This window comes from Falco rusticolus, chromosome 1 (genome assembly GCF_015220075.1).
Source record: "Falco rusticolus isolate bFalRus1 chromosome 1, bFalRus1.pri, whole genome shotgun sequence".
Lineage (NCBI taxonomy): Eukaryota > Metazoa > Chordata > Aves > Falconiformes > Falconidae > Falco > Falco rusticolus.
This window is the reverse complement of record NC_051187.1, coordinates 101,469,339-101,541,427: the sequence shown is the minus strand read 5'-3', so window position 1 is coordinate 101,541,427 and position 72,089 is coordinate 101,469,339. Positions and strand designations below refer to the sequence as shown.

At 40.0% G+C, this 72,089-nt stretch overlaps 1 protein-coding gene across 1 annotated transcript; it reads left to right on the top strand.

Moving 5' to 3' along the window:
- The first annotated feature begins 21,107 nt into the window (after positions 1–21,107).
- On the top strand, positions 21,108–64,577 carry BMP2K (BMP2 inducible kinase). Its single transcript, XM_037391898.1, is given in 15 exon segments — positions 21,108–21,489; positions 45,925–46,043; positions 47,136–47,241; positions 48,976–49,147; positions 49,415–49,552; positions 50,565–50,622; positions 51,270–51,304; positions 51,306–51,400; positions 53,944–54,047; positions 56,168–56,247; positions 57,898–58,058; positions 59,374–59,552; positions 60,563–60,658; positions 61,458–61,645; positions 63,654–64,577. Coding segments are annotated over 15 exon segments (1,890 nt in total). The 5' UTR covers positions 21,108–21,326; the 3' UTR covers positions 63,850–64,577.
- Positions 64,578–72,089: the final 7,512 nt, after the last annotated feature.

Here is a 72,089-nt window from a genome sequence, read left to right as displayed (position 1 = left end):
CTATCCTAATAACAATCCAGAGTACCAACTATTGACTTATGATGTTTTGCTGGCTCAGTGCTGGTGTGAGATCAGAGCCGGTGCTTAAACCTTTCCTATGTTCAGAAGGGCGCTGTTTTGAAACGATCTGATCATGACTGCCCGTACGGACAATGCGGAAGTGAGAAAATGCTGAGGAAGTAAAATGAGCTGTTTAATGAGGCAGATCTCCTCAAAACTTAAAGGGAAACTGAGATTTTGAAAGAGCTGTTATGAGCAGCCGATGACTCAGAATAACACCTGTGATACCCAAGTCATATAATACAGCCTGATACAGGGATGGATTCTATACTTACTCATCTCGTTATCAAGCACAACTCCTACTGAAGTCAGTAAATGGGACTTCAGAGATAAGTATCACTTGCATTTTACAATGAGGCAGTCGGTGTCTGTGCAAGAAAAGGATTTTTTCCAGCATCATGTCTATCCAGTGAATTAGCAGCGGAGGCCAGGTAAACTTGGTCCTGTATCGCTAATCTGAGTGCAGCATATGCTGCTTGCAGATTTATAGTCTGGAGTACGAGCACATGATACTGTGTGGTTTGCAGTATTAGCTTGTTTCAGCTTTTGTGGTCACCTTGTCACGTGAGAAATGCAGCTTTTCTCTGTGTGTTCATGTACACGTGTGTGTTTATATACACACGCAAGTAAACTGAGTACCAGAGGAAAGAAAAAAAAAAACCAAAAACAATTCAAGGCAAATTAAAGCATAACCAAATTTTTAGTTCATATATGCCACGTATTTTAGATCAAATATATCCAATATTAATAAACAGTCTTAAAGCAGCTCTTGACTTCCTGGAGGCTTTAATGTCATTTTTCTGGCTAGAGTTAGGTGGTAAGGGTGATAGAACTCTGGTGACAATGCCTTGTGTCATACTTAAAAAGAGAAGAACAGAAAAATCTTCCTTTTCTTTCGCATCTTGTAGGGAAGGAAGCCACATTTGTAGTTTGTTCCTAGGTGCTTTGAACTGTGCTAAAGCCTGGGCTGTATAACCATATCATTGTCAGCGTGGTTGCTTTGTCAAGTAGATGGGAACTGATATGACAAAAAGACCAAGCCCTAACAGGCAAATTATACTTTCCAGTGGATAATTGTTTTCCTCATCTCTGGCATGAAGAAATCCCCCCCCCCCCCCCCCCTTTAAATGCCTATTTCACAAAAATGCAGCTGCACCAACTACAAAATGGGCCCCATGCTAAGTGCTGTACAAAGAAATGGAGAGCCCTGCCTGAAAAAAACAAAAACCAGCACAAGATGGGCACAAGCAAAACCAGGGGTTTTAAAACACAAGCCAGGAGGGTAGTGGCAACACAATTTATGTTATGTGCTCATTAAGTTTTCTTTCGCTCCACAATCAGGTGGGAGAGGCTTGATCAAGAAGAGGCTTTGCTACAGGGAAAAAAAGTGATGCAAGCCGAAGCAAAGCAAGTATGATGAAAAAGGCAGAGAAGACAGATGTGGATTATGTTGTACATCACTATTAGGTTATTTTCATTGGGGGATAAAAGAAATGAGTGATTTAAAACAAAAATAAATTTGGAAGATGATTTTTTTCTTTCACAGCATTTCCAGTATAATTTTGGAGACAACATGGCTTGTCTACCAAACCAGAAGCTGTGTGGTTCCCTGGGAGAAAAACCTTGTCCTATCAAAGAAAAGAGGTGTTTTGCTTCATCTTGTCAATGTGGCAGGCATGCGCCTAAGCCTATTCCAGGTGTAGTTAAGCCACCGCAGCTTCTCACATGAAGGTTCTTAGGTTAGGGGTGGCTGTCAGCTATGTTCAGCAGCCCAGTTCACAGTGCAATTACCCAGATAGTTGAACTAGCCTAGGTAAAGGGTGGTATTTCACAATGTGAGAATTAAATCCGGGATGGAAAAGCTAGAGACAGCTATACCTTACCATGGTATTGCCTTTGGCAATTTTTTCACTGTTAAGCTTAAGTCTTAGTTTGGAAATGCCAACTTCACCCCATAGTTTTAAGCACAGACTGAGCTGGTCAATCAGAGCTTGGTACTCTTTATTTATAACCTGAGATTTTAATACACGTGGTGACAACTAAAAAAGGAGTAAGAAAAAAGATCACGTGCTTTAGACCTTACATTTCAGACTAAGCAGATGCATATGAGTTGATGTATATTTACTTGAGTGAGTAAATTTCTGCTGGTTTTGGCTTTTGGGGAGGGGAGGAGGGAACCATCTGTGGCTTCTTGCATTTTTCAGTCTTGAACAAATTTCTTATTTACAATACAAAAATAATAACTAAGCTGCTCATTTTTCATTCTGACATGTGAAGGCAATAATAATTGTGCTTTGCATTAGCAGGCTGAGATGGTAATATGCTTCTGTTGTCTGGGTTCATTTTTAGTTCAGGTTAAAGAAATGCCTTTGCACTCTGCTGGGTGGGTTGAAAAGCTATTATTACGGACTTATCTCTGTTCCCATAACAGGGTCGGTAAAGGCTGAGAGTAATTTTGGCCACGTCTAGACAGTGGTGTAAGACATAATGTTGGCATGTGCCATGACAAACTTCTTTTTGAAAACAAGGTCGGTGAGTGCTTCTGGCATTGCTACAGATAATTATTTATCTGAAAGTTGATAGCAATATCAACAGACAAAAATTTGTATATGAAGTGCGTTCAATATGAAGATGCAATTTAACCAGCTCTTTATTTGTTTTACTTGGTATCCCTTCCAGGGAAAAAAGTGGAACTTGTTTTCTCATACACTGCGATGTGACTAGAACGTAATTTCCGTGCCAGCAGGGCAAAGGAGTGATATCACAGACAACAGAAATTAAGAGTATGTTTTCTTTAAGAAATATTTGGCATGCAAAACAGAAAAACCTCTGTTTGAAAATCTGGCAGCTCACCTTAAGGCATCTTAAAACACACAAGCAAGCACATCAGTGGCTTCCTGTTGCTGGCAGTGCTCTTGAAGTGTACCCTAACAGTATGGAGAGAGAATGCAAAGCCCATCTGGAAAGCATGCAACAGCCTCTTCAGAAAGCACTTTGCCTTGGAACAAATCACATCCTACTGCTCTCAAAAAGAGAGGACTAGGAGAGCAAATTGTTTTCAGAGATTCTGTTCCTGTGGCAAAAGATGGGAGATCACCCCCTCCTCCTAAAAACACGACTCTTCTTTATATTTGCAGCTTTCATGGTGGTGAAGTAAATTGATGCATAAATTTATTTATTTTTTTCAGTGTAGGCAGCAAGATCACAGACTTGTTAGTCTCACGTCACTGCAGGCTGCCTGCAGAAGCAGGAAGAGCACCTGGGTCTCCACACCATGAGCCCCATGCACAGTTACTACACTATGTGCTTCTCTACCTTAAATTTCCTGTGTACTGCAAAGTGGGGTGAATATATATCCTGTCTCTGCAGCCTGTATTTTTTGCAGAATAGAAATCTACTGATCGTGAGCATGAAGAGAGTGTAGCCTGAAAAGAGCTTGCAAATAACATTTTTTTCTCCTGATGCGGTCCTGTCAGAGAACTTGTGATCAAGGGAGGAACTGAAAGCAGCACTCCCTGAAGGGACAGAAATGCTGTGACATCTGAAAGATCATTTCAGGAACAGTTACCGCATTGTAGCTGTGCAAGAGCAGCATTCCCTACATTTGACAGCTACTCTGCATTTATAGCCTTAGCAAAAGAATAACTTTTTTTTGTAACTTCATTGTGAGAATAAATTGTTTGGTTTACGTATGACTGCTGCTTCTTTGGTCCTTCTTGCCGAGATTGAATTCTGAGTTCCTTTCAGGAAGCAAAAAGTGAGCATGATGAAGTGCTGAGCCTCAGTCAGGCTTCCTGTCTGAAGTCTGCAGTGCTGCTGCAGTTCTGCAAGACAGTGTTCATGCTGATTTGAACCTTGTGGGGTAATTTCAATTGGCCTGGAGAGTCATTAACCAATGGCAAATTGGGAATGGCGCCATTCTTCACTGGACCTCTGTTAACAGATGAAGTCCTTGTAGGATCCCTTTTAGCACCGCCATGGAATCTCATACTGTGGCAAATCACTGTGCAAGTCCTGTGGCTTTGGCTTCTAAGGTGTACCTCAATTTGCTTTTGCTGCTGCCATCTGCAACATGAATGCTTTGGGAGAGATGAGCTATGAGGAGTTAAAGGCAAACTGCAGATTAAGACCAGAGAAGCAAAAGGGAGAGTCAAGATGAGGAGGCAGAAGCAGAAGGCAAAGTGCAAAATCTATGAGCGCACTCAGGCAGAAGAGTAACATGCAAACAACTGAAGGGAAGGATGACATGGAAAAGGGTTGGATAGAGTGTTACAACATTCAAGAGGGTAAACCTGAGAAAGAACAATGGAGGAGGAGGGAGTGATAATTGATGGGGTTTTCTTCTTGGAATGCTTCGGTGATGTGTTATCTTAAATATTCTCTTAGGGGGGCGGGAAGCGAACGAGAAGTGGTTTCCTTAGGAAGATGAGGTTCAATTAGCTGTCCCCTTTAAGCACTTCTGACCTCCCATCTCTTCTCCACTCCCCATTATAAGTGTCCTAATTATAATCAAACTGATTGCCCTACCCACTGAAAGATTTTACCCCTCCTCCTTAACGCTACAGGGCATTTTCTCATTCTAGGCAAAACCATCCTGTCTGTGCTTGTAATTGTATCTGTGTTGTTATGGACAAGGGTCTTTTCATTCCGAGACTCAGTGAGCTATTTTGGCCAAGCACACTGAATGAAGCATTTATTGCTTTCCCTCTAATGCAGTTCCCCTTTTTTTCCTTTTACAGGACACTCCATTTTTAAGAAGCTGAGATTAAATAGCCCAGGAAATGTTGGACCAAAATATTACAGAAGAGATTGCTTGTCATAGCATATAAAATATTCCATGATGCTATCCCATAAGGGACACCAATACTCTGGCTGAGTCTGCGGTAGATGAGGTTCAAGAGACATACACGTTTAAACACACCACTTAAAACAAATGTGTTTAGGTGAAAAGGCGGCATGGAAGGGATCCAGTTCTGGAAAGGAGTTTAGAGTGCAGAGAACCGTTTGGTTCATCTCTTTGGGAATAAACAACTTCTATGTGTGCATTTTTTTTAAAGCCTTTGAAATTGAGTTATTTTGAGCAGTCTTTAGAGAGATCTGTGTAGGCTCAGTAAGATTACTTCTTAATAATTTTGTAATAGCTTCACTGGGACTCAGTCTTGTGGTGCAACATACCTGCTTTCCTCATGGTAAACTTCTAAAAAAACCAGGCACTGGAAATCAGCAGGGCAACGTAACTCACCGGAAGTTACAAATCAAACTAGAGAGATTTGGTCTTCTGTCCCCTCCTGGGTTGCATTATATCCAGCTGGAGTACCTCATCTGTATAGGGAGCAAGCCTGTTACCAGCTCTGTCCCTTTTGTGTGCCCTGCTGAAAACTTGCTGCATTTCAGTGCTGTGGAGTCTTCCAGAGGCAACCATACCAGGGTGTTTTTGGGCACAGTGGCTGGACACAGGCTTGAGGGGAGTTACTTTGAAACCCACTATTGTTATACTGCCAACTTTTTTTAAGAAAACTGTGTTATGTGAAAATCAACATACTTCAAGAATTTATCTGCAGGCGTGTTTTGTAACATGGTTGCTCCCTCTCCACCCAGCCGGAGTCTAGGGAGCTGTGCTCAGGCTTGCATCAGCATGCAGAGCGTCTCAGAAGTACAAGTACAGTATTGCTTTCCCAGATGGAGTTCACTGACAAGTCAGGCAGAAAGATGTGACTTAAGAGTCAGAACTGGAAGCAAGATTTATATGTTAATATCAGATTTGGAAATAACCAGGTAGTTACACTGCTGGTGGGAGTATACATAGCTGTATTCTACAGCCTTTTGCTGGTCTATGGCACTGTGTGGATTTAATTAGCCTCACTAGAGATAGGTGAGAAATGCCTGTAAAATCCATGCCAGTGGTGATTTGAGGTCTGCCGTAACAGCATGCCATCATCAGGATGAAAGAGACCTGCCACAGGGAAGGGACTTAGATTTTATCTCTGGCTATCTTAATACTGTTCTCCCAGGAGGAGGTCAACCGGATTTGTTGCTTGTGTCAAAAAACAGTACCAACCCTGAAGCAGGAGCTAGGCGTCAGGCTTACACTACAGCGTGCTTTGGCTGGGAGGTGGCTCCTCTGTCCGACTTTGTCACTTCCAGCACCCTCAAATGCATAGAGACCGCTCTTCCCTACCTTCCCCTGAGCGCCGGTTTCCTCAAAGAACTGCAAAGCCAGACAGCAGCTGTATCGTCCCTCTGAGAGTGCAGCACAAGCAACCTTCCCTCCTTGTTTTATCCCACATTTTCAGCGCGAGTAACTTGGACTGAATTCTTAGATCAGAGATAAAGTTGTAAGTTAGTTATTAGTTCTGATACTCCCATGATCTTTTTCACTTTCAGCTGCAGGGCTGCTGTCTTCATACATACGTTTACAGAATGACTCAGAGAGCTATGTGCTTTAACAGTATGAGAAATTATGCTCCTTCAAAAGAGTTCGTCAAACAAGGGCGAACGTTGCAAGATGGAAGTTGGAGGAAAGGGAAAACTAAATGGAGGATGTGGGATAAGTTAACAGCTAACTGGACTCTGCTTTTACATGCACATATAGTGTATCTTATTCCCCTTTATTTGTTAAAGGATCTCCTCCAATCTGAATGACTTAGAGCTAATGTAATTTTTGTGGAAACCTGAGCATTTTGTATTTCCTGTATTTGGGGAATGAGGGGAGAAAAGGTATCTAATTTTTTCAACCTCAGTGTTTCTCTTACGGAGTCTGGTATTTTCTTTTCCATTTATGTTGTGGGGAAAATTGTTTTTGAAGATACTAAGAATCCTTGTCTGCAAATAGCAGCAAGTCTCCATATATACGCATATATATATATACACACACACATATATATACATATATATATATACTATCTGTACAAAATTAATTTCTGCAAATTGAAAGCTTGAACTTATATAAGCACAAACCTCACAATAGCATAACAGGCAAATAAAGCCTTATATTTGAAATGGGAAACAAATGAAGAATATCTTTGCCAACTTCAACCAGCTCTGCCCAATTGGTAGGCACTAACAGAGGTTTACTTTTCTTTTTGGAAGAGATGCTTGGTGGGGAATGAAGAAAACACTGTGCTGTGGGAAGGATAAACCAAGACAGCTGTTTAAATTGCTTACTGTGGTATTAAGCTGTTCTTTGTACTTTTGTTTTATTGTCTGTGCTTTTTTTTTCTGTAGTTGCCTAACATTGACTGGTGTATGAGGATACCAAACAAATAGCTGGAATTATATTTGTGAACATGGCTTAATTCTCCACTTCAGCAGGCAGTGGAAGAAGTTTGAGATGTGCTGCCTGGTTTAATCATTGTAAGCTTGGCTAGGCAAAGGGAGCTTTGCTTGTTACTAGGATAGCAATCATGGAAACAAAAACCAGTATAACAGAGGCTAGCTTGTGCATTGATACTAGCTGAGAGAGACACCAGAGACATCAGTCTTCATTGTTCAAAGAATAAATGGTTCACAGGAGGTCAAGTAGTAATTTCTGTCTTAAAATAATGCTGCACATTTGCCTGCCTTATGCAGACTCGAAACCTTCTTTTAACTTTCTATCAATTAAAAGCAGACAGACAAGCTATGCTTGAGCTAAACTGTATAATAAAGGTCATTGACTTCCAGGGTAAGGATGGCTTAAGCTCAACCTCTCCTGAAAAAAACAAACAAACAAACAAAAAGGATTGCTTCATTACAGATATTTACTCTGGGAATTATGACAGTCAACAGTAAAATTCCCACTGGGTCCCATGGCAATGATATAATTATATATGCCACCCGGGGAGGGAAAGCCTGAGAAATGATAATGCCAAGCTGAGCCTGCCACCTTAAGCCTGTGCTTTTGTGCATTAGTGTGTCTTTAACAATGTGACATACTGTTCCTCGTCTAGAATATATTGAGCAATTTATTCTACACTCTTAGATATGCTGTGTGTTCTGTACTTCAAAGAACATCAAGCCATTCTTTATCTACTTCATCAATGACAGGCAAGCTTGTATCCTGCTTTTAATGATGCTGCACATGCATTTTTCCAGAGAAAAAGCACGTTTGGGGAAGAACTGTAGAGCACAGCTCAGCAGAAGATTCATGCTCCCATCAGATTAGAGTATTGTGGTGGTTACTGGTACTCTTTGTAGCATGATTTTTACCTTCTCATAGGCTTTATCTGTGGGATGCTAACAGAAAGACCATTTGCTGCTAACTCTATGTCAGATGCAGAGTTCTCCCTCTTCTGTCCCAGGGACACAGAGAGAGTGGAATGACCATGCACCATCAGCCTCGTTGGGATGGATGGGCACAGTATGTCCTCTGGCCCCTGGCATGGGGAGGGCCCCCCGAGGCCCCTCCCGCCCCTGCATTTTTTTCTCAGTCATCACCATGGTTCCATCTGCTTAGGTGACTTTCAGAGTGCCCAGGCTTAACATTTGTGTATTGGAATATTTCATTAGCTGTGATCATCAGAGCTGACAAGACACACCAGAGGATAAGCTGCACCCCAGAAGGTGATACCAGAGGATACACTTGCTCTCCTTTCAGTGCCTAAATGATGCTGATGAATACAAACATCAGTTTGGTGCTGTGGTAAGAGCCTATGATGAAACTTGTGGGCAAACGCTTCATTCTGAGCTTTTGCAGAAAACACTGTAACCATTCTCAGTCTTCTGTCATTGGTTACCAGCATTTTGTTTCTGAATAGCAAAACCGCATTTAAGGTTTCATTGGTCTCCAAGTTATGCAACTTACCTCACTTCAGATGAACAATGATTTCATTGATGATAGAATGTAGCTTTGAACCTCAGACATATTTGCAGAGAAAATGTAGAAAACCTGTGCTGCTGTTAACTGTCCTCAATTGTTTTCTGTCATGCAGGAATTTAGTGTGTGTTGGTACTGCCTTCCGTCCTAAACACGTACACATGTTCACCATGGACATGGAAATGTTTAAGTTGATGACTCGTATTTTGTTCTCCCCTTTCTCAAAGAGCTGAGTTTGTATCATTGCACCAATGGCAAGTTAGCTTCTGACACCTAGCATTATACAAGAGTTACATAGCACTAAAAGAAAGAATTTATTTCTTCTTCCCTGGAAAAAGAGGCACCTTGCAAATCTCTGTGTTGATGTCTAAAATGTACAAAACACACCACTTTATTCATTTAGCCTTCATTAATGGATTCTGCAGGAATAAGGGCCTGGATCTCACTTTTGTAGGCTACTCCAAAGCCATATCATGAAGTGGTGACTGTTGCCACACAGTTGTTAAAAAAAAAAGTGCAACATAATGCACTTTTCCAGTAGACACAGGGTAGCCTATGTAGCTACCTTCAGTAGCAAGCCTATGCTAAGACCATCTCAGCTGTGTATTCTTCTGTGTCCTAAAGCATCTATGAAAAAGCATAGAGCTCCAAATGGAAGAAGTCACCTTCTCATCAGCAGCTAAGCTTGACAGAAGCCCAGCTAGAGATTTCTATACCTTATCTCAGGAATAATGCATTCCCAGCTTATTACATATTAGAAAAAGGGAACTTCTGCAATGCAATGTACCAAATGCTACATTTGAGTGTCTAGTGTTACTCCTGGTCCAAAGAAGTAACTGAAGAAGCGAAGCTGATCATAGTGCAATTCCCTATACTGTTGCCTGCACTTACAAGCCAGGTGACTGTATATGTTCCATGCAAAAAGACCATTACAGCCGAATAACTACATGTTAGCAGACTCAAGGAGAACCACGACTGAAGGCTGGAGAAAGTTGTTTGTATCTTAACTCTGGACAGTTGTCCATTTTAATAAAGGAGGTGCCAATGGCACAAAAGGGGAAGTTTGCTCAACTGCCATTTGTGCTTTAGCAACGTCTCCATTACCATCTTGAACTACTAAACTTTTCCCCGCTACTGATTGCTTAGAGACCAGAGCAGTTTCTCAAGCTGTTTGGTGGATCTAGATTGGAACAGGCAGCGTTAAGAGGCCCTGTAACCATAAGCTTCTTGCAACCTACATTGTAAGTAAGTCCAGATTTGGTCATGTACAAGGCTGCTGTTGCCTTCTTTTGTAAGATTATTTAAGTGTAGATGCAACTGTCAGTAAGCACCTTTTGGTGATGGAGAAAAGCAGGAGGTTCTGCTTTCCTAGGTCACAGCCAGTGTTTTTCGTTTCCAGATAATTCAGAGTTATTAACTGAAAAGGGTCTGGCTTCATAAGGTCAGCAGGGCTTGAAGATGCTTTCAGAAATGACACTGATCGATGAATCCAAACTAAATGAAGCACAACTGTGACATTTTTTCTCATTTCTCAAACTGTATCTAATGTAAGAAAGCTAAGGAAACAGTAACACCGTTTCCCTCAATAGAAATCAAATCCCCCTGACAGATTTTGCTTTTACATAAATGGACCATTTTTTGGGAAAAATGTTTACATTTCGTTAGCGTTTAAGAATTCCAGCACACACAGGTATGTGTTCGGCAGATAGATGAGCTATTTAGGCAAATTAGAATATTTATACAACAATATTAGAATATATTGTTGTATGAAGTTTAATTTGGTAACTGACACTGATTCATCTAGACCTTGACAGTGAACCACACCAGATGCTAAAAAGGAGAAAGTAAACAATATATATAGAAATAATGATGACACTTTTCCCATTACCTGGAATGAAGCACTAAAGTTAATAGTGCTCATTAATGATTGAATAATTTATCAAGCTGCTTGAGGGAATTGTGACTCTTCTCATTATCAAAATAATGTCTCCTTTACATATACCAAAACTCTTAATCTCCATAACCTTAGTGGCAAAGAGTTCTACAGGTTAATCCACTATTATATACATGCATCATACTATTTCTGTGTAGATTTATGTATATCTGCTGTTGCATATTTGTATCTTTTCCTAGAAGGGGTTGAAACTGTCTGCTTTTGGGTTTAATTGGCTACCTTATTTTTGGAGTAAAAATACAGAGCATGCTAAATAAATATTCTTATATTATTCATTGTTATAGATAGCAATACCAGGGTCATGGCCTTATCAACATGGCCCAGTCCCATCTTTACCAAGTTTCCTCACATCATCTTTTCCTGGGGTTTCTTATAGTAATGCTAGCAGATATTCACTATGGACATAGCCTGCCTTAGATTTGAATGTGGCACTTTGCTGATTTATTTTCTAGACATTTGAGTTTGTTATAGGGCAGCATAGCAACAAGCAAACATGAATGCCATGCTACTCTCTGGCTATATCTGCTGCTTGCAGGGACAGGGAGAAATGATGTCTTTGATCACAGATGAAGTACTTGAGCGAGAGTTTGAATGAAGACTTTGCCTTGATTGATTTAATTAAATCAGTTTAGAAACTGCTTGAGCAGTGTTCACACTGCAGTGATTTAATTAACCTCACAGCTAAACCTGTGCTGCTACACTGGAGTGAATGTGAGCCCCCAGAATGCAGTCACTATAGGCAGCAGCAAATATTTGAAATATTGGCTAACATGTAATGTGTTTTTATCATTGCTGGATGTTACTGTCAAACCTAGACTTGGCACGGTGCATAGATGGACTGTCCCTAAAATCAAAATGAAAGGCCAAGCAGAAGTCAAGAGTTTCCCCTTGCTCCCACAGGATAAACAGCCATGCCAAGCTTTGATCCCTTCCCTCCTGATTGCCTCTCTGTGTCAATGCTTCTCTGATGGTGCATGTGTGTAGGAGCACAAGTGACACCAAATCAGCTACATTTGCTCGTGCACCAGCTCCCCATTTGTGTGGAGCTGTAGCCCAATGGAAGATACTTTTGCCATTGGGATTACTAAACTCAGTGTGGAGAATACAGCATTTCCTTTATGTCCTAGCTGGAGCATAAAATTACAGCCGATAACAGTGACTAGAATCCTGGGCTAGCTGGCATCTTCTTGTCTGACCCTATGTTTTCATCAATGGTCAGAAGTTCACAGCCTTTTAAATGTGGACAAAATGAATGAGAGATGATGCAGTATCTTCATGAGGTAGGAGGTCTGGAATAGTGGTATCACTGAAAGAGTCACAATGCTAAGCAGTTTTTGATGATTCTGCCTGTAAAATTTAGGGGACCCTAAAACCAATGTAGAATTTAAATGTTAAAAACTTGTGCCTGGTCTGTTTGAAGGTCTACAGGTGAGTAGGAATTGCTCAGGAATGATGAATCACTCACTGCTAGAGAGCCAAACTCTGGTGGTTGCAGTCTAAAGTACTCATGCCTTTTTGTTTCTGCTCTTGTCAGCAGTAACCATGTTTATGTGGGCGGTGCCCGGGTTTTGTTCATGGCTTGTTGGATTGCTTTTACTCATCTCCTCTCAAGGATGCTGCAAGTCTTAATTCATCACCTTTTGTAAAGATTGAAAGCATAACTATTATTTAGTGATGCTCCAATTGAACAATAGTGATTAGGTGTAGGCATTTCCTACAGACTAATAGAAGGCTGGAAGGAAGTGATGGGCCAAGGTCCTGCAAAGAAATTGTTACTGCAGTTGTGAGCTGAGAAAAAAAAAAGTGAAAAAATGCAGAAAGTATTTTTTTTAACAGATTACACAAGTTTATTGGCATTGGAAAGCCAATGCATGCTCTGAAAAGAATGTATGTCCTGAAAGCCTGTCAGATTGTTTCAATCATCTTTCAGCTTCCTAGCCAGCTTAAAAAGTGAACTTGAAAAACATTTTATGCTTTTGCTGCGTTTAGCTCACAGTCCCTCCTTCCAAATGTATCCTGTCATGAATCTTTATTTATGGGCCTGTGTTGGTATTTCTGCCATACAATTAGTTTTTCCATATATTGTTAAAGATATTTTTCATGTGTTTAAAAAGCTAACCTATACTACTTTACTGACTTTTCCATAAAAATTTGAATAATTTCCTCAGTAAAGTCAACACTACAGCCGTTTGAAGGCCCATTCCAACCAAGCATAGTGGAACATGAGTAAATGAAATCAGCTGGCACGTTGCAGGCTGGAACCACCGATTCTTAAGTTCTGTGACATCTTAGTTACATGTCACATTAAATCGGATTGAGTTAGTGTTTCCTTGTCCTGAATACTTATGTAGAAATAGAGAGTTGAGAAGAACCTACTCCTCTATCCATATGCCAAGGAATATCGTGTGTATCTACAACTCAGTTCTTTTCTGAACTGATACTTGTCTATTTACCCTTTTAAAAAAAACAAATGAAACATGGAAAAGTTTAAAGCTTCTACAACCCTTTTGGTAGGGGCACTGTGTTTAATGAGTTTTCTTCTATTCATTCCTTACCCTAATTATAGCAAAGGTTTTCATGCTGTCTAGTTTAAATCTTCTCTCCTGTAAATTAAGACAGATCATTCTTGTCTTCTTAGTAGTAAATATTGAGAAACACTGATCAACCTCTTGTAATTAACAACCTTTCCATCTCAGAGAATTAACTCGCTCATTTCTCCTCTTCTCCACAGGAATATGACTTGTTTAACCTTTCTTCAAAGCACATCTTTTCTAAACTTCTTGTATTTGCTGCATTTCTCTGAACTCATTGATGTAAAATAACTCGTCTTAATGTAGGATACCCAAAATGGGATGTGGTACTTCAGATGAAGCCTCATCAGATGAATTACCTTCCTGTCCTACAGATGTCATTTCTTTAAGTATGTGCTGGACCAAATTTTGCCTTTGTTTCTCTATTGCAGATTTCTGTTCAGGTTGTGAGCCCCTGTAGCCCTCAGACCCTTTTTGACAGACCTGCTGCTTTGTCAGATACTTCTAATTTTGTACTTACTTTTTTTTTTTTTTTATCTCTTGCCCTTAGCTATTGCATTTGCATTTGTTGAATCTTATAGGGCTCTTTTCAGGCCATTTCTCCATTTCTGAAGATCCCTCTGATTCTGGATTCTTCCCTCCAAATTGCTTTCAGCTCCTCTCAGGTATTGAGTCAGTAAAACAGTTTGGAATCTCAAATAAAATCCAGTAGTGGAGTAAAAGTAGTGGAGACTACTGCAGTGCTCCAGTTCATAGTTGAATAGACAATGGAAGCCCTAACATGAGTTCTTCCACATATTTGTATAATACTTTTAAACGTTTCCATCTCAGATTTTTATATTGATTTCTCGCTAAGATGCCAATTTTTCCACTGCATCAGAAAATTTTGCTGCTAAGTCTGTCATGTACCTTTCAGAAGTCATCATGTGTCCTCTACTCCTTTATTCCTATGTATAGATGTGGTGCTTCAGGACATGGTTTAGTGATGGACTTGGCGGTCGTGGGTTAATGGTTGGACTCAGTGATCTTAAAGGTCTTTTCCAACCTAAAGTCATTCTATGAATCTATGATTCCTTGACTTACTGTCCCAAGGTCCCATCCTTAAGTATGGTGATACTAAAGGAAGTTTTCTGAAGTCCCTCGCCTGTGCTTCACCACGACTACTCCTTTCTTTACATGGTGAACTTAATTGTTTTGTGATCGCTTTCATTCAATACACCACTCTTCCAGATTTGCAACTACTTTCAACGTATTATTCAAAACCAGATCCAACATAGCTCTTCCCCTAATAATCTGCTCAGTTTTCCAGAACAGAAGGTTATTCCCATCTCGTGCCAAAGACTTATCTATTCTATTTAATAAGCACTTGGGTTGCAGAGCATGAAATGAGAGTCATTAGGATATCTCCATCTTTTTGCATAGTGGAAGAATGCACAGCCTATTTCAGGAAAGGCTATTGCAAAATTAAGAACAATTATTACAATATTTCTGTACCTACTTAGATTTGGCATAAACCTGAAGCAATTCTCTTTTCTCCATCTTTCCTGCTACTTCTGTTGTGGCCTGTAACTTCAGCTACACTTGTGGCAGCTAAAATTCTTCCCTTTCCTTAGCCTAGATGCAAATGTGATTGGCTAAACAACTTGCAGAAGTGTGAGTGATTTTCCTAACAAGACAAAACTAAAACTAGGGTTCATATCTCCATAGTATTTGAAATGTACTTTCAGCTAACAGCTTGTGAGTGGAAATAACCTGTTTGCAAAACCAAACAATTTATAAGCAACATAACTGTATTTATAAGTGGGCTTTTAAAGGTATGAGTCAGGCAGCAATGACATCTGTAGTCATTGCAGTTACACCATTTCAGTGTTTTAATGTGCATCAGTGCAAAGACTGTTCAGTTGTGACCCCAAAGACATTCTTTCTTCCTAGGCTCTCAGTTCTGAGGATTTTTTCCCCTCCCTTCAAGCTTATAAGGCTATATAAAGAAGTAAGTATTTTTAGCATAAGCACTGATGACCAGGGATATTTTTGCAGTTCTCTAAGACTCAAAAAACCACACAAGGGACAAAAAGTTCATTGCTCATTTTATAGAACAACTATAACAGTAAAACCTGTCTCTGCAAATAGGGTAAAAAGATCTGAAACAAAATTATTTCTTGAACCTCAATGGCTGTGGCTTTTCCATGGCTAATTACTGCTACAAGTAACTTTGGGGTGTAACAATTGCTCTGGGGGTTTTTCGTGATGCTTGGAATTTTTTTCCCTATAAAATAAAGTGTTTATATCTCAAAGGTACTTAAACAAAGGAAGTTATATTCTAATTTGTAGGCTGCTGAAATTAAGATATCGTTCAGACTTGCTATTTGTGCTTGACCTTCACCTTTTGTCCTTCTTTTTTATCTCAATAGCAGTTGAAGTGTGGTATTAGCCTTGGAATTTGGGCATTTTAGTTTCCCCTGTCAAAAGTCTAGCTTTCAGGAAGGGGAACGTTGTGCCACCAGCCAGATCTCTGTAGACTGTCAGCAGGCCCTTTATAAACCGTGTGCCACAGTATAAGAATTGCTGAGAAAGTCCACATGTTTTAGACACATGCATAAGATTTTCAAGGAAGAAAGTAACTTTCTAAGACTTATTAAGTTAGGATGGTGGCCTTCCTTCAGAAGGCTGCACAGAGCACTCTTCATTTCTGTAAAAGAAAGTTCTTAAGGTATCTTTAGAACTGCAAAAGTTAGTTGTCAATCGAAGGGTGAAACCAGGTTTTGTTTGTAAGAGAGAATGAAATCAGCCAGACTGGTGGTGAGCTGGTACTAGCCAGAAACCTGGACCACAGAAGGCAGGAAAGAGTTCAGCTTCGAGAGGTCAAATATGGATCTAAGAACACTCTTTCAAAGCGAGCAGGAATATGTTACCCTATCAAATGAAGCAAGAGTCCTGGTCATCAGGACAAATACAGGAGACTGTTCTTCTCCAGAAAGGAAACAGATTATTATTAATGTGAAGCAATTTACCAGGTCAAGATGCAAACAGTTCTGAGCCTGTTATAACCTCTTTCCTATTATTTCCTCTAGGATTTCTACCTAGGATTCTTACAGACACATCTGCCTTTATGTTTTCCCCACTTTCTGTTGCTGTTTTGGACCGGCCAAGGGTTGTCGTATCAACAAGCAGTTTGTATTTTGTTTGGTCCCAACACCGGCTGTAGTACAAATGACTGAATCTCGTGTTGCAATAAAAGACTCTTGACCTCAGTGTCAATGAGAGTTGAGCTGGGTGTCACTGAAGCTGATGTCAGCTATTTGTACCTTAAATATTTTCACCAGCTTGCTGCTCACTTTGTTTCCATTTTAATGTCAGAAATCAGTGACTTAGTTGTTTTCCACAGCTCCTTTTGCTTCTTTACTGATTAGGAGAGCTGATAGAAAGTGAAATGAATGAAAATTTGTCTCTGTTCACCAAGCCTCTGCCACTGCTCAGATCTCAAAACCGCAGGAGACGTCAGAGAATGCACTTGCTTTCTAGCTGGTTTGCGTGCTATTCCTCTGCACCGAGTGATTTCAGTCTTTTTCTTGGGTCGTCGTCCCCCCCCCGCAACATATTTCCCCTGCCAACATGTTTCACAACATACCAAAATCTTTCTGCTACTTTGTATATAGAATTAAGCAAACAAAAAAAGCCTTTCATTACTACTACTGCCTTCAAGATGCAGAGAAGGGGTATGACTTGATTCTAGGAAAAAGCAAAACCAAATCCAAACCAGTTGTCTCCTGGGGTTTTAGTTCATCATAAGCATTTTGTCCGGTTTTAGTAACTATGTCTAAAACAGACTCTGACAGGGTCAGCAGTATAAAATTAAGACAGTATTTACTTAGATAGGAAGATTGTATAGTTGCTGCTCTGTGTAAAATGATGTTTCTCACGGCTCCCAGGGGACCAGAAGGAAAGCAAACATGTAACAATAGGGCGATAAGAGGGGGAAAAGAATTAAAAGTGCTTATTGGGAAAACCTTCTATCTGGCAGGGCTTTGTTCACACTGACTGAATTATTACAAAATGGAAAATAACCCTCACGTACTCGAATGAGGAGAAAAAAGTTTTTGCTGCATAACTACTGAATGCCTGAGAGTCTGTATTACAAAGATACAGATCCATGTGTATTAAATGACGGTGAAGAACAATGAAGTGACACTTTAATTTTTTTTTTAATATGTAAAGAATATATTTCTAGAAAATTAATTTTTTTTCTTTTGTTTCTAACGCTCAGTTTGGATAACTAGAGTGAAAAGAGTTTGTCCAGAAACAGCAAGAGACATTTCCAAAACAACACTCATAGAAAGTTTTCCACTTCTATTTTGCCTTAATAACTACTTTCTGTAAGGGATATTTAACACCTTTACAGGAAGCTGTTTTATTCTCATGAGATTGTTTTAAAACCAATTTATGTATCGTACAGAGGAAATAGTTACGAGTAGGGAGAGATGTAAGGAGTGAAATGCTTCAGAACCAGTAATCAAGGTAAAGACAATTGAATTATTCAGCAGTTTAAAGAGGATAAAATCATGTTTCAAACTCCAAGCACACAGGAAATATCTGATGTTTCATTTTCAAGTAGTATCCTCACCTAGAGCTTTCCTCCATAAATCTTCAGAGTATTTTGCAATGGAGTAAATAATCACTACACTAATTTTATAGATGGGAATATTTTTCATATATGGAGGTGAAACTGTGTACTTGAAGCTGCCTTATTCTGATTTTACAGGTGGGAAACCTTTTCATATGCTGAGGTGAAGCAACATGCTTAAGGCTGTCTAGCAGCCAAGAGTCAGGGGGGGACCCAGATTTCAAGCACTCTGAAATGAAGTCACGGCTGCATGCTATGACACAAGCTATGACTCTTGCTATCTTGACACTGAGAGTACAGTTTACTGTGGTATTAAAAAAAAACTCCAGAGGTTTGCTTTTGTGAAACTAACTGTGAAAGAAGTTTCCAGATGCCCATTATGGGCTGAATAAAGAGAGTAAGTGGAATAATTCACATGCCATTATAGATCTGTCATTACACAATTATGAAAAACTAAATGGAAGAACATACCAGCATTTTAGACCCCTGGCAATAAAGGAAAGGAAGAAGCAAGATGTACCATGTGATGGTGACATATACAGCACATGACTGGGACTCTTCTGTTTTCTCACCTGTTTTCGTGCAGTGCTAGATCACTGTTTACTCCATAGTCATAAAAAGCAGCAGCTGACCTTTATTGCTCTTTTTTTTTTTTTTTTTGATAATGAAAGCTGAATATCTTGTATGATTTCTTGATTCATTGGGCTGAAGGTTTAAGAAAAAAGCATTGTATAGAAAACCCCACCCTGTAATGATAACTGATATCCCAGCTTCAGTGCAGCTTCTGCATTAAGTTCGGTGGCCACCCACGCGTTCATCACCACAACTTGGTGTGCAGTACTGATACACTTACTTACTGCTGACGCCTGGTAGTTGACCTCCATGTCCTCTAGTATGCCAAGAGAGAGATTAGTAGCACTAATCCCAGTACAACAAGAGTGCTCCTTTTGTCTGGCTTATAAATAACTCAAGCAATAATTCAATCTCTTACTTTAAAAAGAACAAAAATACATTGACAGGGATAGAGAGTCCCCCCCAAAATAAAAAATAACCAGCTAACCTAAAAGCCAACCCTACCCTCTCACAGCGACTTTGAGAAAATGTTATTTTTACTGAGGATGAGAAAAATTGTGTTACTCACTGGCACTAAACTTATGTGCTTTAAGCCTAGCTGCATTTCTTCTCAAAGACATAATTACAAGCATATATTAAGGAGCACAGGCATATATCACTGTAAGAATGCCCTCATTAATGAAATGCTGCTGATCATGCCATTCCTCTCACAGTACTCTGTTCCTTTCATCTGCAGTCAAAACACCTTTCTCTTCTAAGGAAGACTGTGTGTTAGTCTCTCTATGCTGCTGAAAAACTGATCTCCCTTTACTGAAAGGATGGCAATGACTACAGAAAGGGGACTACTAACGCAATAGCTGTGTCAGTGCTTTCAGTGTATGACAAGTTGTCACTTCAATAGAGAAATATTGTCATTCTGTTACTAAAAGTAAGGCAATATGATTAAGCCAAAAGTAATTTGATCATTGAACTGTTATCCCAAAGATTTAACTTTCTGACTTCTCCAGAGGTTTTGCTGAGCTGATGTCTGCAATTGATACCCATCCAAAACCTAGGTGCTTGGCATGAAAGGCTGTGTTGTGAAATTCCCCACTAGAGATGCCAAAAATGCAGCTTCATTCATTCATATGAGAGATTGACAGGAGATCCAACATCAGTTTTGGCTTTACTGTGTGATTTCATTCGGTGAGGGTAAAAAAAATAATAATATTGGACCTCATTCGTATTTGCATGGGGGGCACACAGGAGAACAGGCTTGGGATGAATTTACCTTTTCAATGACTCCGATCTCTCACGATTTTTGAATGACCAGAAACACTGTTTTAAGTACAAAACCTGGATGCCATTGGTATTTTGGACAGTTTGAAACTTGACTTCAGTCTGAACATGAATTTGAATTGGAAATTTGGGGTAAGTGATTTGAAAGTGAAGGGTGTTTCCCAAAGTTGTTTGGAGGGAACTGTGAACATTCCCCTTTGCTACCTAGCAGCACGATGCTAACAGTGTACCTTAGAGGCAGTGGCTCCCTGGCTGCTGTGGCTCTGGGCCTTTCCAGTCAAGATGACAAACTGAAGCAGGGACCACCGAACACGGGGCTTCTGGAGGTCCAGAAACCATTTCTCAAAAACAGTTTTGATTTTCCTGAAAATCTCACAGGTGAAATGAACCTCATGCTGGAAAATCCCTCGGGTTACTTTGTCCATGCCTATGGGGAAAATGTCCACGGATATTTTGCAGTGGGATATTTACAGCAAATGTTTTCCTGTACAGATCCAGCCTTTTGCCACTTATTTCCAGTCAGTTACCCCCAGAGCTCTGCCTAGTGCATGCACGCAGACCCACTGCTGGGAATTCACAGATGTCATCAATGCTTTTTACAGTTATTTCCGCTCCTGGAGGCACCCTACAGACCCCCTCACAGGGTCTACAGGCCACCGCCGGTCTCCGCAGCGCATGCAGAGCCGAAGACCCCTTCCCCTCGGCATCTCGCGCACGTGGCTGGGGCAGTGCCGCGCCGTGAGCGCCGCGCCGGCGGCCGGGGCCCGGGCTGAGCCCCCGGCGGGCCCGCTCGCCCCGCGGCGCCTCACGGAGGGCGGAGTACGGGGCGCGAGGCCGCTGCAACCCCTACCGGCCGCCGCGCGCGCACCCCCGCCCCCAGCTCTCGCTCCACGTGCTCGCCCTGTGCTGACAACCTCACTTCCGGCCGCCGCGGGCGGGGCGGGGGGGAGCAGCGCGCGCCTGTGCGCGCGCGAGAGAGCGGGGGCCGCGCATGCGCCGTCGCGCCGCACACTGGCGAGGCGGCTCCTCCCGGCAGCGCGGCACCCCCCCCCTCCCCGCCCCTCCCGGCCGCCTCCCCCGTCCCGGCCGCCGCGGGGCTGTGCCCGGGCTGTGCCCGCCCCCTTCCTCCTCCTCCTCCTTCCCCCCCCCTCCCCCCCCTCCCCCTCCTCCCCCTCCTCCTCCTTCTCCTCCTCCTCCTCCTCCTCCTCCTCCTCCTCCTCCTCCTCCTCCTCCTCCCGCCGGAGCGGGCGTCGCTGCGGGCGCGGGCAGCCGGCGGTGGCGGGCGAACGGGTGAGGAGAAGCGGGGCGGGGGCCGCGGCCGGCATGTGAACCGGGGCAGCCCCCTCCCCGCTCCGGTAGCCGCTGGGCAACGGCCGCCTTTCGCCTCAGGCGCGGCGCCTCCGCCGCCCCTCGCCCGCCCGGCGGCTTCCTCCTCGGCCGCCCTGTCCCGTGCGGGGCCGGGCAGCCGCCTGCGGCCGGCGCCCGTCCTGCGGGCCCGGCGCGGCCCCGCTCGCCATGAAGAAGTTTTCTCGGATGCCCAAGTCCGAGGGGAGCGGCGGCGGCGGGACGGCGGGCGGCGGCTGTGGCGGCGGGGGCGGGGGCGGCAGCGGCGTCGCCTTGGGCAAGGTGCTGGCCGTCGGGCGCTACCAGGTCACCCCCGAGGAGCTGCTGGCGGAAGGTAACGGGGCAGGGGTTCGCGGCGGGCCGGGCAAGGCGCCCGTGTACGGGGCGGGAGCGGCAGCGGCCGAGCGCGGCCGCGGGGCGAGGCGGGGCCGCGCTGCCGGCTCCTGGCCGGGCCGGGCTCCCGCCGCTGGTCCTTATCCCCGTCCCTGGATAGCTGCTGACCCGCTGTAAGCCGGTTAAGGGGGTTTCGCTGGGGTTTTTTTTGTTTGTGGCTTTTGTTGGATTTTTTGTTTGTTTTTTTGTTTGTTTCGGCTGGTGCCTGGGGCTCGTTAGGTGGCTTAGAGTTTCCTGTCATGTTGTCGCGAGTAAACCGGTATGAGATGCCCGGGAGCAGCAAGCTGCCGGTGGGGCCGGGGGTTTTCGGCGGCAGACCCGTCGGGCTTGCAGGCGGCGTGGCCGGTTACCGGCACCTTCGAATAGGGAGGCTTAACTGCAGCAGGCTTTTGTCAGCTAATCTGAAAAAAAACCACAACCAAACCCCAAACAAATCCCCCCAAATAAAAAACATGATCTTCTTGGCTGGAATGTAGTATATTTCTGGTGGGGTCACGAGTGGAGCTGCAGTGCAAGCGATTTGTGCTGTAGGGAATCCCTTCCCCCCCTTGTTGCAGGGTGCTTGACTTCTAATTCTTGTCTCTAACTTGGACTTTCATGTTGTTGGGCCTCCAGTGGATCTTAAAGCAGGGTTGTGTGAGCTCAGACAGTCATAGAGTGTGTGAGACTTTCTTAGTTGTACGACTTTAATACACGCTGGCATGGGCCATCATCAAAACAGCCATATTTGAGTTTTACTCTGCACATGGGGGAAACGGAGTGGTGTTGATTTCCTAGTTGGTGGCAGCCAGTGTTGTAATGTATAAAGTATAATCCACCTCCTAGGTCACTGAGCGCGGGGCTAGTCCCCTATACTGTGTGGTTACTGAATCTCGCAGTGCTTTGGATGTTGTGGGCAAAGTAATTTATCTTTGTCGCTCATACATCTGTGTATTGCTTAGACTAGTTCATGCATAAATGTACTTGTAAACTGTCACTTCTTATGTGCATTTCTAGATGAAGATTTAAGATTGGTTTTAACATGTACGTGCAGGTACTATTACTATTTACAATAGAAATCTATAGGTGGTACTTAAGTTTTCATTGTTATCTGGAAAAAAGTTCTAGTAGACTAGTGGAATTGTTACTTAATATTTAGAATGTAGTATTTAATCTTTGGCTTACGAAAGTGAGATCAGGGTTTAGCCAACTGCATACCCAGTTGCTTAAAATATGGGTGGTCCTTGCTTAGAGTTCCTTTAGGGTGATTGTGGTCTGACGGAAGGTTGTTTCTCTGCAGCACTGGTTGCAGGATAGAAACTTTGTTTTGTTTTGTTTTTTTTTTAAAAAAGGAAATAAGCTCTTGAACAAATTGGTGATGTAACACAACCACCACATATGTAATGCAAAGGAGAAAAATTTTATGGCACTTGGCGCAATTTAGCATATTACTAAAAGTTTTCTCATAATGAAAGAGTCCCTATAGATTGTTATAGATAGCTATCTTTTCTTCTTTCTGTAGCCTGCAGAAACAAATTCATAGCCCTTAAAGGCTTGGGGACAGGGGGAGTACAGTTTTAACAGTTGGGTGTTGTGCAAGTTGGCTTCCTTAGTTTTGAGACTGAAATAAAGTTTTCTACAGCTTTTATGTGGTCTCTTAAGTATGGATGCCTAAGATTAGAACTGATAAAAGAGTTGGGGCGGTGTAAATCTACTGCATCTTGGGAGAAGTCTTCAAAGCCAACGTTGGAGCTGTTCAGTAGGGAGGACCCCAAAAGGCTTAGAGGAGAAGAAAGTAACAGATGGCATAACTGCCTGGTTGAGGTATTAGGGAAGTGAGGGGGCCGGGGAAATGATACTCTTAGAAGTCCTCTGACTGTTGGGAAGCGGCTGGGTTAACAGTGTGCGTGCGGGGAGCAGATGTGTGTCCGTGGTCACTGGCGAGAAGGTCATGGTGACTGAGTGTTGGTGTAGCACTCAGCGCTCCAGACTGACCACAACAGGTCATGAATGAAAAAGTTGCTTTTTTTGTAGGAATTACTTCTTGACAGTCAGGTTTTCCTGTGACTTAGTAAAAATAAATAGTAAGTAATTGTATGTTATTCATGTTCTGTTAGTCATATTGCAATCTATTATTAATACTTAACAAATCTCCTTGCTGGGGGGCAGGAGGGAACAATCACTTATTTTTTTTACTCCCTTTACATAAGGCATTTTTCTCTTTGTTCGTTTTCTCAGTTACCCTCAGTAAAACTGAAGGTCTTCAGCTTTTCAGGTAATTCCCGTTATTCAGTGCTGATGAAATACCATTTACTTTTAAGAGGCTCATAGTACAGTTTTAGGTTGTGTCACGAATCATAGTTAATAAGTTAATATATTGAACATAACAAGCCCATTTCATACATAATGTTCTGTTAGTGGTGTGATGAGGATGTGCTTTTTTACTAGCTGTTAGAATTAATAGCATTGTCTGTCAAATTCAAACTGTTTAAACACATTCCCCCCACCTTCCAAATTTTGCATCGAAGTTGTCTTGGGAAGCTAGCTAGCTCTTGGTTTTGCGGAGGACTTGGGCTGCTGGTAACAAGAGTGAGTGGCAATAGTGGTGCCAAGAGGCTCAAAGCTGTAACTACCTTGTTAGACTGCAGTAATGAATCTTCAGTAGATTTCCTGTGTTGATGCAGATGTTGCCCTCAGATTGCTTTTCTGTAGTCTTTGATGATATTGTTTTATTGTGGTATTTTAAAGGCAAAAGTATGTAGCATTATAATCTAGTTCTTTTGCATAAATATGTATAATGCTATCTAAAGCAACTGCATCCTTTTGTAGTGAAGCAGGTTTAAAGGTTGAAGTGCTTTAGCTATAGGCTGTTAGATGGTTTCTTCTGTTTTAAACACACTTCTCTTCTGGTGACTACTTAGCCTTCATACCCTAATGGTCAGTATGTTGTGGATGGAGGTACTTTTTTTTAAGCTTTACTACTCGGAGGTGGGGGGAGCAATCAATTTTGGTTAAGATTTGTTGTAGAAAATGAATTCTTAGCTGTTTCGAGGGGATAGTAGAAGTGTGTGGAAGAAATGAAGGCCTCGTCTTCTGTATCCTCTTGCTGAATGAGAACGTGTGCAATGCAGCTGAAGTTTGGAGAATTAAATATGACAAATACAGAGAATTCTCTTTTTCAAAGTTACAGATGGTGCACGGGGAACTCTGGTTATGGTGACTCCAATATTGGAAAAAGACTTTCTAGTTAAGACATTGCAACAAACTGAATGTGACAAAGTATGAAACATCACTTTAAATTGATCTCAAATGTCAATGCAAAACAGTTAACATTGGGAAGAGTGAAAAGGAAAGTAAGAGTTAGCAACTTCCCCTCCAAAAAAAACAGAACACCACAAAAAAAAGAAAAAAGGAGACTGTACATGAAATGTACAAAGCTTCATTCTTGAACTCTTGGCTTGGTTTGGAAGCTAATTTGTGGGTATGGAAAGATGACCATAATACTGCTTTCATTGTTTCCTGTTCAGAATTGATTAATGGAATCATGGGGCACATGCTGTTGCATCTTATTAAAAAAAATAAAATAGTAGTACTCTGTAGTCTTTTCCCCACAGTGGTACCACTGATAAATTTTCATCTGGTGTCCTGCATGTCTTGGTCTGGTGTTTAAAGGGTTCTTCAGGGTAGTTGTTCTCCTGTTGTCTAGGACAATGAGTACTGTGTCTGGATGCTTCCTTATTTCTTAATTGGACTATCTTTAGTCCAACAGAGAAATAGGTAACCTCAGTGTCAGGCAGTAGTTGCCTGTTGTTTGTCCCCATGTTGACAGCCCCCCCACCCCCTTCCTTTAAGGGAACAGCTTATAGAGGCACTAAACATTTGTCCCATTGGAAGTATTCCACCAAAAAGACAGAAGTCCATATCTCATCTTGTTTATTAAGCTAGAAGTGCCTCAAAAAAAAAAAAAAAAAAAAAAAAAGGTGGGACTTGGTCCTCTACTAAAAGAAGGGAGATGATTGAAAGTAAAGCTTTGACCGTTTGGGGATTATACATTGCAGAAAAAGTAAGAGTTGGAGCTCGCATTTTCTGATGGTGTACTCCTATTTTGTGATAAAAGCATTATGTGGCTAGCAGGCAGCTGTAAAAGTAGATGCTGGGCCAGTGCTACGGGGCTAGGAGTCACCTTAAGCAAAGAACCTTGAAGTAAGTGTCCTAGAATCAAGCATGAGGGGTTTTTTTTTGTCGTTTTAGGGGTTTCTTTGTTGCTACATACTGGGAATACTAATCTGGCTGTGAGCGAGCGTTACTGAAGTAGTTTTCACAGGATTAGCCAATAATTGCCATTTGCCTAGGATACAGATGTTAACCTTAGTTACAGATGAGGAATGTCCTAGCGTGCTGTGGGTATAGCACAAGAGGGTGATGATCTTGCCCCTGAAAGTATTTCCCCCCTTTTTTTGGAAAGGACTAGGCTGACTGTATTTGGAGGGAGCAAAACTCTTGTCATTACTTCAGTGAAGTCTATTCCATTTTAACCCTCCCACCAGCAAGTGCATGGCTTACAAAAGTGGAGGTGAGATGCCAGAGACTATACACAGAAGAAACTGGATAGCACCCTGTGCACCTAGCTCCTAGAAGTACCCTAACTAGCTGTGAAGTAGCGGTAGGTAGTGTTGCTGTGTTTAGAAAAGGCAATAGTCTGTTCTTCAGCTTTTTTTATGTCTTGAAACTTTGGGAAGGAGGGGTTGAACACGACACATGACTGCTGTTGTGCTGTAACTTTCTCCATTTCCTTTGCCCTAGTACATGTGGAAAGAAGTTGTGTGATACTGCTTATACTGTGTGTTTTTAAAATCATTCTGGCTGATAAAATGATGAGCTGGGAGCTGTATGGTGTTGAGTCTTCTGGTGCTGTATCTTAGGAAGCTGTTGTTTTTTCTGAGTGACCTTGTATCTAGGAATAGGAGGTAGGGGAAAAAGCCAATCAGGTGGTGATTGCTTTGAAGTTAATGAGTTAAAGTGTTTGTATAACAGAACATTTGCTTCATGTATTTAGTATGATGGTTAAAGCATAGCTTTCTGTGAAGAGGGACATCTCAATAGGGAGGACAAGTGAAAATCTTGAATCTTCCCTTTATAAAATGGGAAATTCACTCTCCTTTGTAATTTGTCTCACACTGCAACCTCTTGGAGTCATTACTGGCAAACTAATGGAGGAATGAGCTTTTTGCAAGCTCTGCTGTCCTGCTTAAATTGAGTGTGCAGTCTTTGAAAGTACTTGATGACGTTTATTATTCCATTGGTCCTTTATTTTCATACTGTTCCAGTTGAGGCCTAAGAAAACTAGCACCTTAACGGAGAAGAATGCAAGTCCTGTTTTGTGAGATGGTATGCTGTACATTTGTAGATTGTCATACTGCTGAATTTTTAGTGCAGGTGTTTTTCCCAGTGTTTTTTCTTCAAGTAATTGTCTAAGAAGGGGAGTCTTAAAATTTGATCAACATCACAACTATGCTAAAGGTTGAAGTGCTTATTCTCCAGGAAAGAGGCTTAGTAAGTTCTTCAAAATCAGTCCTAAAATTAGGATGGTCTTGAAAGTTTTGTTGTAGGTATTTTTTTTTCTACCTTATGTGTCTTAGCAGTTCAACAAGTAATTCAGATAACTTTCTGATGTGCATAAGATTCTTGCCTTTCTAGGATGCTTTGTTAAGCCCCATTTCAATTAACTTTTCATGCCCTGATTTTTAGGTCTTTAGACTAAGTTGTGTTGGGGATTTGCAACTGCGGTAGCTGCTGTAAATTCTTAAATGTGCTGCTGTACAGCCTGCACTGCTTTTTCTCATGTGAACATATAGCTCATTTGTTGTGCTGTTCTGAAGAGGCAAACAGAAGAGAAGCATCGTTGTAGTGGATGAGTTAACTTTAGTAAAGGGGTGTGGACTGAATTTTTGACTCTGAGATTCAGATTGTACAGCAGAAGTGCTTATTTTTGTGATAGGTGTTAGAAATGTACTTGGTGCAGGACCACTTCTGTCATGACTATGTGATAGGGCAACCTCCTCGTATGTGGCAAGCTGACATGTCCATTATTGGCTTTCTTTGTTAGTTTAGCGGTTACGTAGCATGTGACTTGCCATTCTTTGCAGTAGCTACTGTTTTATTTTCAGCTGGAATCTAGTTCAGTTGTTCAGGTAGATTATGAGCTGGAAGGTTGTCTGGAAAGATAACTTGAGGAATTTGAGTCGGGATTGGTCATTTCAGTTTTTTTCAGAGCACATTACTGAATCGATGTTCACATGTAATTGTAAAGGTCAAGCCTATTCTGTCTCAAACAGTTTTGCTTTAAGTTGCAGAAATGGTTTGTTCGAGTTCAAAAGATAAAGGGAGAAAAAGGCAGCGTGAGTACTTAAAACTTCCTGATTTTCATTTTGGCTAAAAGTATAATACGCTAGTACACGTGAAGCGAGGCAGCCATGCCTATTGGGACTATGCAAGAGCTTCATGTGTAGCTTCAGAATGGCAGATGGTGACATGCTGAACCAAGTTTTGATCTCTGGGTGATGAAAGATAGGGAGCCTATGCTGTAGTGCTTGGGAGTTACCTTTGGGCTTTTCAAGCAGAATGAAGGCAGCAGACAACTTGAAACATGAGCATTGTTTTGGCTATTACAAGGTGTAGCTGTGCTCTCTGTAATGAAAAGGAAAACTAACCAGGAAGCAGTTTGGGTATTTGCATGTGATCCTAGTTTTACATCAACATGCAGGTAAAAATACCATTTTTTTGTGTAATGTAGTGCACAAAATGAATGCTTTGACTTCAGTTTTGTTAGTCAGGACACTAGTTGTCTTGACTAACTTTGGTGGTAACTTTGGGAGACTGGTCATTCTCGCTGTACTTTCCAGAGCTGTTGTGTGCCTCTTGTACAGAGATGGAGAAATTGGGAGGTTAGGAAGCATCTGTAGGCTGACAAAGGTATGTGTTGGACAGCTAAGAGCAAGTTTGGCTCTTATGGACCTGTGGTCTAATGCTCTTTGTATGCCAAGTTATTAGGCTTTGTGTCCCCCCCCTTTCTGCATTGCAGTGTCTATGAACATATGATGTTGCACTTCTGTAAACTGCACATAACATTCTTGAAAACGAACAGAATGATTATCAATTTAATTTTTGTGTGCCCAGAAGTAGTTAAATACTGAGCAAGTACTTTGGAATCTAGTAATTCTGAGCTAAGTTTTTGGGATAGTGGCCAAGAATCAGATGGCTGTACAGGAGAAGCAACTTGATTTGTAGCAGTATATCTTGTTAATACGATGCACAAGCTCAAACCCTCTTTCCTTTGCCAAATTTTGACGGAAGACAGATGTAACAAATATTTGTGCCATCTAGTTGTTTTCTTCCCCCCTGCGAATGTGTTCTGCTGAAGTATACTAATGTTACTGTAGTCATAAAAGAGGGTTATGTGTGCATATAGATTTACTATGAAACTCCTGGACATGCTCAGAGGGTAAGGCAGTATGTGATAATAGAGGATATGTTAGCTTTGTGTGTGAAAGACTTGGCCTGACTTTAAAAGAAGCTGTGCAGGATCTTATTTTGGGTGTGTGTGTTTTGTTGGTTCAACTGAAAGTTTATTTTTTTCCTTTTTTAAAATTAGATCTTGGTACTTTGCATGTCAACGTAGAAAATAAAAAACTTTGTTAGCTAGTAAAAGTAGAATGCATTTTCAGACAGTTGTTAACTAGAAACCAGTGATTCTGAGAAGAGGGTGTTTATTTCTCTGGGCTTTTGTGAGTGTAATATCAGGGCTGTCAAGTCATTAACTAGTATGATACCCATATGGAAGTATTTGTACAGTTCCTCTTTGCATAGAGAACTGAAGCTAATGCCAGAGATGGGATTTGGTCTCTATGGATCATGGTAATTACAGGCTTACTTTCCTTTCGCATCTGGGAAGAATGAGCATGCTTTAATATATACCCATGTTAATTAACTGTGTGAACTTAGACATCTTCCTAGCTGTAGATGTTTAAGCTGTAAATGTGTGCACATGTGCTGTTTGATGAATGTCTTCTTGCTAAATAGATTTCACCTCTGGTTTGGAGGAAAACTGTTCGAGGTGGTCAAGTTGTGTTGCTTGTCTCTGGCATTGTTCTGGTTTAAATGTTCTTTTTAAGCCTTCATTCTCAAAATTGTTTGATTTCTTAACCTTGGGCCATATTTCACTTGTTGTGGTTATTTTTTGCCTCTGTAATGGTCTAGATAAGTAGGTTGCCACAGTTGAAGAAGTTGCTGTTTGTGAGCAGAGCTGTGTTAACTGACACTATGAATGCTCCGTGCCTGCCAAAATGTGGAATTCAAGAGTGTCAGCTAACAGGTGGTTCTAGTAAATAAATTTTATTCTGCATTTGGGACTAAGCAGGAACTTGGACATGGCCGGTCAACTAATTGTAACTTGATTGCTTGAGATACTGTCCTTTTCCTAAGAAATACTAGATTTGCAGGCGTCTGTTTTGAAATGGGAGTTTTTCCTCCTGTGTTTTTATAGGTTTAGTTTTGAAGCTGTGAGTATACTGGATGAACAGCAGCTTCCTGAAATGTTGGGAGCATTTGCCTATTACTAATGCCTTAAGCTGGAAGTCTGAGGGTAGTTAGAAGGTCCCAGTGATGCTGAACAGTAGCACACTGATGTAGGTCACTTCATCTCTAGTGTGTTGTTCTGCTGCAGTAGAGGTGGCTTATCCTATGTTTTCCTCTCCAGCTGAGGAAGTTTGGTGGTGAACATGAAAGCCCTCATCTCTTGAAGGGCTAGGCTCTTGTTTTTTCTCTTAATCATTATCTGGCTGCTGACAAGGAAGGAAAATGGGTTCCTCTTCTACAGCTTTCTTGGTTGTCTTGGGAATGGATTTTAGTTTCTTGGGTGTTAGTCTACTGGTTAAGAAGGTAGGAAACTTTTCCTTCCTCTCCTGATTCATGCATTCCTTGCTCATGCTTGTCTAAGTTACTTTTTACTAGTAGCAGTGGGATGTCTTGGGTATGGGTGAAGTCAGTTGTGAAACTGGGTTTCTGAACAGAAGCAGGGTGGAGGAAAATGCATGGAAAGGTACAGATTAACAACTGGAAATAAAAACTACTTGGTCCTAGGGGTCTGTTTTAATTGAATGGGGAATATTTCCATTGGTTTGAGTAGCAAAAGGGATGCTGCTTTGTTCCTGAGTGACATGAACACAGGTGTGTTAACACAGGTGTTAAACATTGTCTGTTGTGGGGCTGCTAACTTGCAGTGTTTTCCCTGTAAAAGTGTGTCTTAGCCTTGATTCTCATTATGTCTGCCTTGCTACTTCTGATGCAAATGGTAAAAATACTGAAGAAATGATTGTGTGGGCTCATGTGAGCATGAACACCTCTTAGCATTTTTTTGTCTTGTCTTCAAGAGGTGTCAAAGCTGGTATTGATCTGAGGAACATCACATCCCCATAGGGACAGTCATTATTACGCAAAAGGGAGAAACAACAGAAGATGCATGGAAGATGAAGGGATTAGCTCCAAGTCATGAAACAAGTCTATACAAGAGATGCAGGTAGAGTTTGGAACATCCCGGCTCCGTGATGGTTCCTTCCGCATTGCTTCTGTAATAGCTATGCCTTGATTGCTGTGTACAAAAATATTAAAGGAATTCTGATATTCAAGGACTTCAGGAGATTGTATTCAGAATAATGTGTATGTTGGGCTTCCAAACTTGCATATTATTTTAATGGATGAATTTGTTCCTGTGGTGTCTCGGAACTTTTAACACACAAGTCTTTTATGAGAGTTACATACTAATATATAGGAACAGTTCCAATTCTTGGTTTGATTCGTGTTCTGTTGTGCAAAGTCATTCTACTTCTCATTTTTTAAATTTATTTGGACTGTGATTACTATCTGCATCTTTTCTTTCAATAGCAGTTCTAATGAGTTGTTATTGCAGCTTTTTGCCACTTATGAAATAAGAAAGTTGTAAAAGTCAGTGATTAATATGACGTTTTTACGTCCTTTCTGATTTTTGTAGGTTGAAAAATGGTATGTGCTTTTACTTAGAGAAACTGTTGCTAATTTTTTGTTGTTGTTTTGGATAATTAGTGAATTACTTTCATGAAACCGTATGAAAGTGGTGTTTGTTTGGAGAGACAAACCATGGAGGAATTAAACTTGGAGCTAATCTTTATGCAGCTGCTAAATGTGCATAGGCTTGGTCTGTGCTGTTGAAGAACTCTGACAGAGCCAGTGCTCTTCTGGATTGCAGCAGTATAGACACAGTAGTAGGTGATTCCTCTTAGTACTTTGGCTTTGAACTTGATGTCCTGCATACAGAGCAGATCGATCATTAAAGAATATAAGGCACTGAATTACTCTGACACACTTGTATAAGGACCTGACTTGCATGTAGCATGTGTTCTATGAGACAAGAATAGGAAGCGCAAATGAGATTTGTCGTGTCAGTGTTAAACCTGGGATTGGTTCTGTTTCGTACATGATGTGCAGGAAAACAAAACGTTTTGAAAAATAAGAAATGAAGTAATTGCATTCTTTGGAGCCCTGTTGTCTCTCCACAGAGCTCAGTAGCATGGTCTGTGTAGAGTTGAGACCTTCACCTTGGTTCGATTTAGATAAGTTATCACTTCTGTAGTATCACTTGGCTTTTAATGAGAACTCGTGAAACCAGCAGGAGGATTATTTGCTCTCGGAATGAGCTATCCAGAGATTCCTTAGGTGCTCTGAAGCTAGAAAAGGAAGCTTATTTTTTTATGGTAGTTCTAAAAGCAGTCTAACCATATAGAAGAAACTCATCAAAACAAAACACTGCATGCTGCATCTAATTTGGTTTAGTCATGTAGATGTCTTCAAATTCCTCTGATTCCTGATGTGAATTAACGGTATTACTTTCCCAGTGTTGTGCTTTCTTGAAATGTTTGCCTCTATCAAACGGACTGTTACTTCTTCCTGATGACTTGCTGTGCTGTTAAGCTGTCATTGAATTATATAGCTGCCTTTGTGAGGTGAAGTTTTTGTGGAATGACATCTTTGGGTTTAGGTGGTCTTAGATGGGTCTTAATGCTTTCATTTTTTGAGGCTAACCCAGAAACACACAAGCTTCCTGACTGGTCCATTTAATGAATGTCTCGTTCAGAATTACCACTGTTGACTGACTCTACCTTGAAACATGTAAGATGTATGAGAGGTATTAAATGATTTTGGTAATTTTGACTCCAATACTCAGAATCCTGTTGCCATTGCAGCATAGCTTGTTTATTTAAAATGATCAAGCTGCTCATACTGTTCAGAAGTTTTTCAGTGTCTCCTCTTAAATTGTCAAATTTCATGGTGTGAAGTTTTGAAATTATTACTGCTGAACAAATTCCACATAAGAATGATGTAAAATATTTCAGATAGCAGTCTTAATAAAGAGATATTTTGTATGGAAACCAAAGTATTCGGGTGTGTTCAACATGTATCAGATAGTTTTAAGAACTGCTGCTCCCATGCAGGTACCAAGGAAATATTAGTACCTAAAATATTTTAAAATTCTATTTATTGGTGTAAGCAGGTTGAATCTCAAATATTTTGCTTTTAAAGTTTATTGGTCCCCTGTTCTTCATATGTCAGGTCTATATCCGCTCCTTTGGTACACACTTTGGAGTTTAAATGTGTATTTGCAGACAGCTAAAGAAGATGAGGTAATGAAAACCTTATACTGATAGCCTCAAATATTCATATCAGATAATTCTAAGAAATAATTCCAGCCAGTTAATCCAGTTTTCATCATGCTTATGTATTAAAAATGGTCAGTGAATTCACTAGTGATTACACTTGGATATGAAGATGTGCGTGAGACTACATAGACTTTCTAGCAGTGAGGAGATAGGGGTTTTGCCTTGCTAATTTATTATGTGTATGATGCCTTAGGACAGGGGTCCTCAAACTACGGCCCCCCAGGGTCCTCGGTCCAGCCCCCGGTATTTACAGACCCCCCCCACCGGGGGTTGGGGGGGGAAACCAAGCAGCCGCAGATGGCTGCCTGCCACTTCATCCGCACGCCGGCCCCCTGGTTAAAAAGTTTGGGGACCCCTGCCTTAAGGTTAATAGTAAACCAGCGAATCTTCCTGTGATGTCTACCTTTAGTCTGAAATGCTTCTAGTATTGTGAATTGCTTTATCTCTGCGCTGCTTGGTTACTCTTTTGTTTCTGTTGCAATGAAAGGCAGCACTTCTCCAAGATGCTGTAGAGCTAGGCGTTTTGCTGAAGCGGAGCGCCTTGTGCTTTGCCTTGGTTCTGTGCAATGGTAGCTTTGTGGTATTTGGTGCGTTGGTTATTCATGTGTGATGTTATAGATCCATTCTCTGACCTCCTCTGCTTTGCACTCTTATGCTTCCATATTTAAATCACTATTTTAATTGTGATTTAAATGAAAATTAAAGTCAAACTACAGAGCAAATAAGACATAGTTAAAGAAAAGGGTGTGTGTGTGGTTTTGGATTTTTTTTAATTCATTGGTAGCCATTCGGTATGACAGTGGAGTTCAGTTCCAAAAAAGTTGTGGTGGTTGCATATTAAGTATATAACATATCTATATTCACAGATTTAAACATTCTGTAACTGCATTTATTTGGACACACGTTTGTTACGTTGGAGTTAAAATCAAATTATTTTTTTAAAAAAAGCAGTTGTGTGCATTAAAAATGCTTAGCAAATGACATTTGAAATCAGTCTATAAAATGAATTGAATTCATGTCCATGCTGTAGAATGAGTAACTTCATTTTTCTGTTTAGTCTGTATTCACAGATAATGTCATCGTCCTGCTTTTCAAACTTGTTCTGTTTTCAGTTCAGAGTAAACTACAGATGCAGCTGAATTGAGTGAACAAAGTCAGGAGGGATGGGGAAAAACCTTTCCACATGTTGAAGATACAGCTGCTGGGTTTTGTTTTCAATTTTTTTTTTTAGTTTGTTTTGTTGGTGGTGTGTGGTGTTTTTTGGTTTTTATTTTTTAAATCATGCTAGTGGGTGCTTGTTACAGGTGTCTTATCAAGGTCTTCAACAAGTTGAGAAGCTTTCTTGTGAAAAGTTGAGCAAGAAGCACATCCTGCCTGAAGGCATCACCTTAGTTATGTCTTGACTAATATGAGATGCCTAGCATTCTAAAGTTTGAGATGCTAGAAGTTTAATGGCACAGTGAAATAGAATTAACTGTTCTGGCCTAGATTACACAGCGTAATCCCTTATATAAAAGTTTACTCAACTGTCTTGACCTTGACCAAAATAAAACGAGTGTTCAGGTTGGTTGGTAGGGTGAGTTTCTATTTGTTCTTGAATCTTGGAAAGGGAAGCATTAGTGATGTGAAGCTCTGTGTCTTGGAGAAAAATCTTGCTTGCCCCTGTGAACAGCTGTCACTCTTGATGAGCATTTCTTGGCTTTGGAAATGTGGATTTTATTTCTTAAACTTCTCTCTCTCTTTTTTTTTTTTTTTTAATTCTGTAACTGGATTATGCCAGCTAGGGAGATTCTAAAAATGCCAAGCTAGGGCTGCAGTTATGATTGGTGTAATGTGCTCTGGATATGAAACTCAACAGCAATACTTGACTGGACTTTGTATGCCTGTTCAAAGGAAACTTGCATGCTCTATAAAGAGAAAGCATGCTTGTTTAAGTACGCTGGGATGTGCAAAAGTGCAAGGAAGAAGGAATTTGAAGAAAGTAAATGGATTGATGGCATTATTGTACATCTCCAAAGTAAAAGTAACTTGAAGATCCTTGTATTATTGGAAAATAGTGTTGTTCCCAGGCTGGAAGATGATTCCATGAGCATTGAACTAGAATGCTGTTTTGCTTTTATTACTGATGTGCCTGTAAACAAATTGTACTGACTTTGTACAGTAAACTGCATAAGGTAACTGACAACTCTGTGTTGTGCTGAAGTGTTTCCTGGTCCCCACCAGTGCTGGGAGCAGACCAGATTGGTCTCTTCAAACGCAAATACTTGTGCTGTTTCTGTGAGAAGAAAGCTCTGCCTTTCGCTAGAAAAAAAAAAAATACAGTACCCTTCCCTCTGTGTTACATTTAACTTGGGTTTTTAGTGGCTCCAGTAGCAAGTGTCTGCAGGACAGCACAGCCCTAGAAATTGACTTTGTGAATAAAGCCCAGTGGATTGTGACTTGTTGCCAAATTTTACCATAACTTTCTACTTCTGTTTTCTATCAGTGTAGATAGAGGACCTGTTTAATACTCTTGACTAATTTCTGTTACAACATGATTTCAGAATCTGGAGGTGAAAAGAGGTTAATGGAAAGGTTAATGTTTTGATATTCACAATTTATTAGTTGAACTGTTGCAATCTAGTCATGTTCTGTGCTCTCCCTTATTGAGAGAAGGTAAGTATTAGTTGAATTAAATACAAATAGTACAGTGGTGATGAGCAGCTTGATTCAAAACTGAAACAGAGAGGTTTTTCATATTTCTTCTAACAAAAGCATGGGGTAAAGAAGGGATCAGTTTTACCCTAAGAAATGAAGTGGTTTATGTTGGGTTCATAAGATGTATTTCTTACAGAGTATATGAAATGCTTGGCCTATTTTTTGAGAGTAAGCATTAAATAAATCAGCTTTCAATCTCATTTACCTTAATTTACCTTAATTTACCTTAAACTTGAAAGAATATTGCAGGAATTAACTTTGCAAACTATTTGAACATAGTTCAAATAGATGTGCTTGCATCTGCATTAGGAAATTGTGGTGGTGGTTTTCTTGTTTCTCTAGAAGCAAAATATCTGAGGCAGACAGTCAGAAGATGGTGCAGAAGCAATGTTGTGATTCAAATAGTCAGCTTTGGATAGCAAGTGACCTGGATACTCTGAGAAGCAGGTAGGGTGAGTAGCATGATTGTCTTCAATCCAGGATGTTGAGCTTTGTTTCTTTTGCTGTTGGCTAGATTGAAGCTTGAGCATCTCAGTTGGCCAGCTGTCACATAAAGTTTGCTTAAATTTAGAACTACAATGTTAGCACTGAAATTTGGAAGTTGTCTGTAGTAGATTTAGTTGAAAATCCAGCACAGGGCTTGTAGTACTCTAGCTGACTGGAATGGGTTTGCTCTGTACAGAAAAGGAATGTTTTGAAGTCTGTATAGGCTCATAAAATTATAAGTTTTTAAAATGTGCTTTATAGTGGAATGACAGAATAGGTGTCTGTAGAGTGTTTTTGTGTATGGCAGGGCTTGATCCAAGCTTCTCTCTGGGATGTTCTCACAAAGAAGTTGCACTGCCAACTGTAGCAAAAGAAAAATGACATCTTCTGGACTTTATGGAAGTTTGCCTATTAAAAGGCTAATTAACGGTATCTTAGTTTGTGGCTTTCACACAAACACGCACAGGTTTGCCTTAAGTCTGTTTGTCTTTCATATGTTCTCCTTGAGAGGGAGGGGTGTTGCCTGATGCAGAGGACAGCAGAGGCTTTACAGAGGATAGGATTGTCAAAATTTAGAGAACTTTACCCAAACAGCTGAAATGTCTATCCATTTACTAGTTCAGGCTTTCTTGCTGGTCCTTGCAGGCCAGGAGGGAATGATGGCATTGTCAGAGGTGATGGCTAAGAATTCCTGTTAAGGCTTTTCAATGAATAGTAACTTTACCACTGTGAGGAAAATTTGCAGAGGTCAGTGCCATGGGAATGCTTCTTGGGATTTAAAAGAAGAAAAAGATACCGATTTGGGACTGATATTTTTATGTTCCTCTGTATTCCACCCCCTTGTCTTTCTTGGCTGTTGCCTTGATGTGAGGGGATTTCCTGTGTGGTTTTTTGGGTGATTTCCTGTAGCGCTTAAATTTGCATAAAGTTTTTGCACTGTTGCAAGCTTTTGTGATCTTCCTTGTTAAGAGGAAGTATAGCTGACATGTTGAAGTCTCTCAGATTGTGAACTCTGCTGGGGTTAAAGCTCTCCTACTGCTTCATGATAAAAATACTAGTACCTGTTTGCATCATTGGCGTCTGTGTGTTTCGTTTATGACTGTACACTGCATCAGTTGATGTAATTATTTTTAAATTACTAAAAAATGAAGTAATTTGTGCATTTGACATTTGTATACTTTCCTTTGCAATGTAAGTGGTTCTGTCATTACCAGCAAGAACACCAGATTGATGATGTTTTGTTATTTTGGGTTTTGTTTTTTCACTTTGGCACCTGGGTATGTCTGGAGCATAGCTGTTACCAAGCAAGAAAACTTTTCACAGAAATCTATAGTACGCCTTCATTTATCTTTCCCAGAGCACTTTAGTAACTTGAAGTGTCTTGGATACTGCAAGTAGTCTCAGGTGCTTTTTGTTGTTTTTGTTTGTTTGTTTTTTTCAAAGTTGGACTGCAGTTGTTAAGAGGAGGGTTCCTGCTCATCGGCAGGGCTAACAGTCCAATTAGCAGGTCGAGGTATGTGATTCATAGCTGTTATTTTCACGGCACTGCCTCAGGAGCAGACACTGGAAGAAAGCAGTGCTTCTTGTCTAAACTAGCCCTGATATTCAGATTGTTACACAGTGGGAATTTGTGTGGGCAGTGGGAAAAGGATCAGTGGCATGCCCCTTGGAATGCATTGTCTGCATGCTTAAAATGACGTGGAGAAATATTGAACTCCAAAATGTGTGTAGAAATGGATTATTTTAGAAGTAGGAAGCTATTTCTGCTTTTGGTTTTTGGAATACCAAGCTCTTGAACTTGCAGGCAACATCTGTCAACTGCTTTTCTGGATGGAGCTGTGTCTCAGAGCCTTGTGTTCATAAACTGAGACTTGTGGAATACGCTTTAATGAAAATATACACATGCATGTGTACACACACAAAAGCATAGATATCGATATAGAAAAATGTGAATGTGTATATGTATGGTTATTACCATCTAATACTGCAGTTGTTCAGCCAGAGGGCTGCTTGGCACCACGTTCGGGCCAGTGAGCTCGCAGAGGTGTTATGGCTTTGGTTGACAGCCTGACGGCCAGGGATGGTGGGACAGCTGACATACAATGTCTTCCTGGTAGCTGGAATGCTGTTGCTGAGCTCGGGGCTTGAAGCGACCAGTGCGATGAGGCAGCACTATATGAGCAAATAAGGCAGTGACAGCACACTGGGATGATGAAAACTGGATGACCTTCAACCCACACTCTGGAAGCATAGCATAAAACATGAGGTATATATACCAGCTGTTGCAGGAACTGTTGTCCCATTGCTGGGAAATGGATACCTCTGTATAGGGGGATGTCCCATCATGTTCTTATGCAGAGGTGCTTCAGGAATGGAAAGGCAGAATCATGGTCAGTAGATTCCTTGCCCTGTGGAGGTTTGGTCAAAAAATGAGTGCTCGAGCAAAATTTGTCAGGCTTAAAAACTGCATTAACAAGTTTCTGTTAATATGTAGCTTCTCAACAATCACATGACGTTTGGAGTCTGATTAAAATTTTTCAAATGTTTGAGTTTTGTGTGGTTTTAAAGGTTTTTCTGTCACAGATAAAAACTTTGTTACCTTGAAGAACCGAGTAGTGTTCTCTATGTAAAACCAAAGTGTTTGTTGCACATGCTTTCAGTCTATAGCTCCCAAAATGTCTGCAATACAAGGTCTGTACTGCCTAGCAGAAGACAGTGCCTCTGTGGAAAGAGAACTTCCTTTGCAGGAAGGAGGGGAGTTTCTGATAATTAGAAGAACTGCCCTGTAATTATCATAATAGGGTGCCAGTGAACGTACGGAGTTAAGGGCATTGTTGGTACACCACAAGAAGAGGAATTGAGCAGCAGGATGGAGGAGGAGGCTGCAGCACCGTAGCAGTGTATCGGGATCACAGAAGTACTCTGAGCTCCTGGAATGCACTGTGTTCATTATATACTATGTGAATGTGATCAAAACTGAGCTGCAAGAAACAGTTTTTGACATGAGTTCATCTGCAACTGTGGCAGAAAGGAGTTTACTCAAGATTTCTTGTAAAATAGCACATTGATGTGGTGCTTAACACTTTACTGAAAAAGGGCCTTTTGCACTGCTCTGTGCGGAAGTGTGTGTGGGTGTTAAGAGCTGTTCATGAGGTCATGCTTCTCTTGAGAAGGACTGCTTCTTTCCTGGTTTTCTTCAGTGTCCTATTCTTTTGGACACTGGCTTCTTCGGTGTCTTGGCACCTCATAAAGCTATGGAGTCAGTTTTGGTGTTTGGCTGTACCACACACCCTCTCCCCATCCTGGCAAGGAGCGTGCACTTGAAACATTTAATGTGGCCTTACTGCTGTCCTTTTGTATGGACTTGCAAGAAGGTTTTTATTTCTTCATGTTGCTTAGACCCTATTTGCAGGGCATTCATGCTACTACTTTGAGAGGGACTGGTCTTACTCTGTCTTTTGAGTGGACTTGTAGTGCATAAAATGGTTTAATATGGTTTAAAATATAGTGTTCAGACAGCTATGCAATTTCAAGAGGTGTTTTAACTTCTGAGGGAGTCTCTGGCTCTGCAGGTCAGCCTGATTTTGGAAGCTGAGACATCTGAATGACTTTCACTTACAGAATTAACAGGTAACAGACATGTACAAAGTGATCCAGGCATCAAGTGATGCAGAATAAGATAGTGAAAGCCTTACTTAAAGGCAGAAGTTTATTCAGAATGCAGGTGAATACACCTAAATTATTGTTGTACCTTAGATTATCTGAAATGCAGAAAAAGCCAGGTCTGGTATTTGAAAGAAAATTAGTGTGTGGATGTATAGCCATCTTGTAAAGGGGAAACAACAAAGATCAGCAGTGTATGTGTTGGTGGATGGGTCACTGTCAAATAATTTGCGCTTGAACCTGTTTATCCAGCTTTGCGGAGAGGGATGCCAGGCTGTCTCACTGGCCAGTCATGCAAAGCTGAGCCAAACTTGTGGACTGGCTTCAAATTAGAAATAAAACTATTCTTTAGGTTATTCAGCTTTGTTATGAACAGCTTTACATAATGACTGTCAAGCTAGTTCTGTAACTGTGCTGTATATGGAGGCAGTCATGTTGACCTTATAGCCTCTTCTAGAGCTCACAGCTCTAAGGGTTAGTTTTCCTGTAAAAAATGTCCCTTTTTTAACTTGAGATTTCAGTTAGTTGTTGAGAAAGTTACGAAGTACCTAACTGTCCAGATTGTGTAGGTACATAAGAACAACTAGGATCTATTGCTGCTTACATGTATTCATTCATTTCAGGTTTCTGAAATGTACAGGAGAACTGGATGTAAGTACTGTATTGGAAAATATACTTTTTTATAATGAAACTTAAAAACTGAGTATTGTGTCTAAATGGAAATGGATGTTAAAGCTCTGCCACCCTCTGGAACAGCCAGGTTTTAATGTGTTTGTAGGGAAGTTTTTATACCTTGTTGGTTCTGTGAGAGTACCTGTAGTAGCTACTGTTTGTGGTTCAGTGTTGACAGGTGTGGGTAGTGGTTACTGCATATCACTGTACAGATAAAATCCTTTGCTCATGAAGTTCTGTTCTGTTTGTTTGAGACTTGAGTATATAGTCAAGTAGCTCACCATTTGGAGGAACAACATTTGGTGCTTCTATGTGTTTTAATGGTATATTAAAAAAATCTTACTGTCTGTATATCTAAAGTATGTGTAACTTGGATCAGAATATCTTGTTGATATTCTTTTAGTTTGTTTTCACAAAACTGTTGTCAGTTGTCTGAAAGACGGTAAAGGTACTGGAAGATTCTTCAGCCTTATTTTGTTTTACCTGGGTAAGTAAATAGGGTATTTGGAATCCTGACAGCTGTTTCCTGCTGGAGTTTCTGGAATGTAACATGGTAAAATATAAATAGAATGTTGAGGCTGGTGAAATTTTTCAAGGTTGACCTTAAATATGCATAGGAAAAAAACCAGACTAGAAAATGTTTGATGTAGGATTTTGTTAAAAAAAATAAACCAAAAAAACTTCCACAAAATACCAAAATACTGCTAGTTAGCTTGTTAATAAGAACCCAAAAGGGGATGGTTAAGATGAAAGAAGTGACTCTTCAAGGTAAGAAAGGTGTGATTTTCAGCTTGCTGAGCTTTGTAATGAGTTTACCTGTCAAGGCTTCAGGGTTTTGATTTTGCTGAATATTTATTGCTAAGACTTACATAACTGTAGATGCTGTAGAAAGGCTTTTAGGCAAGTATTTAAAGGAAAAGTATCTTGTGCAGTGTGACTGTCCTGTGTATAACTTAGATAAGTCAGGGATGAGTTTGAGGGAAATGAGATTGTAAGACACTGAGCTACTATGAGTCTTCTGTGGTTTTACCCTGGACAGTAATTAAGCCCCGTGCAGCTGCTTGGATCACTCCCCGCTGTGGGGTGGGGGAGAGAATCATAAGGGGAAAAATGAGAAAACTTGGGTGTTGAGATAAAGATGGTTTAACAGGTAAAGTAAAAGCTGTGTGTGCAAGCCAAGGAAACCAGGGAATTCATTCACCACTTCCCATTGGCAGGCAGGTGTTCAGCCATCTCCAGGAAAGCAGGGGTCAGTCATGCATAACGGTTACTTGGGAAGACAAATGCAATCAGTTGGAGTGTGCCCCCCTTCCCTATTCCCCCAACTTTTACTGCTGAGCGTAATGTCATCTGGTCTGGAATATCCCTTTGGTCATTTGGGCACCACTTTCCTGTGTACCACAGCCTGCTCTCTGGCAGGGTGGTGTGAGAGGTGGAAAAGGTCTTGACACCGTGTAAGCACTGCTTGGCAACACCAGTGCTATCAGCACTATTTCCAGCACAAGTCCAAAACACAGCCCTGTACAAACTACTATGAAGACTTTCAACTCTATCCCAGCCAAAACCAGTACAAAGTCTCAGATCTGGGGAAGGGGATAGAGATAATTTGATTCTAACAGTACACAATGAAAAGTGCATGTGTATTTTGAGGGGGAAAAATAGCATCCTGTTAATCTCTGTGGCAAGGCCTGAGTGTCAGAGATGTGCCTGGGGTGTGAGGCCCACAGGTGTGGCACCTCATTGATTCACACTTAGCAGCAGGGCTGTGGGATGTTCTTGTAAAGCTGATGGGGGGGGGGGGGGGGGCAATACAGGCTGGCTAAATGCAGTGCTGCTGTCATCATGCAAAATGATACTTTTTTATATTTTGCTTACGAGTCTCTTCAGAGCTGCAGTCAGTCCCATATTCAGGTCTTGAGTGCTGACTGTGTTACTGGCCTGATGGTTTCTTTAGTCACTTTTCCTGTGGCCTCAATTTACATTTGAGTCTATTCTTGAGGAGTGGAACAAAAGAGGAAAAATGAGACTGTGGCGTATGCTCTTTGCCTCGTGGCCTTATGTACTGTTGTCTTGAATAGCGGCAATTTTTAGATGGTATCTAAAATTATTTACTGACAGGTAAGCTAAAGGGCTTGCTACACTGAAATACTGAAATGGCTAGGGTGGTGAGGGTCATGTCATTGTACAGTCAAACCTCTTGAGAGCCTGAACACAATACGGTTTACTAGGTTATTACATTTGGTCACTGCACCCTTTCTGTTGATTTTAAACAAAGGTATTGTAAGTTTTGATGCTCTCATAAATAAGACCACCCAAAGTTACGTTGTGTTTTGATAGAAAGGCCTCAAAGTTGGCAAAGCTGTTGCTCATTGCCTGGTAGGTAAAGAATATATGGTAGTCAGTTAGTGCCTGCATAATTAGTTGGGCCCACCTGCAGCATGTTGTGGCATTTCTTGTCCACGGGAAGGCACTTGTGGGATGTTGTGGGAGAGTTGTGACTTGACCAGATCAGAAATTTAAGAAGGCAACCAGGATTGTCATGGTGGGAGGTAAAGAATGGAAGTGTGTGGATAAGATGATGTGGAACTTCCTTGTCATCTATTTGTGTGCTGTAGCTTAGGAGTTTTGTTTTAAACTTTTTTAGATGGATTGTGTTATGGAAAACTGAGTGTATTTTCTGTCTTCACTGATATGAGATAATAGAAATTTTTTTCAGCTTCTGACAGTATTTGTGAAATGCCAGCTCCTGTGCCGACAGACGTGTGGAAGTGTAGTTCTGTTCAGCTTGCAATCTTGAGCCTCTGGGCAAAGTAACTATGTGTTATTTCTGGTTGATTTCTGTATAGGACAAGGCCATGTGTGTACTTGCCTCCTCCCCTGATGGATAGCCATGTTTAATAAGAGTTTTCATTAATGTTTACAGCACTGATTATGGCTGGCTTCTGTGCTTTCAGTGAGAAGTTTAACATCAGAAATGGCTGAAAAAGTTGAAAGTTTAATGGTTCAGGGTTTTGCTGGATAAAGATCCCTGAAACATCAGTGACTGTTAACTTCCCAGTAAATATTAATATACAGGTTTTGTTCAGAGTTGTGCCAGTTGGCTCTTTGATGAAAGGATTTTTATAGTGGTGATATTTACTAATGGAAAACGGTTCAAGGTCACATACCTATTTCTTGGCAAAATGGGGAATCGGTCTGCTTTTATGGCTCTTTCAGGGTTCAAGTATTGGTTACTATTGCCACCTAATGGCAAGAAGAGCAGTTGTCTGAGTATTTAGATTTTTCATTCCTTTGGACTGATTGTTTTATCCTAGTCATGCCTGTTCTGGTTACATGAAAACGATTGTCAGGGCAGTTTGAAATAGGGCATTTTGTTCTTGTCCTCCTGCTAGTTACAGAGAATTTTAAGGCTATGAAAGTGTCTCTTTAACAAAAGACAAGAAGTGGTTTTTGTCTTCTAATTGTTAGACTTTTGTGCTTTATCTGAGTATTGCTTTCTACTTTTGGTCAAGAATTGGTGCTTTAAAAAGTCTCTTTTTGTTAAGAAGCTAGTACAAAAAATCTTGCATGAATGAAGGTCTGCACATAACTCTTACCATAATTCCCCAGGCTGGTGTTTGGGGAGCCCTATAGCATCATTTCAACCCCAGCTGGAGTTCGGTGTTGGAACTCAAGCGATATAAGAGCAGGTGTCCTGCTAATGTTTTGGTAAGGCCCTGTGTAAACCAGGTTAAGTATAATAATTCTGCAGAATTTAGGTTATTTCATTGAAATTGGCAGTAGTTCTCTTTTAACAGTGTAGTGTGTTGTTTGGCTAAATGAGCAGTTAAGTTAAATAATAGATACTTAATCTTCAAGAAAACTTTCTAATAAGACTTAGCTTCTTCAGTTATAGATTATGTACATGTTTGTTCAAGCACATGAGACTTAGCAAATGAGGTGAATTGTACTTAATAAACACTGCTTGCAGATTATGTTGGGAAATATGAAATGTGTGTATTTCAGTTGGCTGCCTGATTATCAGAGTAGTTAATCGTTTTAATTTACTTATTTCTGTCCTGATTGTATACCAGAGTTTTTGTACTAGTTGAAAGTTCCCATGGTAATAGTTGGCTTACCATCAGACAGCAGTCAATTAAGGAAAGTATGGATTTATATGAGCTCTTGTATGAGGCAGCTTTACTAAAACTGTGGGAAAGCTGTGCATGTGAACCTTAAGGTGATGGTAATGTAATCTGCTTGAGGGCCTTGAGCAGCAGTTCAGTTTAACAGAAGACAGATAAAACAGGAAAGTGGTGTTTTTCCCTGTGGTTTTCCTGAGCATTTGGAAGTATTTTCTGTGTAGGCAGTTTCACTTTGCTTCTGTGTGTAATTCCAGTCTGTGTGATTCTTTTCTACCAGTAAAGAGGAAAGGAAGAAACTCATACTGGCAAGCTGGAGGGTGGGTTTGAGTGTATGGCTTGCAGTTAATGCTGCTGTTGGACTAACAATGCTCCTGATGAAACTAGCTGCGGGGAAATGTTTAATTCTTAACTGTGTGTTTAATACAGGTTTAAATAAAAATGCTACTACAGAGTTGATTGCTTGTACTGTTTGATTGCAGGGCGGTTCAACCTGTCTTGAAGTTATGCGAAAAAGTTGCATGACTTCTTCAGTATCTCTCAAGACTGTCTCTCTTCTTAATATTTTAATTTTTATGTTTTGAAATGTAGGTTTAGGGAATTTAATATTAACCTTTATGGAATATTGGGGGATTTAGAAATCGTGAAGACCGACCTGGAGAATGCCTTCACTTGGTTCAGGTTTCTGGATGACCCTGAAAGTACTTCAGGGTTGATATCTGAATACGTAGAATTTACACTAGGCTTTATAAATTTATTTGAATGTGAAAATACTTTTCAGATAATTGTTAGATTTTGTATTAGAAGAGATAGATGCTTCTGTTTTTGTCAGGAATTCTTCACCTATGTGAAATAGACTGAGGTGGCAAGTCTTTGTAATTTCTTAAGTGTTTGTTACTCCTTAATGACTGACACAGACTTTTTTTACTGATTTCTTAGATTGTAGTGATATTGACTAGAGGAATAACAAAACCTCAAGTATCTTAATTTGATTGTAATTGTTTTTTCCAGGTGGTTTCTCAACTGTGTTTCTGGTACGTACCCATGGTGGGATACGTTGTGCGCTGAAACGAATGTGTGTTAATAATGTGCCAGATCTCAACATCTGCAAGAGAGAAATTACACTTATGGTAAGAAGCCCATTATTTGTAACTGGAGAATGTATTAATTTGTAATACACGTACACCAAATGCCTCTCCAATGACAATGACTTACAGACCACCTTTTCTCTTGACCTCGTGGTCCTGATTTTGCACTGCTAGTTCGGTATACTAATACTGAGTTTAGGGTTGATGCATGATTAACTTCTAAAGCAATTATAAAAAAAGTGTATTTGATATCACAGCTGATCCGGCCAATAATATGGTTCCCAAGCAAAAGTAGTATCTTCCAGTTTTGCAGTAGTAACTTAAATTCTCAAGGCCTCTGTGTGCTCCAGCTCTGTTAGCTGAAGGATGCTGTTGGTGGCTTCTGTGGGTGTTGTCACCTTGAGATGGAATGTGCCTATACCTACTCCATACACTTCTAGCTTACACGCATTCTGATTGTAGCAGCACCTATCTAATTATCTGAATGAGGTACTTTTAATTTTAAATTATTTTATAGGCAGAAACTCTGTAGTACAGATTACAACACTTGTATAGTCAGATGTGAAATAAGCAATACTTAATTCTGCATGTAAAATGGCTCTTAAAAGTTGTTTTAGTGCGGTTTTTTTTTTCCCTTGGGAACACATTCAGTTGATTGTGTGTAATAACTTTGTAAAACTTGGTAATAGTTCAGACTACAACAGTTGTGGCTTTTTTTCCAGCTACATTTTCTAGTTAACTGTGAGAGACTGTTCTTCAGTTTAGTTTAGGATGGGCACAAGTAGCGTGATTCTTTCAAACCTGCAGCATGCCAAGGCTCTGGCTATTACTACTGCACAATGTTGTTTTAAAGGCAGAAATTCGATTGTGTTTGCACTTTTCAACAAAGAGCACATAAATGTTCTTTTCTGAATAGTGATTGCGTTGTTTGGTATGTCACAGCCACTCTGATATTGCTGGCAGTGACGAGCTTATGTTCTGTTTGTGGCACTTTTCCAAGAGTAGTGGATGTGGGGCAGGACCTAACTTATCTTGAAGTCATAAATGGTTGACTGAAAACTTGTACTATCTTTCATTTGTTTTCTGTGCTGAAGTGTAATGTGCTTTTTTCCCCTCCCCCTCCCCCCTCCCCAGAAAGAGTTATCGGGGCACAAGAATATTGTGAGCTATTTGGATTGTGCTGTTAACTCTATAAGTGACAATGTTTGGGAAGTACTCATTCTTATGGAATACTGTCGAGGTAAGAGTCAGCTCTTGAGTTTTTTTTAGAGAAAATGGAGGGACAATGTTTGTATTGATCACCTGGGCTTTTTACTTAAAATTGTTCCCTTAATATAAAAGCTTAACATATATACCTTGCAGCTGGAATTCAATCAGATTTTTTGCTTACGTGTTTGCATTGTTACTTAGGCACTGAGCTCTTGAACACAAGGAAAATGTAACAGTCAGTTTCACACAGCTTTGTAATTAAGTATAATTAGAAACAGAGAAATTACTTTTTTAAGTATAAAGTGAAATTGTTCGGTTCTGCTGTTTGCGCTAATCAATGCGGAGCTAGAACATAATTTAATAGGAAAAACTGGCAAGCTTTTCACTGCTGTTGTCCCTCTGCCATTTTTTTTTAGATACGAGTAATAAATCTCCAATACTGTTATCTGACAGGTGACTTGTTATAAACAAGCATAACATAGTTTTGATAATGCTGGCCAAAAAAATAATAAATAGTCCTGTGGTCTCACTTTATGATGTAACTTTGTTTCAAACACTATGTAAAACCAGGTAGTTTCTAGATTATTTTTTTCCCCACCTCACATACACACTGGAATAAACTTGCCATTGAGTTAAACTTCTGAAGTTTACCTAAAATTTAAGGTAACTAGGCATTGACCTGATAATGAGGTGGTGGTTAACCCAGATAGGTGATGGTATTAGAATAAGTGCTACAAGTACAACATATTTTGAGACTAGAAAGAAAAGCCAACCCCATTGTCCATAATGGTCGAAGAATACTTGTAGTTGAGGTTTACATTCGTTTTCTTTGCAGTAGAAGCAGTAAACATTACAGCTTGTGCAATCTGTACCATAAGGAGCCAAAGACAGTATTGATGTATGTTTTGTGGAAGGGAATAAGGAGATAACTTGAAAACCAATGGCCACATGTTTGGCCCTCTACCCTGCTTGTATGGGTGGATTTTTGTACCCTTGTGGGAGCTCAGCTCTGACATCCTGTTGGTAGCACTCTTTCTTTAATTGTAATGGTAAGTAGTCATGTGGATGTCAGCTGTCAGATGACTTCATAGTGTTAGACTTCTGATTTTCAAAGCATCCTTGTTTTGATGGAACACTCATGAAGGTCCTGCAGACACTGTGTCTTGCTTCATCCCTTGGTGTTAAGTGAGCTTTGTAGTAGGAAGAGCCTAGTATTATCTGGTGAAATTCAAGAAACAGAAATAATGATTCCCAGTCTTAGAAAGAAATCTGTGAAGACGTTAAATTGATGCCTTTCTTGAAGGGTGGAGTCAGGGCTTTTTTTTCCCTCCCCCTTTTTCCCCACTTGGTCTCCCAGAAAGAGGAAGAGAGAGGGCGTCTAGAATATGAATTAAATGGAATTCAGTTGGATGACAGAGTTTTGGCTATGGGTCTGAAAGCAAGAGACACTTCTGAGGTAACATCTTTGTGTGATGGACGCTTCTTTGTGTTTGTGACAACTTCATCCCAAATAGGTTTCAGTCCTAGGGACTTTTTTTTTCCATTTGAGACAGTAATTTTTCTATCTAGGATGATATAAGAGTGTGCCTTTGGAAAATCAGGCTTGTTTTATTTAAATACAGTGAATGTGGAAAACTTTCTTGCATCTTATTTGTGGACTTTTTGCATATAAAAGTCTTTGCTTGTGTACATGATAGGAATTCCTTAAAAAAGCCCAACACACAAAAACCAAACTAAACTAAAAATTTCCTTGTGGTTTCTTTAGCTGGGCAAGTTGTGAATCAGATGAATCAGCGTCTGCAGACAGGCTTTACAGAGTCAGAAGTAATGAGAATATTTTGTGATACCTGTGAAGCTGTTGCCCGGTTGCATCAGTGCAAAACGCCTATAGTTCACCGGGATCTAAAGGTATGAACTTAAAAATAAGGAAAATCTAGGTTAAAATAAACGATCTACTTAAGGACTGAGAATATAGCAGGTATTTCATTAAGACTGACTTCCTGTTAGGGAAGTACTTGGCTGTTGGTGGAACTGCAAACGGAGACTAAACTGGAAGACAGCACTTAATGCTAATGCCAAAGCTATCAACTGATATTTCTAACAACTTTCCTGTTTGTGTGTAAGAACAGTAGTAACATTTAACTTGGAAATTAATGCATTATTTTCGTCTAATGTTTCTGTGTGTGATTTCCTTCAAGGTGGAGAATTATTGTAAATGATAGTGGGAACTATGTTCTCTGTGATTTCGGCAGTGCCACTAACAAATACCTTAATCCTCAAAAAGATGGTGTTAATGTGGTTGAAGAAGAAATTAAAAAGTAAGTTCACTTAAGTGTCCTGTCGTCATAAGCAATGATTGTGCTTCTAGGAAACTCAAGGTATTATTGTGCAGCATGCACATATCTTACTACTATGAATTGAACTTAATAGTTGAATTTGAACTAATGTTGACATAAATACAGTAAAACAGTGGAATGATTTGGTAGCATAGACTACTTTGATTTATTCACAGATTGTTTTTGCTAAACAGACTCTTAAGAATAAAACTGGGAAAAAAGCATGCTGTTTTGAAATTAAATTATTGAAAAAAATATATATTTGGCTACTGGCCATTTTAGAAGTTCAGTATTTTAAATTTGTGCTATTTTAATACAGCTAACAGTATGAGACAAAAAGAACTAATGTAAATAAGTATTGGAATGCATTTACGTAGTTTTATTTATAGAGCAAGGTCCTTGCCCATTCTGCTAAGACTGATTAAAGGAATATTTAAACTTTTATTAAGGTGCACCCTTGAAAAAATGTGTTAGTTTTGCCCCTTTGGGTGAACTACTGCAGAGGAATTAAATACAAGCTAATTGCTCTCATGTTATAACGGGGTGCTTTTTTTTTTCCCAGCTCCGAAAAAAGCACTTTGACTACCAGTTTGGTAATTAATGTTAGTTTTTTGAAGTCTGCATATTGAAACATACAGAATGCCACAGGGAATGCTTTTGTAGGACTCGTACGTGACATCTTTAAAATGAGGGGTAATTGCAGGATTTAAGTAGAGTGACTGTTGTAGAAGTACATGTACTGGGGAAATAACATTAAAAACAAATTGTAGCTGGCTGTAAGTATTTATTCTTGTGTATTATAATTCTATGTTGCTGCTCCAAATATTGTCTGTGATGCTGCAACGCATAAATTACTCTCCATTGCATAAGACAATTCCAGGCACGTATCTAACTTTGGGTGTGAATGGTGTATGCATGGCAGATGCAGGAGGAGAAGCTTTCAGTTCTTAGGCACACTTTTTCCTAGCTATTCTCTTGAATATATACTGCTAGGTATACTAAACACTATCATACAGAGCTCCCGAATGATCAATCTTTATGGAGGACAACCAATTACTACCAAGGCAGATATCTGGGTAAGCAAAAAATTGGGTTACTATGAAATACTGAACTAAATAGGAGGTGTGTGTGTGAATGTTTAAAAGCATCATTGTCTAACTGAAAAGCTAATACCTTCATAGTGAAATATCAGGCAGCTATACAGTGCAGAATATAGTAGAGGTATCTTTGGAAGTAAGGATACTCTTCCATACATAAAATGAATGCTATGAGTGACGTTCATTTTTAGTTAAGGTGGGACATAATTTAGAATATTTTTCCTTTTTTTCAGCTCAGGTTGCTGCTTGATAGTCACCAGTGACTTCACATAGTAACCTGTTGGCAGCACAAGGAAAGGTGTTATTGGGTGATGTACAGTGAAGTAATAAAGACTAAATTTGGCAGAAACACTAGTGCTGCCTCTGGGTGATGTGACAACAAGAATGCAGCTCTTGGGGTACACTGATTTTGATAGTTGTTGCCTAACATAGGAGTGAAAGAAAGTCTTTTTAGAGTGGCTTATATATCAGCTTGTCGCATCAACAGTGTGCTTAATCATGCAGCTTCTACGTAACAGTGTAAGCATCGGCTGTAGCTAGGATGCAGTTTGTTCCTTGCTGGTTCTGCTTTATTGTGTAAATGCTTACTCTTGTTCCTTTACAGTGTCTGTATTTGTTTCTTACAGGCACTTGGCTGCTTGCTGTATAAACTTTGTTCTTTTCACTTCCTTTGGAGAAAGTCAAGTTGCTATTTGCGATGGAAGCTTTACCGTTCCAGACAACTCCCGATACTCTCATAGCATACACTGTTTGATAAGTAAGTATCCGGGCAGTGTGGCTATTCTTTTGCCTATAAATCAAATAAACACAAAAGATATCACGCTTATGTAGGGGAGTGTCTTGGATGGGTGGTGCAGACAGGCTGGGCTCTGGAGTGACCAGTGGGAGTTGCTCCTGGATACCATCTGTCTCACAGCTCCTGTGCTTGTCCCTGAAAGGAGGCTGGCTTATCCGTTTGCTCAACAGAGGACTGAGCCACAGGGTATAGAACCGAAGTGACAGCCTAGAGAGGAATTTGAGAAATTTAGAGGAAACTTCTTTGAAATGGCGCTAAAAGTGAAACAGGTGAATGAAGTAAGAAAAAGTTTTTTTTCCTGGACAGCTGACATATTTAAATCGGTTACTGTATTCCAGGCATTTAATGGATGAGTTGATAACTTCAGAATTAAACAGAATAAAACAGTACAGAGACCTGCCGGATTAAATTGTACCTCTCAGTTCAGAAGAGCTTTATTGAGGTTAAGAGAACTTTTTAGTTTCTTGGGAGGCATCTATTTTTTTTTTTTTCCTTAGGTGGCCATAAACCACAAAGGGATAAGGGGAATGAAAAAAGTAGTTCTTCATTTATTCATTGTATCTTTTTTCTCTTAAGTGTGTGTTTTCTGTGGAATGTCAGACCATTAATTGTATTTTCTATCCTAGTTGTACACTTGTGCTTAGATGAATTTGAAGTGCAAGTTCGGTGTAGAAACATAAATGTAGTGACATGAATTGGGCTGGGGAAAACTTTGTGGTAGTTTCATGGTTTATAATGGAACAAAAATCTGAAAAAGTGTTGGACATCAACCTTGGCAAAAGTTTGAAAGCACAAAGTGTATGAAGGAAAATTTTGGACAAGAACAAGCTCCAAGGCTAGTGATTGACCTGTTATCCAGGTACAGAAATACAGGATCTAATTTTTACAGTAGTAATGAGTATTTTCAGTTGTCTTTGTTTGTCAGCTTTGAGCAGGTTAACTTGAAAGAGTGAGTCTGACAGAATATGATAAATTCAAAAAGTTTGAGTAGGAGCTCTTATAATTTATTTCAAAGTTAAGAATGTGGTGACCACATAGTTTATGCTTATATATAAAAGGAAATGCCAAATTGAAAACCTCTTTTTTGAGCGCATACTCGTAATGGAGAAATAGCAGTTAACATGGTAACCATTTACCTTCTGCAAATACTTAATAACTGACAGAATGAGATCAGTTTTCCAGTGATTTAAATACTTTTCCTTGCACCACAGTGCTACTTTTAGAAGACTACAGGTTTTAATCCTGTCTCCTTCTAAGTATGAATGCTGTTTTATTAAAATTCAGTGAAGTGCTATGCTAAGATGAGCATTACTGGGATGTAATATATGTGGGTGAGGAAGAATCTCATGGTGTAAACTTCCCTTCTTCCTATTTGGAGTGGAAGCCAAAAAAAGCTGCAGTTGGTCATAAAAGGTATTTCAGGAACTTCTGGCTTCATTGTGGCTCTTCTACAAGGTGGGGGGTGGGGAGTTGCAAGCTGAATGTTCTCCACCTCATAAATCTAATATTTCAGAATCAAGTGGCAAGAGTCACTTCATAAATGTTCAGCTTCCACTTAATAGTGCTGTCACTGCAAGTTTAAATCTGTTGTATTTTGTAAAATCCATTAAAAATAAAACTTGCTGTGAATTTTATTGGGCATGAAATAATGGCTTTGAGTAAAATTGTAAGATCTGTCTAAGATGATACTAACGTTTTTACAAAAAAGTTACTTCAATATTTTTTTACAAAATCTTGTTTAAGGCTGGCTGTACTACTGAACAGTTTTGGAAATGTAGCTCATGTTCCTCATCAAAACTGAGAACTTAAATTTTTGTAGGTGATTCATTTTCTTTGTAGCTGAACATATTTTTAGCAGCTTAGCTTACACAGTGAAAGGTATTTTCTAAGCATTTAGGTTCTCCAGTCATTTAGGCAAGACTTTCTCATTATGTACTCTGTATCATATTGTAAATGATATAAAGTAACTGTTTGCTTGAAAAACACCAAATGTTCTAATTTGGGACATCAAAAATTCTGTCTTGTCAGGAAAAAGTCCTTTTATCCATGGAACTGTATTTTTTTACTATACAAAAGTATACATAGCCAATGAAACCTGCAAGATAAAAGCTGATGTAGAACCTTAGCCTGATACGGTTGGATATGTCTGTGAATCTTCTGTTGGCTACATTGAATTTTTTACTAACCCTAGAAAAATATAGTGCCTGTGAGTTGGTTTTATGTTGTATCTCTTTGAAGTTATTAATTACTACTTCAGTTTAGCTACCCTTCCTGCAGTTGAGTGTCAAAATAGCAAACGGAATAAACCTCCAATTGTGTTTGACCCTAAAAACTATTTAACTTGACAAAAAATATTAAAAAACCCCAAACCCACATAACAATAAAAATTACTGTTTCTGGGGTAAACTTATTTGGCAGAGCTGCAGAATATCTTCTTGCTGGTAGCACGCTGTCTCAATAGCCTTTTTGATATTTGGTTATGATTTGTCTTGCAATTTTTGCAGGATATATGCTTGAACCAGATCAAGAACAGAGACCCGATATATTTCAAGTATCTTACTTTGCCTTTAAACTTGCCAAAAAGGACTGTCCAGTGTCTAATATTAATGTAAGTAGTGTTTAAATTTTTCTTTATTTTTAGTCTATTTTGTAGGTAGCATTGAAAAAAGTATCTAATCAGCTGAGGAAACATTATTTCCATTGCTTTTTAAACCCTGTTCCTAAATTTAAAACATAAAGCAGAGTACACTTCAAGCTGCTATTTGAGTACACGTGATATTAGGTGTCTAAACAAAATGTTTTGAGGGCATTACTTCATAAATTGTATGATACTGCACCAGTAGTTGACTTACAGATTTTGCTGTTACTAATCTCATGTGTCTAATACAAAAAAGATGAAATTATTACAGAACTTAAACTTGTTAACAATAAAAGGTTTCATGTTGCAACTGTAGTGTCACGAGCATTTATTTGTTATGGATAAACCCTTTCTCTTAGTCACCCTTAGCAATTATGTTAATTCATTGGAAGGACTACAGTGAACTGGAAAGCAGAGTAGTGCCTCGGTTAGCCTACATTCCTACCCTTACTTCCTGTGTGAGTTTTTTGACAGTTTGTACTTTCTCTCAAAGGTCACTCATTCACAGATCTAATTATGGTGCAATGGAATTTGAGGGCACATCAATAACATTCGATGTTATAAGATAGACCTGGGGAAAAAGCAATCTCAAAATTCATTTTGTAACAAATGTCAATTACAGGGAACTCTGCCTTCAGAGGCAGACAGTGAACATACTTGAGAACCCTTTGAATTCCTTTGTCATTGATCCTTGTAAAAGAAGGTGCTCAGTAAATGTGAGTGGTGCTTTTTGGAAACTTAGGTTTAGTAAAATATCAGAACACCTTGAAGTACTTACTGTTTGTAGGTAAAGGCTAAATTGTAGGTGGTCTGAATAGTTTTTATGTTATGCTGTTGCAGTGTGTGAGTAGGAGGAGCAATAACTATACTTTCCCTTGAATACTTGATCCTGAATATGAGCATATCTTAATATAACATAACTTGGGAATTAACTGTTACTCACTGGAGAAGTAGTATCACCTCACTCAGGTGACTTGAGAATGTCTGTTTCTTGGATTTTTTTTTTTTATTTTACCCCTGCAGATAGGAATTGCTGCTTACTTGGACCTTTGCTGTGTGGCAGACTAGAAAAGTAGAAGAGCCTGGAGCAGTCTTAAAAAGCGAAGCTGTTGAGGGGTGGGAGTGTGTGTGTGTTCCACTGGAGTGTTAGAACAGCAGTAAAGGCAGCAGGCTGTGCCCTGGTTTCTGTTGCTGTTGATTTCCTCTGGTAGTGCTTTCCTCTGTAGCATCTATGGCTATCTTAAAAGGGAAGCAGCACAAAAATGTGCACATGGACACCCCTGACCCTCTTTGAAGTTTCGTGAGAATATAAGGAGGACCGTTATAGGTTAAAGAGGCTGGCTGAGCGTACTACGCTGTCTTTGACAGCAGCTTATTTTTCTCAAGGGAAAGTCAGATGTATGCCTGTCTGTCTCTTTCCTAGACTCGACTAATTCCAGTGCTGACAGTAGTCTTCAGCAGCAGTATTTGATGATTAACTCTAATACTTGTGACCAGTTTTAGATTTGCATTCTTTACGTGAGGAGGTAGTACATACGTAACTATGCGTATCATCTTCCTTCTCCCTCCCCCAGAATTGTCATTTTCCTTGGTATAATGTGGTTTAGGTAAAATGCAATTCATTCAGGAATTTGATTGAGATGGGGGTAAGTTAAAGGACTATAGAAGCTTAGATACTGCATGGTTTTGGGGAATTTGTATTGTGGTGGAAGATCTGAGTGGGCAAAAATTTACTGTTTTTTCATCCAAGCATTAGGCTTTGTTTGAATTCTTAAGCTTGAGACTAAAGTCTCTGAAGTAAAATGTGGTTAAAAGATGTTGTCCAGGTGTTTTCTTATATTGTTGATGGTTGGTAGTGTGTAAATGAAGTAGTTGACAAAACAGTTGGACCAGTTGTGGTTTTGTTTTGCAACAGATAAGGGAACATAGAGATACTGTTAAATAAATACTTCTAATCTGCAGCCATGTGAGTTCTACATTGAGCCTTGTAACATGGAAGTCTTTACCCCAAGTATTCCTCTTCAATATGTAATGATTTTTTTCTTTCAGGATTTCGGGTTTTTAATTTATTCAAATTTATTTTTCCCAAGAATTCTCCTGTCCCTTCAACTCTTCCTGAACCCATGACAGCTAGTGAGGCAGCTGCTAGAAAAAGCCAAATAAAAGCAAGGTGAGCAGAGGATGTGGCTTTACTTTTTTTTTTTCCTTTTTTTTTTGCTAATATTGTTAAGGTGCATGTTTGTCTGAAACCTGTTTTTTTGTGCTTGTTAATAAAACTTATCTTAGTAGGAGAAGTCATTAGAATAGATAAACTGAAATTCTAAGAGCTTCTGGTCTCTTCTTTGGATTCCACTCTGCTGTTTTCACTGTATTGAGAATCCACCGAGAGAAACTGAGAGCCTCTTTTGTGGTGAAATAAGTAAGCGCTATCGGTCTGTTTCTCATCTGCTTTATTTTCTCCAAGACTGATGAGTGAATTTTGAAATGAAGGATTTTAGTGGCAATATGGTACAGGTAGACTGTTCTAAAAAGGGCTTTTATTTAAATGTGTAAATCAAATAAGATTGGTGAAGGTAAATGGATTTTGTTCTTTCAAAGATTCATATTTGTGTACCAAAATATTCCTTTTTTGTACTTACTGATAAAACCAAACCCAAAACCTCGGGAATTCCTTTTCATGTCTTTTATTGTGCTTTGGTATATGGTGTATATTTAATGCTAATGCTGGAAGACTCCTTTACACTTTTATTCTTAGTTAATGGAAGTTGTGTTTTGAATCCCAACAGCACAACGTGTGTGACTTGGGTACTTTTATATTTTGCTATAATTATCAGCTCTATTCCAACTCTGATTTTATTAACCTGTTTCAAATGAGAAGCAAAGGAATGGGTTCATGTAAGCTGTGTTTGGAGCTGTGGAGATGTCTGTGCCATGTTATGGTAATGTCGTGGTCTGGTTGTGGTTGGTTTTGCTGGCTCTGCTGTCAGTTGGTAGTGTGCACAGGAGGGCAGGCATAGATTATCAATGGAATAATGTTTTAAACTCCTGCTAAATCTTCTAGACAGTAGTAGTAGGATTCGTAGTTCTTCCTAAATAATATTTTCCTGACAGCCCTTAAGTTACAGCAGGTGAAGGCAGATGGTGCCTTCGTATAATATGGTAGGAACTAATGTGACGTGTTGGGTACTGGAGCTCAGATGGTGAATTAGTGTTTTTAAGCAGTTGAACAGTCTTAAAAAATGCATATACTATAACCTGATAATGGGATTAAAGTTCAAAAGTAGTTTGGTTTTCAACATCTTTATTACCCTGGCAGGCTATTATGCAGCTTGAAGTATTTCAGGGAAGACACAAATACTCTGAGAGTTTATGGGTGTTAAATCTCTAACAAAAAGTAGAATTAGGTTGACTTAACAGATAAGATATCTTAATGCTATTTCCTGTATGTATGAACAGTAGTTGTGTCTCTAGTCCTAGGTTTGCTGAGTCAAGTGCTGGACATAACTTTCACTCACTGCTGTGAATGAAGGAAAGCTTATACAGAGAAAGTTTGTATCTAGTGTCATGGTTTCCTTGGGAATAAGGCTGTTGCATAGCTCCTTCTAAATGCTGTTCTGCAGCAGCCATATATCCAGTGGTGGCAGTGGGTGTTGAGTGGCACTTTAGGAAGCAAATTTTAAGGTGTTGAAATATAATTCACAAGTAGAGCAGCACATGACTAAGACATAACTGAACTATTAAGATATAGTGTCTAATTTGAAAAAGAAGCAGTCTTTTTTTTTTTTTTAAGTTTCTTCCATGGGAAAACTTGTCATTTCAGAATAACAGACACTGTTGGACCAACAGAAACCTCAATTGCACCACGACAAAGACCAAAGGCCAATTCAAGCACTACCACTTCTAGTGTGCTAACGATCCAGAGCTCAGCAACTCCAGTCAAAGTACAAGTTCCTGGTGAATTTGGTAATCGTATGCAAAAAGGTAACTTAAAGTTGAAGGGTGGACCAAAATAAATGAAGAATGAATTTTGTATTTCTTTTGCTACTAGAGCAAGAAGGAGTAACATCTAAAACTTAAATTCATCTGATTCTTTTATATGCTAAAGCCCAAACCTTCATCTTTTCCAAAATACTCTAAATGTGCAACTAGTAAGTTTGACCAGGTACTGTAAAAACTGAATGGAAATTGAGAAGTGAAGGGTTGTTTTTTCTCATTGTGCCTAACACTGATTTTGAACTAACTTTCCCACAGCAGGCTGTGAACTGTGCACAGTTTTGACTTGAAAATAGTTCATGAAGAGTACTGAGCTCTTCTGTAACAAACTGCTTTCATTGTAGTAGAAAAAGTATTTTCCCTGTGCCTCAGTAAGTCACGAGATATGAACAATATGTTGCTATTATTTGCAGACTGGAGCCATGTAAAATTACTTCCCTCCTGTAATGATTGACCCAAATGCATTTCACTTTGCACTGTAGGTGCAGTAGATGTGCAACACATGAGTAATTGAGGGAGGCTCTATCCATTGAAATGGGTTTTCAGTGAATTCTTTGTAAAGTTGTCTTAATCTCATTCAAAAAGTTACGGCTCTGATAAATGAAAACTATTTAAGTGAATATTTATATCTTGAATGCTTCCCTCATTGCACTTTGGTGTTTTGTGTCTGTTACAGTACAGTAGCTGCAGGGATGGTATTGGGAAAGCCTCCAATCAAAAGGCCACTGAGAATGTTTGTGTCCCAGGTGTGAACAACTTTAGACAGGATCCAAATAATGTCCAACTTGGAAAGCTTTTCCTGTTGTGACAAGGAACAGATCATTCCTGGGCACTTCAGAATATAAATACAACATACAAGAGAGGTTGATTTGTTAGTAACTGCTTACTTAAAATAATGGAATGGTCACATACCTTTAAACAGAACACCTGATTAATTTTCCAAGTGAGCCAATAATTCTCTTAAAGTGTGTTGTATGCATACAAAATTGTATGCTTTGAGGGTTAGAGTTTGAGATACTAGAAGGTCCAACTTAAGTATTAGTAAAGCAAGTCGTGAACCCAGCTTGCTGTGTCGTGAGACCAAAGGAAGCTCCTACCTTTTGTAAGTAGAAATGGTGCATTGCAGGCCTGGAAGTATATTTGGAGAAGTGAATTTACTATCTACCAGTTGTCAGGCTGGGCAGGGAAGTTTGTAAACTGTTTTGCCTTGAAGTGTTGAAGAATTGAAGAGGTTAACTGCCAGGGAGCTTTCTGGCTAAACTTGAGAGATCAGTGTGTCAACAGTGTTGTCTGAATATCAAAGGAACCACAAGACCAGGGAACGGACAAGAGATCTTACAGTCACAAGGGACCAGCCAGCCCACCCCCCAGCAGAACAGAGTCCTCCAGCAGCTGCAGCAGGGTGACTGGAGACTGCAGCAGCTGCACCACTTACATCACCACCAGCAACAACCTACTATTCAGGATGCTTATTTTCAGCAGGTACAAGTCAAATTTGTTACACAAGTTTTGAAGAGACACATTACACTTGTCAATAATGCTTTGAATCATGTGCTGGTTAAACATCTCTGCTGTTGCTGCCTGTGTTTTCTCCTGCTGAGGGGGGGGGGGGGGGGAAGGGATCATGGCTCCTGCCCCTTTTTCCTTTGATTTGTCTCTTCATAGGCACTATGATGCTTATTCTAGAAAGTTGCATTCTTTGCGGTGTCTTTTTTGCAGTTTGGCCCTGAATCCCAGCTTGCTTTGAACTGCCACTGCATCCCCCAAATAAGTTTTGTGTATGTGTAAATGTGTGTGAGAAGTGTTAGGAATTGTCTAGGTGATGATGCTGTGCTGGCATAGATTGGTTTTACATACACCATCTGAGCAGGATTGTTGCAGGTTTTGCTTTCTCCAGTGTTTCTTCATCAATGAAGAGCTTCTTTTTTGTAGTTGTTCTGTCCATCTAGCTTTTTCATGGATACCTTGTATTCCAATACTGCCCAGCTTGCATACTGTAAAGTATAATAGCTTAAGCTGTGTAGCATAAGTAACTGTAAACATAATGGAAGAGCAGCTAGGTCAGACAAGAACTTTCAGATCCTGTTCAGGACACCTATTGCTATTCCTCTCCCCGCCCCGTTGAGACACATTATTCTTGAAAGCACAGCTGATTTATTTTCCAAAGGGGCTCAGCACTGGTGAAAATTGCAGAAGGTGGGATGTTAATTGTCTTACCTTAGAAAAGGCGTTGCTGAATATGTAGTCTTCATTTTTTGTTCAACAGGCTGATATTAATTGGGGGTGGGGGAATGGGGATGGAAAAGCTTTAAAACAGAGTCATTAAAATGCAGTGACTGAATTGCAAGCTGATTCTTGGTTATGTGGTGTCTTAACTGAAAAATGCTGTTGAGTCACAGAAGTGATATTTTAATTGATGCTTCTCCTAAATACCTGGCTATTTCTAAAGGGAAGATCATGACTTAAAGCTACGTTCTTCTTTTCAACTATAGTATCAACAAGCGATGCATCAGCAGATGGTCCAACAGCAGCTGTTGATGCAGTCTGTGTACCAGCAGCAACCTTCCCAATCTCAGTATCCTGCTATGGTACGTCAAGAATTGAACATAGACAGTACAATCTTAAATCCATGAGTAGTTGTAATGAGCTCTGGTTGTAGTAAATAGTGTCAAGTTCAGCACCTAAAATGATACTCCGTTGGGGGGGAAAAAAAAATGTTAGCCCAAACGTGGTTATGAAAGCTTGCCTGGAGTTGCATTTTTGTGTTAATTGGGTGGAATATATCCTATTCCATGGGTTAGAATATATTATTCCCTGGGTTAATGGTTGGACTTTGTCTTTGAGGTCTTTTTCAACCTAAATGATTGTATGATTCTAAACTTGATTCAATATGTATATACTAATTTGAAACATACTTGGTGATTAAGGTTTCCAGTACTGACCACAGAAAGAAATGTATGCTATGCTACAAAGTGATAGAAGACATGGTGGCGTCAAATTCCTGCTTCAAAAGCCAGAAAGCTAACTGCCATAATCTGTTCTTCAAACATCAGGAGAAATTGTGCTGAAATTTTTATTAATAATGTATAAGAATGGGGTATGATAAAAACTTCTAGTGCTGCGATAGCATATACTTGCATTGCAATAAGTATGAAAAGTGAAGTGGTAGTATGTTGGAAGAAAAAAACAGGATCACTGATGTTAGAGCGGTTTCTTTTCACCTGTAGAGCAGACAGGTCTGGCTGCTTGCTTCTGCTGAAGATACTAAGCTTTTCTGGAGTGCGGTGGTTTTCAGTGCGTTTGGCTGCAAGGCCGGCATTGTTACTTAGCGCAAGAGGTTGACACTGCCCCACGTGAATTTAGTAACATGATTGTTATCTTTCTTAGGTGCAGCAATATCAGCAAGCTCTCCTACAGCAGCAGATCCTTGCTCAGCAGCAACAGCGGTCGCAACAGGCGCAGTCTCCTGAATATATCACTTCTCCACAAGATTTCTCGCCAGCCTTTATCCCTTACCCTGGGTCACTTCCAGTCCACGCTGGAGTGGTGGCAGATTCTCCCTATCCTGCAGTCAGGCAAGTATTCTGACATAGATGGACCCAAGGGTTACTTACTGCTTAAATTGCTAATCGTTATGAGTGGTGCTTAATCCTTTCCTCAGAAATTAATTGCTTCAGTAGTAAGGTATTACTTAAAGCAGTTGGATAGTTGCTGCTTAATGGTAAAGGATATTTTGGGAGGAAAGTATGATGCTTAACTTGGTAACAGATGGGCCTAGTACAACTTCTTAAAGGACCGGTCTTCCTGGAATAAGTCCATAAACCAGAAAAAGTGGAACCGGCTGCTAACCACTTTACTTAGGATGGTCAATAGTCTATGCTGAATGAGGTTATAAGTGCATGAAAGTCATCTCAAACAACCCTCTTAAGAGAGAGTTTATAGCTGGTGTGTATTTGCTAGGGCTTCTAACTCCTGTGTCTGTTGATCCAATTTAAGTACGTTAAATGGTAGGAATGCACCTTGTCAGCAGTGTGGTCCCTTTGCAGGGTCCTGTGGACTTACCCTAGCTTAATGAAGTGTGACTTGTCCATGAATTCTTATGAAAAACAGTGTGCGGATTAAAACCCCGTTCTTTTTCTGATTTAAAAATAAGAGAACCACAGATTTGTCCAGTTTCAATAATGTTATGAGCTAAGTTATATATTTACATAGATTCCTACTACATTGTATTGAAAGAGAAGTGCTTTGCAATTGTGGGCATGCTGCACTCTTTGGTGCAGTCGGTCTTGACAGAGGCTTTCAGTTAGAGTAGCTTGTATGTTTCTTCAGGTGCTGCTGCTGCCGTTCTTAGTCTCTTCTAAGTTGCAGCATGTTGAAAGAGTAAAAGGCAAAATATTTTTCTGCTGTTTGCTGTGACCAGTTTGGCTTCATCTCGCCAATCAGATAGTCTAATCCCTAGCAGAGTGTTGTCCTGTGCTTCTGTGCCCATATCTGAGACTTACTGGCTGTACCTTGACTGGATCTATTGCCAGAGTACTTTTGTCACAAATAATTTCCAATTTGGGAGTAAATACGTGTATTTCTAGTTTCTCTTCTGTGTGTTTGGCTGAAGACTTGATCCTGCTGTTTAGCTTCAAGTCAGTGACTGAGAGTTAGCAATGGTTTGCAATGTGTGAGGTCAATCTTTTAAACAAAAAATATGACTTTTTGTATTAAAGGAAGGGGTGATGAAAGTCTTTTCCTTTGATGTACTAAATGCATTGCGTTGCATTGTATCTCATGTTGTCCTCTCGATGGAAAGAGCCAGTAGTCTTTTTGGGACGGCAGTGCCCAAGCTGACAGGAAGGAGCCCCTTCCCCTTTCTGTTGTTTGGAAGAGATGGTTCCATGTGGAGCTGGCTGCAGGTGTGACCTGGGCATAGAGAGAGGACCACTTAGCATGCAGTAACTCGCTGATTGCTGCTTTCCTAGTCTGCTTCAGATAGAGGAGTGGTAGGTGTAACTTCCTAAAATGGGCACAAAAGGAAGAACACATCTAGTCGAAAGTTTCCTTATCTGTGTAGATAAGGCTAATACAAGCAGAGGCTGTTATGTCAACTGGTTAGGTTAATTGTACCAGTTGGATGGATGTAGGATTCAAAAAAACAAACTCTTAATGTGTCTGCCAAGAAAAAATAATTTGAAAATAAAGAGAACCTATGAAAACTTCATAGAGATTTAGTAGGCTTTTTTTTGAGGAAAACAAGGCAATCTCCTATGGCAATACAGAAATGACCACAGGTGAAATATGGTTTTTTACCCTTGCATGTCAACTTGATGAAGGATTCTGTGCTTTGGCTACAATTAATAAACTGAAAAATAAAAGTCCAGGGATTGCATACAGAAATTATGTGACTGAACCACATAGTTTGAGTGATCTGTTTTCCCTTAAATTAACTTTCAGATGGTTTTGGGATAAGCTGTTAATGCGTGTGTGTTAATTGTGTGTGGTATTTTGGCATAATGAAGCATGTCATAGATTTTCACCCTGATAAACAGTCCTATAATGTTTCTCTTTATTTGCTTTCATGAACTGACTTTACAGGCCAGGTATTCCTGATGCAGAAGCAATTGCCAGTTACCCAAAGCAGAGCATCAATAACCCACCTGATATGTCAGGTTGGAACCCGTTTGGAGAGGACAATTTTTCCAAGTTGACAGAGGAGGAGCTGCTGGACAGAGAGTTTGACCTGCTAAGATCAAGTAAGGGACACTTGAAGGCTTATTTTGCTTCACAGTAAATAAGGGCACTGTAGTTGCTCAGCAGTTCCAACACCTCTCTTGTCAGAGGGCCATGCAGTCTGTGTACAGAAAATTCTTTCTGAGCATTTGAGGGCAGAGTTCGGCCTGTCGTCTTTCTTTCCTTTCTGTTTTTGAAAATGTGTGCCATAGGAACTCACTGTCTAAAACTGGTAGTTACTGGCTCAAATACTGCAGAAATGGTAATATCTTAACTCTTAAATACTTCTTCTGTCACCTTGATTGTCAAGAAGCTCTCAACAGCAGAGGTATGTTGTCAGATAGGAAGAAAAGTTTGGCTGCTTGCGTTATTCCTTTCCAGCTTTTTTCTTGCACAGCAGAGCAGAAGATTCTGTGGGTCTGATATGTCCTTTGAAAATGCGTGAAAGAAAATTTATCTATTACATTATGTTAATGTTTTGTAATGTCCTTTTTGATGAGTGGCTACATGTAAGGGCTGCTTTATTGTTCTGATATGGCAATAGTTGAATAAACTTTTTCCTCTTGAAGTCAGTTATCTCAATGGTTTTTACTTGGAAATACTTTTTCTTAATTGCTTAACACATGCTTGTTAGATGCTCTTCCTAAAACTGGTTTTGTCAAGATCAGATTTATTAGTGAGACTTATAAGATGTGACAGTGTCAAAAACCAGATTGTAAATACTTGCCTGACTATCAGCAAGTTCCTTGCAATTAAAGATGCAGTAAAGTTGAATTTGAAGTAATTGAAGAAATCCCTATGCCTTCAATTGTCATTTTCTTCTTGGATTTATGTGTTCTTAAATGTAGCTGACTAAGATGTGTGCATTGCTTGCTAATCTTGGAGGAGAGTGACTGGCTTCTTTTTGTGAAACTCTGGTTGAATGTTTTCACTTGTATTCCTGTGTTGACCAGATAAGACTCCTGGTTTTGAGATGTGGATGTAGCCTGCACACATTTTGCAGTAGAATGACTTGCTGCTAGCTGGGGAAAATTTATAATGTACCAGCTGAAAAATAAGCAATTCTTTCAGAATCCAAGTTTAGAGTTAGAAATTATTTAGTAGTAGAATTGGGTGTCTTTGGGCATGATGCTTCCAAATGAAACCTTAGAAATCTTTTGAAGTAATTAAACTCTTGAATCTGGAGGTTAGCTCGAACCAAAAGGTCAGCACAACATTACCTATTTCCAGAATCTTTGACTGTTGGATTGTTGAGTGCAGTTTATAGTAAATTTTGAGATTGATTTGGTTAAGCCACATGTTTTGAACAAACACAAAAGAAGATAGTAACAAGGACATGTTTCAAGTGGCATTACAAAACAGCTGGAAAATGCCATACAAGAAGTATGCTTGCCTGGAGTAGCTCAATAGGCTTGTTATAGTGAGCTGGGAAAACAGAAAAAACATACATGCATTTAGGTTGTAAAAAAACCTTTAAGATTGAGTCCAACTGTTAACCCAGCACTGCCAAGCCCATCACTAAACCGTGTCCCTAAGCACCATGTCTACATGTCTTTTAAATACCTCCAGGGATGGTGTGACTCCACCACGTCCCTGGGCAGCCTGTTCCAGTGCTTCACTACTCTTTTGGTGAAGATGCTGAATTGCATGCAAAATATTAGACTTAGTAAAGGCTAGAATAACTTGGACCTACGTGCTGCAAATGGCTGTCTCAGAATCTCTAGGAGAAAGAACAGTTTACTATTGTAATTCAATTATCCATATAGGATTTTATACTATGTGTGTGAAAATAGTCTGAAGTTTTTAAAGACTGAGTCTACTTAGGCATGTTTTTGGCTCACCTCTTAGTAAAGATAATTCAGTGCACAGAGGAAGCTGGATGTGGTAATAAACTTCATATGCTGTATCAAAAAAGTAAATTTAACAGCATAGTTTTGCTTAGTAATAACCAGCATTAGGGTTTTTTTTGTCACTTGAATACAGAAAACATAAAAATAAAAACGAAAATACTGTCTTGACCAACAGTACACTAGGTGGCGGTCTTGTTTGTATGTGGCATGCGATGCAGGCACAGCTTTCCTTGGGCCTTTTGGCTTGATTTTTGTTAGAGGTCCAGTGGAGGGGGAGCATGGCTAGTTTAATCTTGGGGGGGTGGGGTGGTGTGTTTGTATGTGCACATAGATACCTACATCAAAGACTACAAAGGCTTTTAACTTCATTTTTTTGATATTAAGGATGTTGTGCCAAAGACTGTATTAACTTCCCTTGTAGTGTAAATGTCTCTACTGCAGTCAAAGATTTATACTTAATTTTGTCTACTGGTACTTTCTCCAACTTAGGTGGATTAATGAGAAATAGGGAGATATATTGTACAATTAAGGCTTATACCTAGAAATTGTCTTTAACTGTGTAATACTTCCTGGAATTTCCTCAGACATATCTTAAGGATCAAGGCTTAATTCTCTTTAGATGTAGGTCATCTCTTTTGAGAGGAAAGCGCTGTCTACTACTAAGTAGTTTTTTTTTTCCCCCCCCTCAATTTTTGGGTTTACTGTGAATCATTTTGCCGCCTAGAGGAAGGAGAATTTAAGATAGAGATTTGATGAATCGTTATATTTTCTGTATCTAAACCTGATTGCTGTCCTGTACTTTATAAGTCATGTACAGTATTATGTAAGTTTGTCTTTTTGCAATGTTACGTGGTTCTGAGCAGCATTCAAAACATACTTTCTTTCCACTTCCAAAAGCTTGGTTTGTATTGTTGAGCTGATACTTTATACATAAATTAAAAAAGCTTTTAAATGTCAAATGCTTTTAAAGCTGGTGTGTTCATGACAGTAATACATGAGTAATTAAATATACACAGCCTTTGTTACAGGATCAAGATGTCATAATTTGTCAGGCTAACATTACTGTTTGATTTCATGCATTAGATGGGTATTGCTGTGATGATTAATCACTTTGCCTTTAAAAAGGGAGCTAACATAGAACAGAATACCTTGCTTACACTTTGTGACAGTTTTCACAGTAAAAAGATGACAGTAAAAAGTAATGTGCAATCGAATGAAGATTTCTGAACAGAGGACCTTTGCGGAGAACTTAGATACAGAGTGTCCTGGTTTAACCCCAGCCAGCAACCCAGCACCATGCAGCTGCTTGCTCACCTCCCTCCCCCAGAGGAATGGGGAGGAGAATGGGAAAGGAATGTAAAACTCAAGGGTTGAGATAAGAACAATTTAATAGGTGAAGCAAAAGCTGTGCATGCAGGCAGAGCAAAGCAAGGAATTCATTCAGCACTTCCCATGGGCAGGCAGGTGTTCAGCCATCCCCAGGAGAGCAGGGCTCCATCACGCGTAATGGTTCCTCAGGAAGACAAACACCATAATGCCAAATGTCCACCCCCTTCCTCCTTTTTCCTCCAGTTTATATACTCAGCATGACGTCATATGGTATGGAATATCCCTTTGGCTAGTTTGGGTCACCTGTCCTGGCTGTGTCCCCTCCCAGTGTCCTGTGCCGCTCCAGCCCTCTCGCTGGCAGGGCCCAAGGAACCAAAAAGTCCGTGACTTAGTATAAGCATTACCTAGCAATGCTAAAAACATCAGTGTGCTATCAACGGTGTTCTTACATCATAGCCAAAACACAGCACTGTACTAGCTACTAAGAAGAAAATTAAGTCTATCCCAGCTGAAACCAGGACAGAGTTACAGGATGGAGTTCCTGGTTCATATGTACACTGTTGTTTCTCTGTTTCTGTTGTTGTTGTTATCAGTATTAATGAGGGTCCAGAAGCAACACATGATGCCGAGTTTCTGACAACATTGTGAAGAAATGAATCTCTTACAAAGAGCTCCTGTAAGAACTTAATCTGCAGAACTGGGAGCCAAGAAAAGGAGTCTGCTGTCTCACCGGGGGGAAAAAAATACCGGCACGGCCCTCACACTGGATTGCACAGATTCTGGTTAGGCCCAGAATCATATTGGTGCTTAAACAGAGATAGCTGTGGCTGCAAAGCCTATAGAGCTCTTTACCCATCTCCTTTGCAGTGTGTGCAGTGTGAAGGAACTACCTAGGCCATCCATGCAGGAAAGAGCTGTGGTTCTTACCAGGATTTCTCTGTGCGCAAGTGCTGCTCGCACTTCAGAAAGTCCCAAGAGAACTGTCTCCTGAGGAATCTTGGGCCTGTCATTTGCATGGAAACAGCTAGATTCCTTGTTTGTGGTTTTCAAAACCTCTGCTTTTCTATGGAAGGGTCTGCTGTGCTGCATGGTCGTGTCTCTGGCACAATCTGGGCTGCATTCGTATGAGTATTTACTGAAGGGAAAATGCCTCTGATCTTTGCTTTGAGGAAGTTGCATCTTAAGCACAATGAAGTCTAATACTGACTGTCGTGCTGAATCTACTTCTGCTTGTGTGAAACTGGAGGAACCATTGCTGTCTCTTGTTCTCTCAAACACTCTCTGTTAAAGGGAAGTGGATCTTATTATGAGGTGGACAAATGATACTTGTGCCTCAGAAGACTGGAAAATGTCTCATCCTTTTCCAGTAGACTTAAATTTGATGAACTGACAAATTTTAAATTTTATTTTCCAGGGAAATGTATCCCAGTACATATTTATCTAGGTGTTACGGAGGACCTGAAACTTGTATTTACTCACTTTACCTAAGTTTTCTTGCATGCTGAGCATTTCAATCCATTTTTGTTTTCCAGTAGCCCTACTACTCAAGTTGGGAGGCTTGAAGTCGCATAGTCTGGCATGCCAGCATTTGCTGGGGCTCTCCAAAGGGTAGTTCAAGTTGTTGCGCCCTTAAAAGTTACTCTAGAGTTTGGTTGTCTGCAAACTCTGCAGCAACCAGTTGTCCTCTGGAGGCCAGATACAAGGGATAGTAGGGCAAAAGCATCCTGCACTCAGTCTGCATTTGTAAAGATGCAAGTTCAAGGTCGTATACATATCTTCTAAGAGAAAACAAACAAACAAAAAAAAAAAACCCAAACCCAAACAGAAAAAAACGCAGGCAAAACACCCCCCTGAAACCCCACCCAACACCCACCAACCCAACGCTTCCAAAAAAACCCCCAGAAGCCCAAATCTTTCCTCCTTGAGGAAAGGAATGTGGGTATGACTGTTGAGAAACAGGCACAAGTACTGCTGTTGGGTGTGATATTTGGCAGCTGTTTGTGTTCAAGGCTCAAAGCTGATCGTATAAAATATAGAGCTGCTAATCTTTTGTGTGTGTCTGCTAGTATTCTCTTCTGCATGGCTGTATCAGTGTGGGATAACTTTGGGTTGGTTAGTATCTGCCTATGTCCATATGTGTGGGGTTACATTTTAAGTAGGGGTTGTCTGTCATGGCACAACTTCCACTTGTATTTCTTAGGAGAGTAATGGTAGGTAAGAGTAAGGCAATTCACGTTACAGGTGTTTTGAGTATGAACAGAATGCTTGTCTCTGAGAACTGGCATGTAATTTCAAAACTCTTGGGCTTTGTACATGGGGTTAATATGCATCTGTCTGGAGTAGATTAGCTTGCTGTTTAGTCCCTGGTGGTTATCTTTCTAAAGCCTCCTGGTTGCTCTATTGAAGGACTGAATAGAAAATATGCAGGTAGCTTGATACCTAATTAGGGCACTGTTCAGCTGTAGCTCTACAGTGGCAAACTGTCAGGAAGGTTGTGCTGCAGATTGTTTGGAAGAGCAGCTGCTTGCTGTGAAAATGCTGTCTTCGGCATAGAGGATGTAGGATGTTAGCTGAAGGTGGAACACCTTGTCACAGTGGCATCGATAAACGGCTAATGGGCCTTGCCGGACCCTCCTGAATTGCAGTATGGTGGTTTTGCTGGATGATCTGCATCTGATCTAGAATAAGAGCTTAGACAGAAAAACTTGTATTTACTATTTACATTTTTTTTTTAGTTTTGAATTTTTTACTGTCTTAAAAACCTTTTATGTCACTCTTAGAAAGAAAAACATGGATCAGTCTCCTAAGGTCTGAAAACTGTACAAAACAGACACTACATGTCTGTTATATGACACTTGGATTGTTTTTAATTACTAACAGACATTACGCATTTAATAAAAAGTACTCCTACCTGTTTTGCTGTGATAGTCAACTTTTCTGGTTTTGTGGCAAAGGCTGGCCAAAACTCGGATAAAATGAACAATTTTGTGTTAAGCGTAGTGATTCTGACTTTAAAACCTCAAGAGCATGGAGAATTAATAGCTTCTATGACACAGTACATAGGCTGCATGTAATATGTAAGAGAGATTCTCATTTAAAGCATTCAATCAGCAAATACATGCTGCTCTTGGTGGGACAGGGGGATTAACAATAGGTTTGTGCAGGTGGATTTTCCTGAATGATTAAGTAGTAAGAATTCCAAGATGTAGGATATCTTTAAAGACATCCCAAAAACCCCTAATTGAGAGTATGTTCCCCCTCACCCTGAACAATAGATATCTTTGTGTAGGCGTAAGACCTGCCATTTTTATTTTATTTTATTTTTTGTTCTGTTTCATTTTGTTTTTTACAGACAGGCTGGTGGCCAGGAGAGTATCTTCAGATAAGAAAGTGGAGCCACATTCTGCTCCACGGAAAAATCCTCCTGAAGATCCCTTTGGTTCTGTTCCTTTCATTTCTCACCCAGGCAAGTTACATCTGTAACATCACTACCTCAGAGATGTATCTATATCTAGATATATATATACACATACCTACATATATATATATGTAAGTATCTGTTGAAGTATGTACATCTGGTTAAATAACCAAAGAATGATAAAGGTGTCAGCTGCCTTATGAGAGTATATGGGCTGAAGAGATACCTTTTTTAACATGTTGATTACTTCGAATTAAAAAATACTTCTGCATCTAGCTCCTGGTACTTGTACAGTGTACAGACTGCGTAGTCTTTGCAGCACAATTACATTGGACCAGTGGAGTGTAAAATCATTTGCATAGAAACAGGAACGCTTTTACTAGAGGCAGAGTACTTGCTGAGACCAAATTTTGCCGCTTCCCTGTAGTCTGCTTCCAACTATTGTTGCTTTTATAGTTCAGTTTTCCAGCAGAGTTAAAGATGGTAAGCTTGTGCTGCTCTGTTTAATGCATAGTTGTGGTGCAAATTCAGTCAAAATGAACAAAATACCTTATGTTGTCTGTGCATTTGGGGGGGGGGTGGGGTGTCATTACTGTGTTCCGGTTCAGCTTTGGCTGTTTTTACCTTGGATGGAAGTAAAAATAACACTGTATGTGAACACTGACTGTGAATGTGACTGCATCATCCAACAACCTGATCACCAGTTTTCATATTTGCTTGATCAGCACTTCAATAAAGTTTTTGGGTACCTGTGGTGAAGCAAAGCCTACGTGACAGTTAAACAGTAAAAAGTTTCAGTTACTTACAGTACCTACCGAAGTTTTGTTGAGAGGGCTTGTGTGATAAAGGTGCCTTAACATGACATTTAAAAACTATCTTTATAGAAGTTCAAAAGCTCAGATAAATGCCTTAAAATAAATCACGGGGGGTCAACCTGAGTTAGCATCCATGTTTCCTTTCTCTTTCATCTTGTGCTCCTGAAGATCATCTGCTAGGGCTACTTAACGTTCACAAGTGCTCTTGTGCTATACACGGTGAAGAGTGACCAGGATGACACTGTTGTATTCTGCAAGACAGTTTGTCAAAATACCTCTGCATCCATGTCTGCTCCTGTTGTTAGGAAGGCTAAATTAATTCTGCTTAGTCTGTTACTATTCTTGGTTTCTCTTTGTTCTGCTCATTCAGAGAGGACAAGTTTACATTCTGTAGTTCAATACAATGTGAAAGCAATTCTTAAGTGAAGAAGTATTTGCTCTATAGGTACAGTCTATAGGTCGCAGTTTGGAAGGAATTACCCCGGAGCCCTCATTAAAGAGGTTGCTTTGTTTTATAGATGAGCCTAAATTTAATGTGCAAAATGAACAGTAATAGTTACACTCAATCTGAGATGGTGACTATCGGGTGCTTAGTCTCCTGTTTCAAGTATTCATACCCATGTGTCTAGGGATTATTTTTCTTTACTCACCCGGGTCTTAGAAATAGACTTGCTCATTTCTGGTTTTCAGATAGCTATAACATAGCTTAGACTGTAATGAATGGCTTTGCTATATTATGTCATATGTTTAATTTTTGTTACTTGGAATCCAAGCTTTGATTTTTGATATACTAAAAAGTAAGGGGAGATACCTTCTCTTAAGGAAAAAAAAAAAAAGGGAAGAAATTCAGTCATGGCTATAAAAGCAGACAGCTTGAGAAATGCTGAGT